The sequence below is a fragment of the Equus quagga genome, chromosome 22 (assembly GCF_021613505.1).
Source record: "Equus quagga isolate Etosha38 chromosome 22, UCLA_HA_Equagga_1.0, whole genome shotgun sequence".
In the NCBI taxonomy this organism is placed as follows: Eukaryota; Metazoa; Chordata; class Mammalia; order Perissodactyla; family Equidae; genus Equus; species Equus quagga.
The window spans coordinates 28,479,826-28,551,914 of record NC_060288.1 but is presented as its reverse complement, the minus strand read 5'-3'; the positions used below and the strand labels follow the sequence as shown (position 1 = coordinate 28,551,914).

General features: G+C 35.2%; 1 non-coding gene across 1 annotated transcript; it reads left to right on the top strand.

The window, feature by feature from the left end:
* Window positions 1-31,292: 31,292 nt before the first annotated feature.
* On the top strand, window positions 31,293-31,418 carry LOC124231857 (small nucleolar RNA SNORD22). The gene has a single exon (XR_006886704.1). It is a non-coding gene; the product is annotated as a small nucleolar RNA SNORD22 (small nucleolar RNA).
* Window positions 31,419-72,089: the final 40,671 nt, after the last annotated feature.

Below are 72,089 nucleotides of genomic sequence, written 5' to 3'. Positions count from 1 at the left end.
TAGTATAAATATGTTATAACCTTATTTCTTTAAGTGTTATATATCTGGTTAGTACGAGCTTTTTTAAAGAAATAATTATTCTAAGTCAATCACTTAATATATAACAGTGTTTATCAACGATAAAGTTTATAAATCATGTGAAGTAATTGATTTTAATTTTGTAAAATAAAAACATACTTTTAGTTTGTAGTAGGACTAAATTTGAAGGTTGATATAAAACTTCTTTTTGTTTTTAACTTATGTGGACCCATATAAATGCATCTTTTATTATTCATATATGTGTCCTTAAATACTATATGTAAATTAAAGTGGGAAATATCATGAATACATTAATGAAAGTGTAATGTCTTAACATCTTACGTAAACAATAACAATCAGTTTTCTATATTTGTTTTTATCATTTGGGAGTTTTCCTGATGAATTTCCATGGCAAAGCACAGAGTTCTATTGGGATTCCAAGTCCAGGTCTAAAGAGCGAGTTTGAGTTAATATTGAAACTTAGACTTAATGAGTTTACACTAGTTGAAAAATTGAGCTTTTTGCCCATATATGTTAGTAACAAAATACTACACAGGGATTATTTCATGAGTAGAGAGACTGGGATGTTTCCTAACAGGTAGTCAGGATTGCACGTTTATTTGGGGAGGAACAGAAACAAGGAAAGGATATGGAATTAATATCTAATGCCAGAGACAGTGACAGATCAGATTATAAACTTTGGTGACATTGTCTGAACTGGGGCCAACTACATTGTTCTTGAAGTGCTGAAACTTAAAGCCAGCAGTATCTCTGGTCCATTGGCTTTAGCCTAATAAACTGTAGACCTACCGAACCCTGTCTTTCTTTGACTGCATTCTACATGGACATTGATTCAATGAGAATCTACTGAATCTACTGAATATGTCTGATTTATATGACGTTTTAAGGGGCCGGCCCAGTGGCACAGTGGTTAAGTTTCTCACGTTCTACTTCAGGGGCCCAGGGTTTGCTGGTTCAGATCCGGGGCGCAGACCTATGCACTTCTTGTCAAGTCATGCTGTGGTAGGAGTCCCACATATGAAATAGAGGAGGATGAGCATGGATGTTAGCTCAGGGCTAATCTTCTTCTTCAAAAAAAATATAAAGATGTTTTAAGATCTCTTTTCTTTGGGCATAAATAGACCAATGTAAATGAGAGAAACAAAGAGCAATACAGACAGGGGATGATACAAAAACAGAGAAGGAAAGAGGCACAAAGACATAGGCGAGACAGAAGGGAGGAGAGAGAGAGAGAAGGAAGAGAGAGAGAGAGGCATATCAGTGAGCCATAAATATCAGAAAAGCAGATAGAGAAGAAAGAAGGTGAGAAAATTAAAGAAGAGAAAGAGGTAGAAACAATACCTGCTTCACACATGAACTACTAGCAAAAAATATCTAACACAATTTAACTGGTAGTCTAGCCATGATTACATAAATATTTTTGAAGAAAGAAAAGTAGAGCTTAGGTGTCTTGGTTATAATCATACAAATGCCGTTGTTTCATATGCATCTATCGCTGGGAGCAAGTCTCTTCTTCATTTTATTTGAAAATTTGGCTTATAATATGCAGTGATCCATCATCTGTAAGAGAAATGTGCAGGAAGATAAATTGTACAGTAGTCTGACAAATCTTATTAGAGCAACATATAGAAGAGGAAAAATTAACAGCTAATCCATTATAAATGTCAAATCCACAGTGCCACTTTCTTCATAACTGTTGTATTTCCATTTCTTTCTCATTAATTCTTAGTCCTTATGAAATAGTTTGCATTGGTTGGTCAGTCATGTATATCCATGAACTTCTAATCAAATATGTCACTATTGCCTTTAACTTAAAAGCATCATTGCAAAAAAGTCAGTGAAAATTTTGTTTCTTTCTTAAGAAATAGTCAAATGCATAACCTAAAATTAATCACATTGGTCTTTTAAGTTAAAGTAGAGGGGGAAAACCTTATTTCAGGTTTTTTTCAATTTTAGACCATGTAATTATATGAATTGTCGGAAGTAGAACGAAAAATAAGTTACTACAGTAATATTTTCAGAAAGTCCATATACAAATAACTTACTTTATATTTACTAAACTCTTTAGGGAGAAGGCTGATGGTTAGATAATGACCTGAGGCAGTCAATCTATGGAGGAAGTTTATTAATTATTATTTTTACTTTTTCCACATGGCAATTTTTTCTTTTCCTTTCTTTTGGGTCTGTTGGTGAATCACTTATTTCTCATACATCTGAAGATATGACAGAGGCAGAAACAGAGTCAATCAGGATTTTTTCCAAGTATGGTTGATTAAAGATACTTGCACATACTTTGCTACTTCCCCCATTGAGAAGTGGAATTTAATTTCCATTCTATTCAAGGCTGGCCTTAGTGACTTGCTTGACCAATAGAAAATGGCAGAGGGATGCTATGCTGATTTCAGGCCTAGGTTTTAAGAGGACTGACAGCTTCTTTGTTGCCTTCCAGGAGCCAGGAATGAACATATAAGAAGGCCAGCTATTCTGAGGCCACCATTCTGTGAGGCAGTCCAAACTACACAGATATTCCACCCGTACGCACCCTATCTGAGCCAAGCCTTCCACACATCGTCACAAGAGAGTAGATATGTGCATGAAACCATCTTGGATCATCCAGACTAGGTGATCAGTCAGCTGAACGCTACCAAAGAATCCCTAACACCATTGGAACAGGAGATTTGTCAGGTCAATCCTTGACGAAATTTATGACCGACAAAATTGCTAGATCTAATCAATGTCTTCTCTTAAGCTACAATGTTTTGTGGTAGTTGTTACAGTAGATTTGATATATAGGTGTTAAAAGCAAGAAGTTTTCTTTCTGCTAAAGCTGTTGAAAGGAGATTATGTGAACAGACAGAAATCTAGCTGCTCAAAAGTCATACCCGCTCATTGACTTAGTGCGATATGATCTGATAAATTGATTTGAGTTTTCATGTTTACAATCTAAGCTAATTTGATTTTGTTTCTACTATTTGCAACTTTAATTAATATGGCTTGCAAAACATCCTGATAATCAATTAAAACTCCAAATTTTGCTAGCAATCCTGTAGAATCTAGAACTTCCATTTTCCATGGTTTACAACTACATAGATTAAAATAACACACATAGGTAAATTTTTTTGTCAAAAATGCACCTATAAAATAACTTGGAAAACTTCATCGAATATGCACATCCTTTAACAAGATATAAAGGCTTATTAAATCCTGCAGACTCTTAGTCCTTTGACCTTCATATTATTTTACTGTCCTGGGACTCTGTTTAGTCCCTGATTACTCTATTCCCATCTCCTTTGGTGCCATTTCTTCCTTCACTTTTTTCTTCTATTATAATGTCTTAACACTTTATTCTTGTTCATTATTCCTCTTCCATATATTAAACTGCCGTCACTATTGTCCTCATAATTTCTTTATTTCTCTCCTACGTATGGTGGTTCTATCTCCACCTACCCATTTTCACCTATCTGCTTACTACTATTTCTAGTAATTCCCCTAACTTGCAACCTAAAACAAAGACATTTTAACTTAATTTCTTTTTCTAGTCTCTCTTTCTTTCTCTCTCTCACTTTCTGCTAGTCCTTACTCAATAAGAAAGGCAACACTAACATGCTTATGGCAGAAATGTTATTTTTGCTTTTCCTGCCTATATATTTTGATAGCTCTTCACTCCCCACACAATGCAGTCTCACTATGTTATCCTTGTATTATGGGTCCATAAAAAATGATGTCTCCACCATCTTCCATACTTTGTTTCTCTGGGAATAAATACACACTTTATGCTTTAACTCAATTCATCAAAATAAGTTCCCACAAATTTAATGCATTAAGGACATATCATAATTAACATAAATTGGATAAAATAAATTTTTATTATCATTTTCTAATTATTAAATGTCACTGGTTTTATAATATTCTGTATGCATATGAATGAATGAGATAAATATGTTAAAATTTTAATTACGAGAAGACACATTAATGAAAAGAAGCATTCATGAGGTCTTCATTAATTAAATAGACCTTTTTTTCTCATTTACATCTAACACAAAGAGAGGTAGATGAGGAGAGTGAGTTAAACAAATGAGTATTATCTTATTATCATTGTACTATTGTCCAGAAGTACCCACATTGACTGAATGTACAAACCCTCAAATAGTGATACCTATAGATTTTCTTCCATTTGATATATTTTTCTACAAGAAAAATAGACTAATTTCAGTGATTATTTCCTTTATTGTGATATGAAGAAATCCTCAAGAATCACTCAGTTCAATTAAGATAATAACAAAAACAACAAAAAACCTTTCTCCATAAAAATGTGAAAATACATAAGAACCCAACTATGTTTTCTGCTTAAATTTACAGTTAGATAAACTCCCAGGGGATTAACTACATCCTCAATGTTCTCAAATAGTGTTTAAACTAAAATAAACGTATTTGCAGATTTACCTTTCTTCAAATAGTATTCAAAGTCCTAGTTCCTACTTAGAATATTGTTTCTAAATTTTATACCTATTTTCCTCTATTAATATTCTCTGTTTTCTCCCTTTTCAGATATTCTGGGAGAATAGAAATGGCCGTGGTAATATTTAGGGGAATTTTGAAAATGTCTAATTTTTGTGTTTTATCTGATGAATAATATCCACCAGTTGATATTTTTCATATAAAAAACATTTGTTCTGATATTATTTCTTATCCTTTTATAGGAAACTGTCAACAAGAAAGCAGCATTGATTAACAAATGACAGGGAATCAGAGACTTGTGTCTTAATGTAGGCTGTGGCTAAAACTTCCCGTCTCCTGAGACAGAGACTTTGCCTTCTCTGAACCTGAAGGTCATAATGCAGAAAACATGGGCATTGAAATGGATAATCTCTAAGATCTCCTCCAACTCTCAAAATATGTGATTCTGTCTTACAGCTGGTTCTCATGTTTGACACGTCATACTAACTGGAGGTTTTCTTCATGTCTAGCTTAATTGTCATGTCTTGTAAGTGATGTCTTACCCTTTTTTCTTTTGAGCTCACTCTCAGGAGAGATTTAACACAAAGGCTATTTGCAAATTAGATCAGGAAGGCCAATTCTATTACATTCAATGAAAGTAGGGTGCCAATTATGGTATTATTTCTATAGCAAATATGCATCTTCAATGTCCTGCTGTCTAATCAAATACTACTGAGAGTCTTAGTGTAATGGTGGCATGTGTATAAAACTGCCACCACCAATATCTCCATATCATCACTCACCCCAAACCAGGAATTTGAGACCTAATAAAAACTACTATTTTTAAAATCTTATATGCTCTAATAATACAAAGATGAATTCAACACATTTCTTATCAAAAAGTATATTGCTACAAAAATAGACTAGCTAACAAACAGGTACAACGAAGTCTGTGACTGCAATAATAGTGACATAATAACACTTATTGTCAATAGTGACAATAATGTGACATCTTGCAAATGGCATCTTACCCAGACTTGGATAGGTGAGTGGGGGGGTGGAACTCAGTCACTTCCTGAATGACTGTTGTCTGAACTCAATCTCCAGGAATAGAAGAAAGTTAGTCAGGAGGAGCACCTGGCAAGATTAGGAGGGAGGTTGTAGGGAATCAAGGAGGTGCATTTCAGATAAAAGAGAGTATTTTGTCCCTAACAAGACAGAAATGTGAACGGGCACTGTAGAATCGGGAAACTGCATTTAATTATTTTAAAATACAGAAATAGTATGAGATAATGTGGAAGTGACAAGTCATGTTTAATTCAAAAAAGGACTTTGTGGGGCCAGCCTGGTAGCATAGCAGTTAAGTTTGTGTGGTCTGCTCTGGTGGCCCAGAGTTCGCCGGTTCAGATCCTAGGCACAGACCTATGCACCACTCATCAAGTCATGCCGTGGCAGGTGTCCCACACATAAAGTAGAGGAAGATGGGCACAGATGTTAGCTCAGGGCTGGTCTTCCTCAGCAGAAAGAGTAGGATTGGTGGCAGATGTTAGCTCAGGGCTGATCTTCCTCAAAAAAAATTAAAAAATAATAAAGTTTAAAAAAAAAGGACTTTTCATGTCACACTAATCTGCTTAGATTTTAAAATGTAGGGTAAAGGAGACTGAAGATTTTACCTTGATAATTGACACTGCACTTTTATTTATCTATCTTCGCCCAGTTTCACTGAGATATATTTGACATACAGCATCGTATTGTTTTACGTTTATAACTTAAGTTTACACTTCTGTTTGCACCTTAAGTGTAAAGTGTACAGCATAGTGATTCGCTATATATATATACTGTGACATGATTACCACAGTAAATTTAGGTAACATCCATCACTTGCCACAGCTAAAAATTTATTTTTCTTGTGATGAGAAGTTTTAAGATCTACTGTCTTAGCAACCTGCAATTATACAATACAGTATTGCTAACTGTAGACACTACACTGTACTTTAGATCCCCTCAATACTGTACTTTAAAAAATCACTTTGGGGGCCGGCCCCATGGCCGAGTGGTTAAGTTCACGTGCTCCGCTGCAGGCGGCCCAGTGTTTCGTCAGTTCGAATCCTGGGCGAGGACATGGCACTGCTCATCGAGCCATGCTGAGGAGGCGTCCCACATGCCACAGTTAAAAGGACCCACAACTAAGAATATACAGCTATGTACCGGGGGGCTTTGGGGAGAAAAAGGAAAAAAAATATCACTTTGACTACAGGAGAAATTCAAAGTGAGATTGTCAGATAGATTGTATGGAGGCCAAATATGTTGATGTAAGACAAAAAAAATATTGAGATTCTAAACTTGTTCAGGGATAGTCAAGATGGTGAGAGGGATTTGAAAGATATTAAAAACGTAGAATTGAGAGAATGTAGTGACCTCGTCAGTGATGGACACTGGGGGGGGGGGGTGGAGTCAAAATGACATCAAGAAGGAGTCTTACTCCTGACTTAGGTTGGGTGGATGGTCACGTTATATGCCAAAATTGGGACTATGAGAATAGAATCAGGCATGAGAAAGAAAACTGTAATGTGTAGGTGCAGTGCTATCCCAGTGCTGGGGTCCAAGGGTAGAAAATAGTCTTGGGAAGAGCTAACTAGAGAAAGAAAGAAAAGGATCAAAAAGAAAGTAACTTTGATTGCCCATGGATATTTAGCTGACAGTCCTATAGTTTCTCATCTATGTGGCAATCTTATCACCTAGAATTTTACTCCTTGGAAACTGAGCCTCAAAAGGAATATATATTTTAGCCCAAATTACACAAATCAAAGGTTAAAAAGCCAGGAATCAAACCCAGTTCCTTCTGGCAACCAGATGTTTTTCTTTCTACTATCACCAGAGGTAAAAATTGAAGTGTTGTTAGTTGGGGCTGTAACGCATCTAACCTAGGCAGGTCGACATGACTTACAGATGTGGAATCTTAGCTATTATTTACCCATGCAGAAGGAATCTCGGTGTAAAATCATGCAGGGATCTCTCAGGGGTCCTTAATTATGTATCTCACACTAATTTTCTTTTTTTTCCCCAGTTTCTGTTAAATTGTTATACAAATACAATCACTCAAATGCATTTCTCATGAGCCAAAGAGGAATCTGAACTTGTATGCATTTTAGTTTGAAACACACTTGTGTCCTATAGTGAAAATGTCTTCACTCATAAAAGAGAAGAATTGGAAAAAATTAAAGATACCTACACTGTCATGTAAGAACTTACTAAGGAAAAGGACAGAAAACTCACCTAAAATGACTCATTTTTATCTAGGTGTTGAGTTTACAGAATAGCCGGAATCGCCACATTTAGATCACAAAATGTATTTTATATTTGAAAACACGCATAGACTACAAATTTGGATCTGCTAGTTTAAAAAGAACAGGGCAGACGTGCTCTAAGTGTGAAGTGTGCTTCATTTGGCCAAATACAAATGAATTTAGATTAGCTAAACTCTTGTCATGAATCCTTTAAAGAGGTTTTTATAATGCGCTATTAAGAAAGAATTGTTCATTTCAATTTGTTTAGGCTTAAGTACAATACAAAAAGATAAACATCAAATTATAGGTGGGGATTACTCTTTCAGAGAAGTTTTTTGTTTCAATTTATATGTAAATTTACACCTAAAGTAACATACGTTTATAAACAAAAACAGGAAAGGTTTAATACGAACTTCAAACATAAGCTTATACAAAATGATACCCATATCTCAAATTCAAACAAAATACTTGAAATGGGACTTTAGATTCTTATAACAACGCGTAACAGATAACAGTGAACAATGTGGAAATGGCTAAGCATAAATACTTTGTAATCTCCTTTTACATAATTTATTAATTAAAGTTCACATTACCATGTGCATACACATTTCACTCAAGGTGTACTAAAGATCTGAATGCTGAAAACCTAATAAATAGCAGTTGTTGATGCTTTACTATATTCTACTTACCATGTTAATATTGTTTTCCAAGCATTATTTCTTTTTATTCTAAAGTTTGATGTTCTCTAGTCTAAAGCAACCTATCTGGAACAATATGGCAGCCTTCATTTACCGTCCAGTCAATCCGGTTACTGCAATCCTCTCCATCTTTCTTTACCTACTTCTACTATCCTTTTACCTTACTGATCTAAGTTTTCTGAAACTTTTCAGATTTGTTTCATTTAATGTTTTTCTTTGTTTTCAAAATGATAGACTGGACCTAGATTACCATCGGAACATCCAGACTTTTAGTAGAATTTGTCGGAAACCAATTGTCATGTTAGGAGTTCACAGTGAAAAACATTCAGTGAGGACAATGTACAAAATGAGCAATAAATGTTTTAAGAAAGAATAAAAAGTTACAGAAAGTAAGTCGCATTAAGATTATGAAACTTCTGATTCAGTTTTAGGGAAATTATTGCATTACTCTATATAGAGGAGTCTTTTTTCTTCTTTTTTTAATTCAGCTAAACAGTAATTGAGACTGATGTATCTATCTCACCCATTATTTTAATCAGGTAAGATGTACTATAGAGCATAAGAATCTCCTGGCTCCCCAGTAGTTTTGACCTGCCCAGAATGCCCAAGGTAACAGAGCCAAGAGGGAGACCAGTCTGGTACATATCTTATGTCTCAACTTCCAGAACTCAATGAATGCATCAGATCTATCTATCTATGTGTCTATCTCTCTCTCCATCTCTCTATCTCCTAAGCTTCCTACTTCAATACCTTTTGGAGTATTATCCAAGACTGGCAGAGTCTACTTGAACTTGTGATTTTTACTTAATTCTTTATGAGGAGTTTTTGTTCTGTTTTGTTTTGTTTTTAGGTGTTTGATTCTGTGATCTCATGGCACTGATACATCAGAAATTTAAAGTCCTCTTCTGAGTTGGGGTCCCTGTGGATCTTGCTATCAGAGATATTATTTGGAAGGATCTCCTTAACTAAAAGAAAGAGGATGTGGAGATTAGAGAAATTCTAAGAATTTCAACTGTGGCCACACCATCATAGACTAATAGCAAGGGGGGACTTAAAATTCTCTAGGCTTGGACTTAAAAAGAAAGAAACCACAATGCGCTACACGATCTGGACTTTGGCTCTGATCTAGACAATCTGTTACTATTCCCACCCTTGACCACCAGGATCACCACACTATAGCCACATCCGCCTTCTTTCCATCATCCAGTGTGCATGAGCTCAGTGTCACCTTAGGGCTCTCTGCCTAGAAAGCATGTCCTAGATCATCAGAAGGCTGGTGCTTCCTTGTCATTCAGGTCTTGCCTTACATACCCCTCTCCCACTACCAGAAGGGCTTTTTCTGATATGACCCTCAAATCCTAGAGTAGTACCTCAATAATTCCTGTTCACTTCATCCCATATTATCTTCATATCAGCATATATTACTATGTTTTGTTTTATTTTCTTTACCTCCTGCCGTCTAGATAAAATTCACCACCTAATTCATATCCAGCCTTCTGTAGTTGCTCAGAAAATTGTTTGAATGAGTTGATTTAGTTAGCAAAGAGAAAAAAAAAAGGGTAGTATTTAAACTAAAACTTGAAACTCAGTACTTTTTGACATTACATATACATATTTTTAAACATTTATAAGAACAAAGAACATGCGTACTATGACCCAGCTATACACAACCCTTGTAGAACATTAATAAATAGAAACGAAAATGAAGAACAAAATTGACAAGATGGAATTGAATTTCAGCTCACTGAGACCTGGTGCCTAGTGTAACTCTGACAATTCTATTAGATTACCCCATTTTTAGCGTTCCAAACACACTACAATGACTACAATCAGACTCCAAGACTGGGATCCCAGGTGTCCTATTTTCTTTTCTTTTTTTTTTTGGTGAGGAAGATTTTCCCTGAGCTAACATCTGTGCCAATCTTCCTCTATTTTGTATGTGAGTGGCCATCTTATCATGGCTGACAAGTGATAAGTCTGTGCTTGGGATCTGAACCCATGAACCCAGGCCACTGAAGCAGAGTGCACAAAACTTAACCACTACACCATGGGGGCAGCCCCCTGTGTGTCCTATTGTTAATTTCATCTTGATAATGCTATGATCTCCACTTAATTTCACTGCTTCACCTACCAGGAACTAAATAGAATGAAAGGATTTCAACTTAGAAGCAACTCCCCAAAAGGAAACAAAGAGTTTCTAGCAATTTGTATATTCAGACTGTTTCCACAGAACAATATAGGAGTTATATACAAATCCACTCTTACCTGTCGGTGAGAAAGTAGCAGGGGATTGGGACAAGAAGCTATGGTTCACAAAGCAAGAGGGAAAGTGAGAGACGGTTGACTGAGCTAGAAATGATGTTCTCATCGCATCATTTCTTGCAAGAATGCATCAGTAGAGGAAACATATGGGCTTTGCTTCTGTGTTGAATATTCCCCCATGGGTAATGTGAAGTCCTGTAAACAAGCAAGCAATATGCATTTGAAGATTAAAAAAGAAAAAAATCCCAACCAAATAACCACGAGTTAGTAGGAATTGGAATTGACGTTCTGGACCTTACAAGTCTGCCTATTCCTTATGAATTCCATTTTTGCATTTGTTCTCTACAATCCACAATGCCCTAATGTCATTTCTTGTCATGTAATTCTTTGGTATCTTGATAAACTCTGTTATAGTTCCTTGTGAAGCCTTCTGTTTACATATCTTTATATCACAAACAACAGCTAATGGTTTCACACAATTAAATCCTCATGGAGCTAATTACCATATATCATTAACTGGTAGTAGTCACGGCACTTCCTACAGTATCTAAGTAGAAGGAAAAGCTGCATAGTAATATTTGTTTATTCATACACTCATTAAATTTGCAATTAGCTTCTATTGTGTACCAGGAACTGTTATAGGCACCGGAGATATAGAAGTGAACAAAACAGACAGAATCTGCTGCCCTCCTGGAGCTCACATTCTCCTTTGAAAAGAGAGACTATAAACATAATAAATAAAAAAACTATATAGTATTCAGCTGATCCTAGTGTGATTGAAGCAGAATAAAGCAGAGAAGAGGATGCGATGCACTTGGATTGTAATTGTACTTCAGGGTCTTTTCATTTACTTGTTAGTTTCACCTATGCAGATTTCTTTTATCACCATCTTTTGAGTACATGTACTTTGCAGAGTGCTAAAAGAGGTTAATGAAGCCTGAAAATCCTATGAATTATTGCTGTATTCAAGGCAAAGACAAATGTTACTCACCATTTTTTGTGGGGTGTGTCTGTGTGCGTTTTGGTGCATGAGGAGATGTTATGTAAGCCTCAGGTATGTACTGTAGTGTTCTTTGGGCGCAAAAATCCATATATAAGTTGACTAATACAATTTGTTACTATTTTTTTAAACAATTATACAAAGCTATGGTATGTGTCAGTCATCCATGATGCCAGCATTAACATATGACAAATAAGAGTTAACTCCTCAGAGCATCATTTTTCTGCCTTCCCACCAAAAATAACGCTGTAAGCTCCAGCTCTTCGAATGGAGAGGGATTTATTTCACACAAAATGTGTTAATCTGTGAGGCAGAAAAGTACTCAAATGTAATATACACTTAATAAACATCAGTAGTCAACTAATAAGGAAAAAAATAGGGGCTAGCCCAGTGGCATAGTGGTTAAGTTTGCAAACTCTGCTTTGGCGGCCTGGGGTTCACCAGTTCAGATCCCAGGTGCGGACCTATGCACCGCTGATCAAGCCACGCCGTGGGAGGTGTCCCAAATATAAAATAGAGGAAAATGGGCACAGATGTTAGCTCAGGGCCAATCTTCCTCAGCAAAAAGAAGGGGATTGGCAGAGGACATTAGCTCAGGGCTAATCTTCCTCAAAAACAAACAAACAAAAAACAATAAAAAAGGAAAGAAATAGAATTTTAAATGCCAGGTCAACAGGCTATGAATATATTTTACTAGTAGTCTGGAGTGGAAGGACTTCAAGACCAATGTGTTCTGAACCATCTTTCTCTTCCTCTCTCTCATTCAAACAAGCAATATAACAACTGCATTGTATAACTGTGTTAGTGCTTATAAATGTGAATTAATTAGGCATCAATAACAATGTGAAGTTTCAGAGGCACTGAGCCTTAACAGCTGGATTTGAATATAGCAATGGCTGTAGATTCAGTAGAAATGAATCTCCATCCTAAAATGCACAAGAGGGAGAAAGCATAAAAGAGACAGAACAGTAATTACCAAATAAACAAAATTACTCTATTTTTAACTTCTCACTTTGGCCAACTTTGTGATTTTGAATTATTCCTTTATCCTTCCCATTTTCTGTATTTTTGATGCAAACTTTTGAAAATATTTTTATGAGACCAGGTCTACTTTAGTTAGTAAGCTTAGTTTGAGATTTGTCACAGATTTAATTTGTGTACTTTTCTGTACTCATTTTAAGGGCATCCTTTTAGGATCATATTCAAAGAAAAGCTCAGAGTAGCTTGATTTTTTTTCTTCTTTGTATTTACCTCCTTATCATCATCTTTCTCAGGAAAAAAGACTCTTTATCTACAGTAATACTTTTAAACTTATTTTCCAGCAGCTGTGTACATATTATTTTATACCTCTTGAATGAATGTATTTCTATTTAACTCAGAGCAATAGATTATTTTTACAAACTAATAAGCAAACCAGAGTTTTATGTAGATGGATAAAAACAAGGTTAGAGAAATAACAGAGTAGACCCAGAATATTTTTAGAGAGCTAGTGAAGAAAAGGATTGAAGTTGTGCTACATTAAAAAATAATTCTTATTTTGAATTCAAAATTTCATAATAAAAATTTGGATGCACATCTCTTTATTTCATAAACTGCACAACTATGTTTTTCAAGTGGATGGACCCCTTTTTCGGTGGTTACAGACAAAGCAATCTGCCTTCAGCTCCAGCTTTCCAGAAATCCATCTCGGTATCATAAGTAGTCAGCATTTTCCTTTGTTCTTTTCTAGATAGTTATGACCCTGGCATTTCTGAATCCCCCAATGCAATTATTTAGTGCTCCAAATATTGAAGAAAAAACTCTGCAGACAACTGAGCAACACATCCATTACTTACTTCAACAGTTACTAAATTCTGCATCTAAAAAGAGGATGGCACTTGAGAATCTCACATCCAGTACCATTTTGGAAAGAAAAGAGAAGAAGAGTAGGACTTGAATCCTGGATCTCCTAAAGAGAAAGACAGGAGGTACGTTTTGTGAGATGACTGCTTACTAAGACTGAGTAGATCTGTCACTCACTTAAATTTTATAATCCTAAATTCTTGGCGAAATGGAACATCACCAGACTACCATGTCCTAACACTACTTTACACTCCACAGTGTCTTGACACCAAAATAGGAAACAGTGTTCAGGAGGTCACTGAAAATCACTGGGAAGCTCATTCTTTGTTAGCAAAGACATGTAGCTGCTCCAGAGTTTTCACTCACCGTGCTTTCAGGGATGGACGATAATTGCCTTTCAGGCCAGCATCCAGAGCTCGGGTAATGTGCAGAGGAATGGTTGTCTTGTTGGCGCAGTTCTGCCGTGCAGCCAGCTAAGAGGCTGTTCTCAATGGAGATCTCCTTCTGGTCAGATGTCACAGCCCAAGAAGCTGATGACAACCACAGGTCCGCAGCACTCCTCAGACAACCAATCCAATAACAGGAATTTGTACAATATAATTCCTGTGTACTAAAGACTACCAAATTTCTTCTGCAAACCTCTTGGCCTCACACCATTGAACTTTCAGTTGCTTTGACATGTGAAAATAAAGCAGATTAACAAAACATGTCAAGAACCCTCCACTCCTTTTGAGATCTGAATAGCCCAACAATAATCTGTATGTTGCCATGGAACTGTATATACACATACAGATATATAGATATAGACGATATAAAGATAGATAATATATAGATGATATAGATATAGGTACAAATATATACACATGACTCTGTGTGTGTGTGTGTGTGTGTGTGTGTGTGCGTGTGTGTGTTGGGGTGGGGGAAGGCCATAATTGTGTGCACATGGTTGAGAAGGACTGGTATGAAAACATTGGTAGACTTCACATATTTTATTTTCAAAGGTGACTCAGTCTGAAATTAACATGAGAATAAAGATTACTGATACTAAAAAGGAAAATCCATGTCGAAGCTAGAAAGTGATACATCCTGGCTCAGAATAGCATCTTGTATGTCTATAAAGCAATTCTTTCCCCAAGGTACCTTACTTCTACTTCTTGATTACAAATGTAGCTTGCTTACTGGTTTGCTCTTCATTATGGTGTTAATAAACACAGAGAGCTCCATCATAAAAAGGAAAGCAATTAGGCAGACATCAAAATGCTGAAATGATGTTACCAAGTATGCAAGGATATTATCACTTTGCTTTTAGTTTGTCAATTTGGAAAATATTTTATTTCTCTTACAATGTGCTTCATTTTTGTCATTTCCGTGTTTAGAGAGCTACGGTATAGGAAAATTACTAAAAATATAAATGTTGGTCCTCAAATGTGTTAGCTATGAAATCTAAAAATATGTTAATAACCAATTTAAATGACAATGCTATCATAATCTTTATAGTAACTTGGCAGTCCCTTTTTGTCATTCAATAGTGAAACATTAAGGAATCAAATTTTCTCTATAATTCTAATGAAGGCATATTTTAGATTAGTATATTATTTAAATGTGTAAACTGCAAATTGACAACATCTGGTACTTTAATGCAAGATGATATGGCACTGATCATAAGATCAAGGTTACAGAATTTGACACAGGTTCTTTATGCATTACAAAAATAGCAATAATTAATTCAAAGCTGCAACTGACTGCATTTTGATGCCCTTTGAACCTTGAAATAAGAAGATTTGTAGTATCTTCTTAATTGGTGCATAGAAGTAACACAGAAATGAATAATAGAAATATCATGTACTTAAAAAATGAAAATGTCTGCATGTTTTAATACTTTTAGCATTTATAACCATTAAATGAAATATTTTAAGTGGGCATTTGGATCTTATATTACTATTTCACTGCCAATCCATGATATTCTATTAAAATGACTTTCCTGTGAGTAAAGTTACTTGTTTGTTGTGCAAAGTTCAAACATAACACAACATAAGTTATTTGAAAGAGACAATTTATATGATATTAGGGCAATAAAACAAACAAGCAAATATATTCTACATATATAACTGGAAATTAATATGAAATAATTTTATCTATAGGTAACTAATCATTTCTTCAAAAGTTTTCAAAATAAGACTAAATTAGTTTTAAAAAGTTAACTCAAAGTAAAGCAGTAATAAATTATGACGTTTACTTGGTGATTAGTATTCTGTACATTGGTGAGAAAATGCTCAATATGCATTAGTTATTTAGCACATTATAAACATGATTACATTTCATTACCAAGAGATAAAAAATATACTTAACCTTTTTTATCTCCTTGAAGTGAGTGCAAAAAAAAAATGTGAAGCTGACAACTGCAACAAAAATAGAAAATCATTAAGCTAACATAAAGGAATCAAGTTTTGTGTCTTCGGTGCAAATTCATAAATCTATTCAAGAATACCCTGAAAGAACATATAAAGTTTATCTTATGTGTATCTCGGAAATGTTTAAAAAATGTATTCCTAAATGCTTTATAAACTGCAGGGAAAATTTATATAAAGAATAATCAATAAAACAATGAATTTAGAATTTCATAAAGTCTTAAAAGATTTTTTTAGTGATATTAGCCTTGTGGGTGATTTGAAAAGGTAACATAGTCTAATATTTAGAACAGTACATCAGAAGTCATGAATTTTTTTCCCAATTTCTATCATCCGTAAAATGCCCTCAGACAAACCTCTTTAAGCTTTGTTTCTACACAAGGAAAAAATGACGATGATAACATTTGCTTCTTATCAGACAAAATATTTCCAAAGATTCATGGGCTACTCTTAACAAAAGACCTCAAAGTCCTAGGGGGAAAGAGTTTTGTCATTTATAACCATAAAATATTATTTCAAAACTGAACTATGAATCTTTAGTCTTTGTGAATTTCAAGATTAATCTCAAAAGAAAAGAATTTTATGCAGAGAAGTTTTTCTTGGTTGAAATGTCATGAACTTGGCAAAAGATTTAGTGTTTTAGGAAAAGACCTATATGGGAATAAATTTTCAGAATTGAAACTTTCTGAATGTCTCTAGGCATTTTAAATAATATAGAAATGTCAGTATCCCAGTGATGTGAATTTTTAGTCCAACACAAAGACGGACCATGTCATAGAGAATGACACTAACTTAAGGAGGGAGAGGTCATCTCCTGTGGGCGTTGGGTTTTTCTCGCTGCTCTTGACTTGAATCCACTTTATTCAGAGAGGGTACATATTCTCAGCAAGGTCCTCAATTGAATCTAAAAGTATAAATCATAGACAGATAGTGAATGCTCAGGTACAGGGAAGAAGGCAGAAAGCAAGAGGACACAGGATGTATTTTAGAATATTGCACTTACACTTCAACTCACTAAATATAACTAGAAATCTCTTAAAAGGAATTGAAATCTTTTTTCATTGAAGAAACTGAAGCAAACTGTGAGTAAGTAAATTACTGAGGATCACAGAGATAGTGGTAAAGTTGTTATTCACTAACAGGTCATCTGACTCTAGATCACTTTTATTTCTGAAGTACCAACTAGGAAATAGATGATGCCCCCTAAGATCTGAATGTTTCATTTGTAGGTAGCAATGATCAACTACCAGCGATAAAATCTCTTCTCATTCAACACAATAAAAAAATATATGTATATTGCTCCTCCATCTATTGACTACACTTCTAAAGCGTTCTTGGTCAACTCTTTCTGCCTACTATGTTGCTGAAGCAGAGTGACTCCTCCCACATCCTTCACAATGACTTTTGCCCGCGTGAACACATGCGACTTCACGATCTGCCCTGGTAATATTTTCTCTATGTGCCTGGAAGAGATAGAATGAAACTGCATACCTGGCCTAAGGGAAAATTGCAGAGGTGTGAACCAAGCTGTGCAACATGATTTTACAATGTATTGATGTGTTCTAATAGAGATAAGCATGAAAATTGTATGAGGAATATATATGTGCTCTCTCTGGAAGGTGTTGCATTGAAGAAAAAGAGTACACTTAGTTCTACATTTGTTAATAGAAGAAACATATTGAAGTTCAAGAGATCTGTTGGTTGCACAACAGTATGAACAATGTAAATATACTTAACACCATTGACTTGTACACTTAAAAATGGTTAAGATAGTAAATTTAATGCTATGTGTTTTTTTACCACTGTAATAATAATTTTTAAAAAAGACTTTCCCAAACAAACAAATGTTGTTGCTACTTTACTTTAAAAATGGTAGGAAAAGCACTATGTCCTAAGGTTAAATGCTAACATACAAATGAGTTGTTTCTTGGGTCAGTTATAAAATAGAAACAGAACGCATACATTGACATTTTTGTGGCTTAGCAACTTAGACATTTACACAGGAGTTTTTTATGATTAGGCATTTCAGTTTTCCAGCTTCAGATACTGATACAGTGAAACATCTGGGGGACAATTTTCCAGATACAAAATTTTACAATACCTGTCAATATTACACCTGCCCATTACTGGAGTATAGATTATTACTGCCCATTCTCCTCGAGTCTAGATTGAATAGAGAAGAATTGCTTATATTCAGCCAAAGATCCAGTTACAGACACTGAAGTACATTGTTAAGTATTGATTAAACAGCTTTTCATAAAAAGAGAATATCTTTCACAAAGTAGGATTTTTTCCTTGTAGAATCAAAAATAAATAATACATTTCAATTCTACCTTGTATTTGGTATGTTCCCAAATTTTTATGGAAACAGTATTAAGTAAAAAAAGATGCTTTGGGTCAAACAACCAGGTAACTATGGAAAGCATGAATGAGAAGAGACCCTAAAAATCACTCAGCTCAATATCTAATTTTACCTATTAGAAAAACCATGCCTGGAGAAGTTGAATAAGTGCTCACAATCACACAGTAGTGGTCCAGTTAACAGCCAAATCAAAATTACAATGAAAGTATTCTAATTGCCAGACCAGGGTTCTTCTTCACAGTATAGCTAAGTTTAGGCAGGTACTGTTATTAAACACAGAATCAAATAATTTTCAGATTTCAAGGAAATCTTTATCATGACTCTATCATGATAAAAATAAAAGACATTATTTTTAGAATCTTTGGAAAACATAAAGTTAATTTTTTAAATAAACATATCTATGCACCTGAGTATAGAGCTATGTGAACAGTAAGTAAGTATTTAATTTCTTTTTAAAATTAGTGAAATACGCAGGAAGGAAACAAAGAGGACTTTGGTGTTCTTGTCAATACTTTACTGCATGCACATTTTTGGATCATAACTAATTTCAGATCGCAGCGACTTGCAGCCCTCCAGCCATCACAAGGTCTAATTCCCATCCTAGCCTCATGTATGGCAAAGAGTCTCATACAATTTCTTATTCTGTCTGTGATTGGTACAATTAATCTTTGTTTTCCAATGTCACAATGCCTCCAAACTTTGTTTAGGGGAAAGAGAGGAAAAGAATGTTGCTACAGAAGCAGAGGAAAACTTGGCTGTGTCTCTTTACTTCAATAATACTGATTTATTGATACAGACATATATATTTCAGGGCAAAGAATATCAACAGGAATATAGAACCTCATTTTATATTAACAGACTGGTCAATTCATTAAGAGGACATTATTCGTGCTAAATATTCATTCACCTACTAATAGAGCTTCGAAATACAAGAAGCAAAATCTGCTAGAACTGCAAGGGGGAAAAGACAAATCTACAATTCTAGTTGGAGGTTGTAATATAACTTTCTATAAAATGATGGAGCATCACAGTTAGAACAGACTTGAACAGAACTACTTAATTTGACCTAATTAACATTCATTGAACATTGAAACTAACAACAGGTTCTTTTCAAGTGCACGTAGAGCTCTTACTAAGATAAACCATACTGTGGGCAAAAAAAAAAAAAATCTCTACAAATTTACAGTGATTCAAGTCATGAAAAGTATGTTCTTTGACCACACGTAATTAAATTGAAAATCAATAACAGAAAGATGTCACAAAACCCCCCAAATGCATGGAAACCAAATAGTTACAAATAGAAAAATAAGAAGTAAAAAGGGAAATTAGAAAGTCTTTTTTGAGTTTAATGAAAATGAAAAGCAACATATTGGAATCTATGGGATGCAGCCAAAGCAGTACTTTAAAGAAAATATAGTACTAACCACTTGTAATAGAAAGAATAGAAAGAAAGGTGCAAAATCCATAATCTCAATTTACACCTTTTTAAAGAAAATTGATAAAATGGATAAAACTCTACACTGATAGGTTAAAATTAAAATGGGCAGAAATCACCAATATCAAAAATGAGAGGTAGCAAACTATAGATATTACAGACACTGTACTAAAAAGATGATAAAATAAAAATATAGACAACTTTATTCATATAAGTTTGACAGCTTAGATGAAATACACAAATTCACTAAAAAGACAAATATACCAAATTCCATTAGAAAATAAATAGATAAATCGAATAGCCCTATGTCTATTAAAGCCATTGAGTTTGTAATTAATCTCTTCACAAGGAAAACTCTAGTGGTAGATGGCTTCAAGGGTGAATTCTACCAAATATTTAAGAAATAAAAACATTTATTCTACTCAAACTTTCCAATAAATTGAAGAAGGGAGAAAACTTTTCAATTCATTCTTTGAGGCCAGGAATTCCATGTGCCAAAAATAGGCAAAGATATAAAAGAAAAGAAAACTACAGATTAATATCCCTCATGAATATAGCTACAAAGTTATCCTCAAATGAATGTTTAGATTCAACACAATTCCAATCAAAATACCAACAGGTTTTTTTTTAAGAAATTGACAAACTGCTTCTAAAATTCATATGAAAAGGCAAATTTTCTAGAATAGCCAAAATAATTTTTTTAAAAAAGAAAAATAAAGTTAAAGAGATCCAAGAACTGCTGGAGGCTTAGTATGGACAAGCCTAAGAGTTAAAAACTACAGGGGGATCCATTCTCGGTGGTGGCACCCATAATATGGTGAGATGTACCCAAAGGAGTTTGACCAGGTTCCCACAGGAAATATCAGAGAAATAACCCTCTCATGCTTCTGACAGGAAGAGGGGAAAAGGAACCTTTTTGCAATACACTGGAACACTCTGTTCTTCTTAACAAGGCCTGCCCTCAGGAGAAACTAGTTAACCAGAGCCTAACCTTCTGGGGTATTATCAGAGCCTAAGTGACATGGAAAAAGGAAGATACTAAAATCCAGTAAGTTCCAGTCTTCCACAGCGGAGAAGGGAAACATGCAACTCCAGCCACCTTGCAGCCATCTTGTCCCACCTAAGGAAGGAGAAAAAAATGAAGAAACTCTTGTGCAGTTCACAGTCCAGAGCCATAGACTCACTTAAAGGCTGACACCTAATCAGAGAACTGTAGAATGCCTCTCCTCCTCCTGTACCTCACCACCACATTACTAAAGGCCTATTTACATCAGTTCTTTTTATCCAGTAAGGCATGTCCAGGTATCAAAGAAAACATTACAAGGCATACTAAAAGGCAAAAAACACAATTTGAAGAGACAGGGCAAGCATCAGAAACAGATGTGGCAGGAATGTTATTAGCTGACCTGGAACTTAAAACAACTACGATTAAGATGCTAAGGGCTCTGATGGATAAGTCGAGAGCACACAAGAGCATATGGACAGTGTAAGCAAAGGGGTGGAAATCCTAAGAAAGAGCCAAAAGCAAATGCTAAAAATCAAAAACACTAACAGAAATGAAGACTGCCTTTAGGGGCTTACCAGTAGATGGACATAGATGAGAAAAGAATCTCTGAACTGGAGGAGATATCAATAGAAACTTTGAAAACTGAAAAGAAAGGGAATGAAGACAAAAGAAAAAACAGAACACAATATCTAAGGACTTTGGGACAAGCACAAAAGGTGTAACACGTTCATAGTGGGAATACCAGATGGAGAAGAAAGAGAGAAAGGAACAGAAGAAATATTTGAAACAATAAGGACTGATAATTTCCCCAAATTAATATCAAACACCAAACCACAGATCCAGGGAGCTCAGAGAACACCAAGCAGGATAAATGCCGGAGAAAACCACACCACGGCATGTCATTTTCAAACTGTGGAATATCAAATATAAAGAAAATTCCTGAAAGTTGGAGGAGAAAAGCACCTATCTATCTGGAGAGGAACAAAGAGAAGAATTATATCTGACTTTTCCTCAGAATCTATGTAAAGCAAAAAGAGAGTGGAGTAAAATATTTAAAGGGTTGAGGAAAAAAAAAACACTTACCGGAATTCTATACCTTGCAAAATTATCCTTCAAAAGTGAAGGAAAAATAAAGACTTTCTCATACAAACAAAAATTGAGGGAATTTGTTGGCAGTAAACCTGCCTTGCAGGAAGTATTGCAAGTAGTTCTTCAGAGAGAAGGAAAATGAAACAAGTCAGAATCTCAGGTCTACATAAAGAAAAGAAGAGCATCAAAGAAGGAATAGAGAAGGTAAAATAAGAACTTTTATTTTTCTTATTCCTCATTGATTTCACAGGTGGCAGTTTGTTCAAAATAATATCAACATTGTATTTGATTATTTATGCTTATGTATATGTCTTATGTATGTGCATATATGCTCCTGTAGCCTTATATATAAGTGAAATAAATAACAGCAATGATACATTGATTGGAAGGGAAGAATTAGTATTATTTTGGTATTCTAAGATACACTACCTATGAAGTGATATAATATTAGTTGAAAGTAGACTTGGATTAGTTGGAATGTAAATTGAAAAATCTAGGACAACCACTAAAAGAAGTTAAAAAAGAAATATGACCAATATTCTAAGGAAGGAGAGAAAACAGAATCATATAAAATGCTCAGTTGAAACCACAAAAGGCAGAAAAAGAGAGGAAGATAAAAATCAGAACAAAGGCAACAAATAGAAAACAGAAACAGATATGGTAGATGTTAATCCAACTATATCAATAATCACTTTGAACATCAATACTCTAAATGCTTCAATTAAAACACAGAGATGATCAGAATGGATCAAAAAACATGACCCAACTGTATGTTGTCTACAAGAAACCCACTTTAAATATTAAGGCACATACAGAGTAAAAGTAAATGGATGGAGAAAATATACCATCTAAACCCTAATCAAAAGAAAGCAAGAGTAGCTATGTTAATTTCAGGCAAAGCAGACTTCAAAGCAAGGAAAGTTATCATGGATAAAGAAGGAAATTACATAATGATAAAGGGTTCCAAGAAGGCATAACAATCATTAACAAGTATGTGCTTAACGACAGAGCATCAAACTTCATGAGGTAAAAACTAATACAACTGCAAGGAGAATTAGATGAATCCACTATCATAGTTGGAGACTTCATCACCCCTCTTTAAGAAATAGACAAATCCAGCAGGCAGAAATTAGTAAGAACATAATTGAACTCAAAACATCTTCAATCAACTGGATATAATTGGTATCTGTAGACTATTTCGTTCAACAGCAGCGAGATACACAATCTTCTCAAGTTCACATGGAACATTCACCAAGACAGACCACATTCTCAGCCACAAGGTCTAGAAAATGCAAACTAATTTCGTAGACACAGAAAACATATTAATTAATGTTTGCATGAGATCTGAAGAGTTGGGGAGGAAGTGATGGATATGTTAATTATCTTGATTGGTGTGATAGTTTCATGGTTATATACATTTGTCAAAACACATCACATTCGTCACTTTAAATACGTGCAGTTTATTGTACACCAATTATTTTCCAATTAACTGTTTTTACCATTTTCTATATTCTTTTAATATTATTGTAATACTTATAAAAACAGAAAAAAGTGAAGAATATTTTAAAGTTCCCACACTAAGTTATCTAGTTTGTTAGGATACAGAAAAAGATTGCTATGCTTTTTCTACATTCATTTTTAAGAACATAAGTTAAAAGAAAGCGAACTTTTCAGGGCAGAATCTTCACCGTTACTAACACAAAGTCAAGCTCGATATTTTAGATATACTTCAGAAAACGGAAAGAATTTATATTTCAGGTTTTCACTTCGATCTGTAACATACGATGCTTGTTTTATTTCATTGTTTAATCTTTATATTCTAGTATTGTTGTAAAGAAAAAAATCTCTAGACAGCCTGGATGCAAGTCTTAAACCTACCACTAAATCTATGTATTTTTCTCCTTATATGTAAGCGGAGCAATAACAAGACTTCTGTACTTTTTCTGAAGATTGGGTTGGTGCGCATAACTTCAAAGAGTTTCTGGCCCATGGCAGATGTTTAAAAAAGTCAATCAATGGTAGAAAACTCTATTTTCTGATCATTCTGTTTATTGAAATTTCATTGCTTATATAATTACTTAAAACAATTTTTCATATTCTGGTAATCTTCCATAATCTCTTACACTTGGAACTTTGAAAAGCAAGTAAAAATTTGGGAGAATGTGATTTAATATGTTAGAAACTAATTTACAATAGATCTTCAGTGAATTAAATGCTAAGATCTGTCATTGAACATTTCTTCATTAGGGCAAAAACATCGTTTGTGGCCAAACATTTTGTGGCAGACAAATTCTACTCAAACCGTCAAGATGCAAAATAAAATATGAAACATTTTTAAAATTTTATATATACTAAATATAAATGAATAAATCTATTATTTGATTTATTTTCTAAAATTAGGGTAAGTGCACTGTTCAATTCTATATCTTTGGCGTTTTGTACAGGATTTCTTAAATTTTCTAATAATAATTTAAAAAAAATAATAATAGTAATAACTAATGATTCTGTAGCACTTACTAGTTGAATTCTTTACATATCTTTGCTAATTAAAGGTTTATTAATCTTTGCAATAATCCTAAGAGTTAAGTATATTATTATCTCCACTTTATACAGGAGGATATTGCGAGGCAGGTAAGTTGAATAAATTGCCAAAGATCACAGAGCTAATATCAGGCAGGGTTACGATTTGACAAGTCACTCTCACATACCATTACCTACTGGCATTTCTTCATACACTTTGCTGTGGAAAGTATACTATGCTCTACCCTGTCTGTCTATCTATATGTATATTTGTCCAGTCATCTATTTATCTCAATGCCTCTACCAACGTTTCAATCACTTATCATTTCAAATCATTAAAGTTCAGTGACTGTCAGTGATATTCTTGACAGTATATGAACATATCTGTACTTCTCCACGCCCCCATCTAGCATTTCACATCATTTGCATATCATGGTAAATATGTGCAGTATGTAAAGACACAGACATTAGTACCACTTGGGCACTGATGACATTAGATATTGCATAATCACTATCCATACATTGCATTTCATGATTTTTACATTGGCATGGATCTCAGCTATGTCTGAGTTTTAAAATGAAGAAAATATTGGTATTGAGCTTGAGCCCAGGTTGAAGGTAAAACTCACATTGTTAGAGAAGAGATTGCAATGCCAGCTGTGCTTGTGCAGCTTAATTCCCATTGCCTATAATATAAACATTTAAGTGTTCCACTGCAAGAAAAGAAAACGTTTGCTTAATTCTATGGATTTCTTCAATGATCATTTTCTTTGATAAAGCTCAAATCGAGAGAAGTCCGTTGGAGCTCTGCACGTTCAGGAGAGAAGGCTATGGAAAAACATGCCCTGTAGGATAGGCATACTGTTATTGTGTGAGGCATGTGTGAATTATTTGATAATGTACATTTGAATAAATGGCAATACCTGAAAGAAGTAAAAAGAAGTGCAAACTATCTTCAGCTTTTTAGCCTGCTTATGATAAATAAAGAAAAGACTTGTAGGAACTACTCTATAAGTATAATTATTATAAAAATTGCTATAAGAATTCAAAAACTTGATTTATTTTCAAATAAATTTTAAATAAGCATTCATGAGCAAAATTACTTTAGTCCTGTGATTCCCAAACTGGCATTCTGGTGTGCTGTACTGAATTCAAGCAACATTATGGGCTATGCTTAATTTTCAAGGGAGACAATGGCATCTTTGGACACCCATAAACTACTACTGTTAAGCTTTTGTACTTAACTACTTAATAAATAGAATGGTTAAGCATTTTGGCTTAGGGATGCTGTGAAAAATTACTAAAATACGAAGGGCACATGACAACCTCTGTTCTAGACACTTTCTATATTTTGTTACATTGGAATTTTAGCCATGGTGGAATTTATGGGGCTAATTTGCTTTGAGATTGCTAAACCAAAATCTGGCATGCATATAGTGAGAATTCACCTAAAGGTAGCAAGAATTTTAACATCCTGTCCCAATCATGCTCTATTTGCCAAGCAGGTCTGGATCATTAGAGAAAAAGAAAAAAAGAAATTAATTGGTTCTTTCTACAGTCTATTTATTTTCTGTCAACAAAGGGTAAGAGATCAGAAATCACTTTTTAACATCTTGCTTGTGCCTAGTATTTATTGAAATCCCTCCCCCAACAGCTTCTACTATTTTCCTGGGCTAATCTTTCCTTTTCACATTTTTTGTTTGTTTGTATGGCCTAACACGCATTTATCCAGATGTTTCAGTTTGAATTAATAGGTATTGTTTCAGAGAGAAAAAAAAAATATTTCTTACAGGATATATTTTCATATTCAGCATTAGACAACTAAACTAACAAACTCTGTGACAGACCATACAAACTAGAGTAATATACCCTGTCAGCGAAATTAAAAAAATCATCATATTATCATATCCATCTCTAATTACAAAGATTTCTTCAGAGAACCTAATGTTTCTTAGAGAACTATCATCTCTCCTCTTGTATTTTCAATAAATCTCAGATGTATCTTTAGCTGCATACAATTATGTGACATCTTAGAGTGTTTGAAACAGAATCCAGATGAAGAAAGACTCTTAAAGCCTAATGACACAGGAGTGAAGTGCTAAGAGTGTCCCCTATTGTAGCTACCATGACAACCCCTATATTTTAATGCTGAATTTCAGCTTTTTGAGAGTAGCTATTTTTCAGGTCCGTGGGGTGAAACTCAATTTTTATCACTGGCTGCGGTGCTGGGAAGGAGAATTTCAATGCCCCGTGAATGCTAAGTCATTTTGTTTGTTTGTTTGCAGAATAATCTTTAGACTGACATAATGACACATGCCATAAGATTTCCTGAATTGAACTTTTTCCTTCCCTCTGGAAATGATGAGATTGGAACAAAAAGATATTTAGCGTAAAACAAATGAAAGCAAAACAGAGCCAGGTCTTCTCTGCAATCAAGGAGACACAGGGCTCATTACTGAAAAGGAAGAACGGTGTATTCACGCAGAGATTTAAAAGTCCCTTAGTGAAATTGTGGAAGAAAGTTCTGCTACTTGGTGAGAATATAAGTAACTTTATAAAGAGAGGGAACTGAGAGAGAACGTTCTAGGAAGGATGGACAATTTCTGAGCATTAAGCTAATTTTAAAATCATAATGTAGTTATTTAAAAGAATCAGAAAAAATTTTAATTACTAGAAATTGATAAAGAAAATAGTGAGATAAAAACCTACTCTGAGATCCACTTTTTTAAAAGGCTAAAGTAAATAAATCCATGCATAAATAAATGTTAAAATTTTAACATGTTAATAGAATGAGCTTAAGCTTAATATCTTAATATCTTAATATAATAGCTCATTATAATAAGTAATAATATTAGCAATATAATAATAAGTAACAATATTAATAATAATATTATTACTATTTCCTTCCTGAGTTCTGCATTTTTATTAATTTCTTAAAGATTAATGTGGTTATATTTGGTTTTAGGAATGGAAGAGAGAGGAAATAAAGCTTTTACTTTCTAATTTACTTTCCGTTGTCCTCTGAATTTTTTGAAGATGACTAATCATTTTAACATCTTACAGATTTTCAGGGCAGTTTTATTTTGATTCATTTGTGTATCCACCTTAATCTTCCTATGTATAAAACAATTACATGTTATAAAAAATATAACATCACATATGAAAATTTCCTAGTGGAATTTATTGCTTCAAACTTTTTTGAATATCTATGAGATTATTCTAAACTATATATGCATGTATTTTATACAAAGATATTTTATTTCAGTCTTTATCAGTCATGTTTGCCTTAATAAACATAAAGTAATCCTTTTCCTCTATTAAATACTTTGGAGTTGAATTCTATTTAGTCTAAAAATATATCTATATCTGCTTTCTTTATTATTTTATTTATTGGCTTTTTTACCCCTTGAGTTCTAATTTCATTTGCTCCTTTTTCTTGTTCTATTTCTCACTGACAGCTACATTTTCTTAACCAAGTTTTAGAATTTGTGTCTTCTAAACAGGAGAACTTAGCTCATTTGAATTCACTGTCATAATTGACATTTTTTAGTTTAATGCTATCATTTTCTTTTATTTCTTTAATGCTATATATTTATTTTCTTTTCACAATTGTAGTCATATGTCATTGTTGTATGCTATTCCTCCTTCTTGGTTAGTTTAATTTAATAAAATTATTACTTAAATAAAAATTGTCTACGAGTGCCAAGGAGTAAACACACTCTGATTATTTTTATTTGAAGCAAGAAAATGTTGAACCTTAGTTCACCAATAATCTTCAGTCTTCCCAATCCTATTCTTATAAGTGTAATCCAGTTTTATGGAATTAGTTTAAGATTGAAAAGATTTTAACATATATATTCTCCAAAAATGATTTTTTGCCTCTGTCTTTTATTTTAAGTCATGATCATAACAGGCACTATACTTTACACTATGAAATTTCCTTCTTGAGTTCTGGATTTCATTAATTTCTTAAAGAATAGTGTTTGTCCCATTGGTTAAAACTGCCTCATTGATAAGATCCTCTGCAGACAGTGACGGTTCCCAGAGAGCTAACTGTACCTTCAACTCTTTTCCACCCCAGAAAGCATAATGGGAGCACAAATTATTTTAGTAATGCCAGAATGATTATAGGCTACTATCTTTTTTTTTTTTGAAACTTTGAATTATATACACCCTGCTATATCTAATTATGGTGTTTTCATTAAGTTCGTCTAAAGTTTGGTTAACAATTTTGATCAATTGCATCTTTATTCTCTCTTCCCTTCCTCACTATCTGTTCTCTCTGTCTCCCTCTTCTTTCTCTTCTCCCTCTCCCCCTCAGATTCATCCTTTGTCTCTCCAACTTACCTATTTCTTCCCTATTTCAAATTTCTGATATTTGTTCTCCATAAGAAACCAAAGAAAATTTTATTTTATTTTCTTCAGTCAATAACAGTTCTATCCTACCGCTCAATGGAAGTAATTATTTTTCGGCTTCAGTTTCTTTCTTTTCTCTGTCATCTCTACATTAATGTTTACCTCTGCCACCTTTTTCTTTTACTTTGACTATCTGCTATTATTTCAGAGAAATCACTCCTATTTGCATCTTTTTCTTAAGAAATTACCCAGACACATTTTTTTTTCCGATTCTATTAGAAGGTCTTTGTAAAGGTTGTGCTCTTCTGCCTCTATCTAGAGTTGTCACTTGGTGCATATATAAGGTGGCTGAAAGCCCTTAATATTGCTCCTTTTCTCAGCAATGCTAGCTACTTCCTCCTTCTTAGAACAAAACCTCAAAATCATTTGGATGGGCCTGCACTTTTCTTGAAACCTGACAGTTAACAGCTTTCTATGTAATACAAGTGTTTTAGGGGAAGGTTTGTATTTACCTGCTCTGTCAGGTTATCTGACTTAACTAAGGAGTTAGATAGAGTTTTTCTTTGAATAGATTAGACACTAGTGTTAAAAAACACACACAAGGGCCAGCCTGGTGGCACAGTGGTTAAGTTCTCGTGCTCCTCTCCAGTGGCCTGGGGTTCGTAGGTTTGGATCCCAGTTGCAGGTCTATACACTGCTGATCAAGCCATGCTATGATGGTGTCCCACATACAAAATAGAGGCAAATTGGCACAGATGTTAGCGCAGCAACAGTCTTCCTCAAGAAAAAAGAGGAAGATTGGCAACAGATATTAGCTCAGGGTTGATCTTCTTCACATACATACACAAAACAAAACAAAACAAAACAAAACACACACATGTCCCAAAAACAAATTGCCCCACTGTACTTCCTGTTTGCTGTTCCCCTGCTTGAAGGTTGGGGTTTGGGAATAAAATACAAATGTTGCTGTGTTTTCTGTCTACAATCAAGACTGTGTTCACATGGCAGTATCTTTGGATCATAGCTACCAATTTTTGTTATCAATAAAGTGAAAATTTTGTTTAATTAGGTTTAGAAGATGGGAATTAATAAAGCAGAAAAGTTAAGAACGTTAATGCTTAATTCAAGAATGTGCTCCTTACTCCCCGCCATCACTTAAAAAGAAATATTATGTAAAGTCTTTGCTAACCTCTTCAGCAAGGCACTGTGGTATAGCAAAGAACACAAAATTTAGAATTAGAGAGACTTGGATTCTCGATTTGGCTCTGAATATATTTGTTATATGACTTTGGGTTAATACGTAGACTTGAAGACCTGAAGTTTATTCATTGTCTCTCTCACAGAACTGTGAATTTCTATACTAGAAAATTATGTAAGTTCTTAGCAGAGTACTGAACACTCAATTAATCTTAGCTATTATTAGCTGACACTGGTTATGTCATGTTGTGCATCTTTATGTATATTTTAATGGAACATTTGAAGAAGGTTTGATCCATATGCCTAGTGGATCACCGTTTTAAGAGAGGAATTAGGAATCATGTATAATGACATGCTTTAATTTATTTCAACATTATAATGCTACATTGTGGTCAAGTGAAACAATTTTACAAGAGATCAAATAAATTCAGTCAAGTATGAGTATATGAGTTAAATAGTCTCCTTAAATTAGGGAGTGAATAAATGTGATATATTCCTAACAAGCTTATATAAACATTGACTTTCATAAATAAAAATTTACATTGGAGATATGATTAGGTTTCTACTAATGAGTTAACAAGAGGGAATAAATATAGAAGATCCAAAAATTATAAATCCATATCCTACTCCACCTCCAGTACTTTGAATTGTGAGTATGTATGTGTGTTTATGTGTATGTGTGTGGGTGCTGTTATACATATATATATATATATATATGTGGATGGCAAACAAATCTAGGATGTACAGCGGAAGAAAGCTGAGAAACAGTTGTAAATGTGTTTAGGATTTTGAAAATGAGAGTTATTGAGAGGAAATAGTTAAAATATTTGTTGTTTATCAAGAGAAAAACAACAGGAAATGCTCCAACTCGAATATAGCTCAGCATACTTCAAGGCTTTGTGGATACATTTAATGTGAAGACAAAGAGGTGAAATCATGTTCTGTACACATTATATTTGTAGAGGTTTTACTTTTGCAATTGGGTAAATCAGTCCTGATTATCATAGGCTATTGCTATATTTGCCAGGGTTGACGTCAGACTGGATTATAATGGAATTTGTTTCTTCCAAGCCTTATGATTGAAATCCCAGTAGCTGTCACCAGATACATACTGTGCTGTTTCAGACTGTTGACAAAGAAGCCCTGAGAGATGGATCTTTATGACAATTAGTGATAAATGTGAAGTATGGTAATAACTCAAATACTTATTTTTATTTTTTTACAGAAAATTAACTCTTTATTAAAATGACTTTAATTTGTATATATATATATGTATGTCTCTATGTATACATATATGTGTATGTGCATAGTAATAGAGTCCAGCTTATGTCTAGATATTAAGAACATATTGAAGGCCCAGAGAAGAAAGAGTCACAAGTCTTACCTCTTGTCCTGGTCCCAGAGCCTGTAAAGGTGAGCCCACTGGGACTGGCTGGGAGACAGGAGGAAAGTTTGTTCTAAAAGGAACTGTCTAAGGGAACATAAGGATTTCTGAACACAGGAAAGAGAAAAATAATCACTTGTTGAAAAATCAGTTATATTTTTTTCCAGATCTGAAGAAAGAACAAAGCACATTGATTGGAATCTAACTCTTAGAGGAAGTCAAAAGAAAGGGTCAAGTCATTTCTTGTGCAAGCCAGCTGTTCAAATTAGCATACAATCATTTCAGCCATTTAAATAAAGTTTTATTTTAACCTTCAAAAAAAGAAAAGGACATATTGAAGGAGTACAGTGTGGTATTATTATTCTATCTCTTTATTCCCTCTCTCCACCCCAACTACCTACACACAGTATGTTTGCCTAGTTTATCTCATCATTTTATGATATCCAAGTACCTGTGATACTATTTCAGTTTAGCTTGAATGTATTTCCATACAATAAGTTTTCTGAATGTTTGAACCTATCCATATCTTATGAAAATTAATGCCGAATACTCATTTACTCCAAGTCACACACAAAAACTCTGGATTTTCAAGCAATTTCTCACTTTTGCTTAAAAAGATGTGAAAATCAAGGAGTTGGTTACTAATTTAAGTATCTTTGAATTTCATAATGAAATTAATGACACAAATTGCTCTAAAATTGATTATAAAATTCACTCCAGTGATATAAATTGTAAAGGGGAAACTAGCTTCAGGTTAGAGAAATAATGATTTATCATGACTTTGGGGAAAGATGAAAGCAGTAATAAAATCCTAGAAGGAAAAGTCACAGGCACAGGTGGGGAGCCAGATGACGTGGCTCTTAAAGATGTTTCTCCGTGGGGATTATTGATGACAATAACTGTCTATTGTGTATTGATTTCCGACATGTCTATCCCTTGAGTCTTACAGACCAGAAAGGAAATGGTTTACATTATAATTGTGATGACAAATATAAATGAAAAAACAAGTTCTTAACAACTTCTGGGGGAAAATTCCTTTTTGCACGGTGATCATGAGTGTGCATTTTTTCTATAACCTCAGCTGTCCCTCATAGCCAAAGCAAGGAAATAAGCAAACCCAACATAACACTGGCATAGACAGAAATCAACGAGGCTACCTCACATCCGGCAATTTTGTCAGTACCCTACCTGAGGAAGACTATTTGTTTTCAAAATGCTAATTCCACAATCCAACCATTGGGCACGAAATCAAAAACAAATGGCCAAAGGAGCTGTGAGAGCTCCGGAGAATGTATGTTTCACTAATCATGCCTTGACATCCTTCTGTTATTTAGCAAATAAATTTTATTACAAATATCCAATATCTAAGAGATCACTTAATAAGAAATTAAAAAATTAAGTTACATAACCCCCAAGTTTACATTAATACCAATAATGTCTGCATTAAATATATTAAATGAAGCCAAACCTTTAACCCAACAAACAAATTGTGGACTCCTTCACCATTTCGTTGGTGGATAGTAACAATTCTGAAAAAGATAAAATAGTTTCAACCAATGAATGGGTAAGTAAGTTTGTTTTCTAGTTGCTTTCTTTTTTTTTAGTTTTTATTACTATTACAACATGAACAAGTAAATTGTTAGGTTCCTCTGTTGTTCATAAAAGTCAAACTTGGAGCATAAATAGGAAGGAGAGAATCCTTCCTCCTTGCCTGGACACACAATTAATGAGTAAATAAGCAGAGGTGATCAATATTCCATCTCTGCCATGTTGCCTTTCACTTGGCGAGAATGTTAGAAGATCAGACTCAAGAAAAGCTACACCTGTGTTTATTATTATTCTCAGTTTGAGTTTGGAGAAGATGCTGGGCAGGGGTGTGTTATCAGAGTGGAAATGACACAGGCTTAGGAACATGATGGGAAAGGGGACTAACTGATTGTGAATCAGATGGTTCTCTGATTAAGTTTTGGCTTCTTACTAGTTCATTTGAGAGTTACATAAAACATTATGAACTTCAATCGAATAAACTCTAAATTAGGGGTAAAAATGAGGTTGGTAATCCTTTTCTTATTGGATTGTGAGAAACAACAGATTGTGCACATTAAGTACCTAATAAAGAGCGTGCCCCTCAGAAATGGGGAGATTCTTACTGTTGTGATTGTGGTCGGTTTTAGTTTGTTATTGCTAGGACACCCGTGTAAGTTCCAGATTGTTGTTTCCCAGATGAATGAAATTGTACGTGTCAGGAAACCTGATTTTCACTTTCCTCATTTGTAAAATAAGAATCACATCATCTGCTTTACCAAAGAATCTTAATATAATCGAGATTTTTAATTTTAAAATCTATATAAACAGATATGTTTACTCTTATCATTACTATCATACTGATTAAGCTAATACAGTTAGTTAACTAAATTCAAGATTGTGAGTCTGACGTCCAACATAAGCTTAATTCACTCATTCATTCATTCAAAAGATGGTGTTCATCACCTACTCTGTACTGGCATCGATCTTGGTTCACTGATCTCATAGATCTTACAGTCCTGGTAGGAGAAACAGATACTAAAGAAGTGAATAAATGCATAAATAAGATAATGCTGAACAATTTTAAATCCTGTGGAGAAAGTGAAATAGGATGATGTAACCTGGAGTGGGAGGATACATTAGCTGGAGAAGATATTTGAGCTGAGAACCCAATGTCCAAAAGGAGCAGGGCGTGCAAACATTAGGTGAATATTTTTCCAAACAGAGAGATCAGCAAGTATATAGCCCTAAATAAAATTAGGTTTGGCCCTTTGCAGGATAGAAAGAAGGTGGAAGGAGTGTATTCAGCTGGTAGAACAGTAGATGGAGATGAATTCTGAGTGAGAAGCAAGGATGTAGTTATGTGGGGCCTTAAAAGTTATAATACAGGGTTTGGATTTTTGTCTACATGTTATGTGAAGCTCTTGGCGAATATAATGCAAGGGAAGATATCAGCTAATTTATAGATTTCAAAGAGGACTATAATTTGAGTGTACAGAATGTATAATATAGAGTGTAGTGAATGGATTAAAAGGGGCCCAGAATATAAGCTGAGAGGTCCAATTATACTATTCATCATAGATAGACTAAGAACAGAGTAAAGGACTAGTAAAGCAGATAGTAAAGTAGTGTAGAGATCCAATCAATATTATTCAGCATAGACAGAATAAGAAAGTAATTAATAGAAGTGTTAGTAAAGCCATTAGTGAAGAAGTAATTTGTGGAAGATAAGGCCAAGTGTCCAGATTGGTGGGTTAATGTTGATCCCAGTTTTCTTTTAGAGATAAATAACAAAAAATGTAGAATATTGTTGGAAAGATCATTACCCATTTAAGTCTGGATCTCACAATTGTTTAAAACAAGATGATGGATCCATTCATGTTACTATTAAGAATTAGTTATTTGACTTTAATTTGCTTAAAACGAAATATATGTTCTAGAATTTGAGGCTTGATTACCAGAAGAACTGCAGAGTGACTTTTTGGTTTTTGTTCTCTTTTTTCATAGAGCAACTTTTGCCCCTCACCCATCCCCATCCAAGCTTGAGTGCTGTAACAATAGTCTTCAGGATCTATGGCCTCTGACACTAACTCTAAAAGGAGCTGATCATAGTTGGCAGTCCAGACAAGTGATAGAATCAAAGGATACTGAAGTTGGAGCAGACTTTAGAAATCATGTTCTCAGATTATTAACAGATGGGGAAATAGAAGCTTGGGAAGATAAAGTTACTAGACCAAGAACGTATTACTCCCCAAAGAAAGATTTTGAATCCATGTCACCTGACTCCCAGATCACAGTCTACACTGAAAAATGAAGTTCATATTCACCAGAGTTGAGCAACTACCATCAGAAAAGCCAGTTTACCACTATGAATTTCTGCTCCTACTTTGTTGAAAATGACTAGACCTTGCTCTCTTGCCAGTTTTGTTTTTTGGCTCCCCAGAAGAAGAGACATATGCAAATATTTGAGTTCATGTGGTTTATTTGGATCCCAGGAAATACCAGTAGGAAAGTGAGTCAAAGAGCAGAAAGAAGCCAATCATGGGTGCTCTGTTTTGTCAAGCAATTTTCTATTGTAGGCAACTGAGGCTCAGTCTCCCTCCTGAACTCTAAGAAGCAGTAAAGAATATGGCTCTGAGTTACCTCACCTTCCGCAGGGGTGAGGAAGCTGAGGTACTGATCCTCCAATTCTCAACCATTAGCTGTCATTGACTGACAGCTGCTTCTGGGGATATTTTATTTACGACACCTCAGCCTCACTCCTAAGAAGGTAAGCAAAGATGGAGAATTGCAGGTTATGCTATAATATGCCAAAGGCATGGGCTGGAATTGTGAGAGCAGAATGAGTGGGGCATGAACAATCATCTATTCCAGCTAATCAATAGAGTAAAATGTTGTGTTTAAACCTCATCCATCACTTTTATTTGTTTTCTTCAGGAAGTTCAATCAGGGACTCTATTCCATTATAGTGACAGAAATAGAAATAAACAATTGTATTATATAGTTTCTTTTATACACACATTTGAATAAAAAGTGGAGTTTTAGATATTTAGATACCAAAATAAATGATAATTGAATGGCATGTTTAATTGAAGCTAACAACACTAAAACAGCAAATAACCAGAGAAGTATTTTCTTAAAATGAAGTCACAATGAACATTAATTTCTCACACCGATTTCACATAAAAACTTTTCCCTTGACTCAGGACCATAATTATCACTGGGAAAACCCAGGCATCTTTAGCATATCCTCTCTTTTTTTCTCACTTGTGTGATCTTCACATTCATTTTGTATTCTCTCGAATTCCCATTAAGAATCTAGCTCTATCACTATGTGTGCCATACTCCTATTTCTTATGAACTATACTACCTCAACATAATAAAGGCCATGTATGACAAACCCACAGCTAATATCATTCTCAATGGAGAAAAACTGAAAGCTATCTGTCTAAGAACAGGAACCAGAAAAAGATGCCCACTTTCGCCACTCTTATTTAACATAGTATTGGAAGTCCTAGCCAGAGAAATCAGGCAAGATAAAGAAGTAAAAGAGATCAAAATTGGAAGGGAAGAAGTGAAACTGTCACTGTGTGCAGATGACATGATTTTATATATATAAAACCCTAAAGAATCCACTAAAAAACTTTTAGAAATAATAAATGAATACGGTAAAGTCGCAGGATACAAAATTAACATACAAACATCAGTTGTGTTCCCATATACTAACAACGATGTAGTAGAAAGAGAAATTAAGAATACAATCTCATTTACAATTGCACACACACAAAAACCCATGAATAAACTTAACCAAAGAGGTGAAAGACCTATACACTGAAGACTATCAAACATTGTTGAAAGAAATTGAAGAAGACACAAAGAAATGGAAAGATATTCCATGCTCTTGGATTGGAAGAATTAACATAATTAAAATATCCATACTTCCTAAAGCAATCTTCAGATTCAGTGTAATCCCTATCAAAGTTTCAATGACATTTTTCACAGCAAGAGAATGAAGAATCCTAAAATTTATGTGGGACAACAAAAGACCCTGAATAGCCAAAGGAATCCTGAGAAAAAAGAACAAATCTGGAGATATCACACTCCCTGATTTCAAAATATACTACAAAGCCATAGTAACCAAAACAGCATGGTACTGGCACAAAAACAGACACACAGATCAATGGAACAGAATTGAGAGTCCAGAAATAAACCCACACCTTATGGACAGCTAATTTTCAACAAGGGAGCCAAGAACATAGAATGGAGAAAGGAAAATCTCCTTAATAAATGGTGTTGGGAAAACTGCACAGCCACATGCAAAAGAATGAAAGTAGAACACAGTCTTACACCATACATAAAAGTTAACTCAAAATGGATTAAAGACTTGAATATAAGACCTGAAACCAGGAAAAAGAAGAACACACAGGCAGTACACTCTCCAGCATCAGTCTCAGCAGCGTATTTTCTAGTACCGTGTCTGACCACACAAAGCAAACAATAGAAAAAATAAACAAAGGGGACTTCATCAAACTAAAAAGCTTCTGCACAGCAAAGAAAACCATCAACAAAATGAAAAGACAACCTAACAATTGGGAGAAGATATTTGCAAACCATCCGTCTGATAAGGGGTTAAATTTGTGACAGTGCGGATGGACTTTGAGGGTATTATGCTAAGCAAAATAAGTCTGAGGGAGAAAGTCAAATACTGTATGATCTCTCTCATAAACAGAAGATAAAATCAACAACAGACAAACGCCTAGAGACAGAGATTGGATTGGTGCTTACCAGAGAGAAAGGAGGAAGGGAGGAGGGTGGATGGAGTAAAACGGCACATGTGTGTGGTGATGGATGGTAATTAGTCTTTGGCTGGCGAACATAATGTAATCTACATAGGAATCAAAATATAACAATGTACACCTGAAATTTATATAATGTTATAAACCAATATTTCCGCAATAAAAAAATTAAATTTATAAAAAATGATAGGAAAAAAAGAACTATGCTGACTAAATTATGTTAAAAACTCATTGCTATTGTGTTTTGTCCATGATAATAGTGGACAAATAATTAGTAATTAAAAAGTAGTGATTAATTGACAAATATCACAAAATGCTGTGTTTCCTAAAGGTACTCCCACTTCCAATATAAAATCTCTGGAACCCAAGAAGCTGAAACAAGAACTGGTGTGTCCTCATTCTCACATCTCACCCTACCCCTACTGCTTTATGACTTTTGAGCATCACCAGATACGATTCTCTAGGCTTTCCTAACCTTTGACGGTCATTATTTGTCATATATTGTTGGAAAAATTCCATTTCATGTAATAATTTTGTCTAATAATCCTCTATTATTTTCTTCGAATTGCCTTCCTCCCTACATGTAAATTTGTCTGTCTTTCCTGGATAATATCTTTATGTATTGTCAGCTGATTCTAATGTATTGATAAATTTTCAGGTGTTTTTTTCCCTTGGAATCAGCTATCTTGATGCTCCAACAGCTTGAAACACTTTTTTTATCCCATAACCTTCATTTATTGAGCACTATATAGTATTAGGCATTTTATACGTATTATTACAATCCTCATAACCATTTTCACAGCTTGCCCAAGGTCACAGAGGGAGCTGAAGTTCTTAGGTTCAAATCCAGCCAGACACTCAACCAGCACAGTATACTGTTTACTACTCCTAAATAATAATGTAGACGTGTTCATCTCAAGCGCTGGCATTTCACTTTGTCCTGTCGAATTATTAGGTTGCTTTTTTTTGAACAGGTATCTATTTTTTTTTTCCGATTTCATTTTATTATTCCAATCTCTTTTTCATTTATTTCTCTGTCATTTCTCCCTTGATTCTTTTTACATATTTTTTGCTCTTGAGTTCTTGTTTGCCCTTTCTCAAGCTTGGCTTGTAACACGTCTCATGGCTCAGCTAAGAAGCCTGTCTCAGTTCTGCCTGGAAATCCACCACAGGCCCTTGTGCTCCTGAGATGGCCGTGGGGACAGCAGACACTTTCGGTGACTCAGTGAGGCTTTCCTGCATCTGACGCGGGCCTGCCCCTCGGACTGGCTGTTCCGGAGTCGGTCTCAGGTGTAAGCGGTCGCTGGTCCTTGCCCTCGAGCTGCTGGCTGCTCTGCTCCTCGGACTCCAGCTCCTGGCGTCTCAGGCAGTTGCTCTTCTCTGTGGTTAAACTTGTACTTTTACTTCAACAGAGAATTGCTATAAGCAAAGAGAAATGAAAAATCTAATAGAGGGAAAATAATTCTTAAAAAAATGCTTATAACATCTATTTTGGAGTCAAACGCCATATTGGATTAAATGAGTATTTTGGCACATACTTACATGTACATTTGCACACGTCTACATTAAACTAAAAAACAAGGATTTGATTGTTTTTGATAGAGTATGGTCTCTAGCTACAAACAGTTTATGCCTGGGCTTTCGTGAAGTTCATCTTCTGAATAGAGATTTGTGTTATATGTCTCAAACTAGAAGCAAAATTACAAATCATCAAGGCCATAAAAAATTCTCTCTCGCTTATACTTCCTTCTGATTTCTGCCTCTGCTAATTATGGACAGCCATTAAGTGTCAACAAAAGTTTAAATACTTATGACATGAACACAAAAATTGAATAAAGAGAGGATTAAAACACAGTTCATTAAAATCTCTTAGCATTGTACAAAGAATAATTTGATTTTCATTTATATTTGTGTTATGTAATAGCCAATATTCCATAGATATAGAGATATAGATACAGAGAGAGATAGAGACAGATGGATGAATGGATGCATAGATAGATAGATAGACAAATAGATAGAGATCGTTTTAACATATGATCTAGAACAGGGTCAATCACCACCTGTTTTTGTAAATCAAGTTTGATTGGAACCCCCACATGCCCATGTTTATGTATTCCGAATGACTGCTTTTTCAGAGTGATGAAGGCCAGGTTATCCAAAAAGCCTAAAATATTTACTATAGGACTATTTACAAACAAAGTTTGTTAACTCCTACTCTAGAACAAATGCTTTCTGGAATGATATAAGAAGTATGCACTAAAAGCAATAACCATTTATGTGCTGATGATCTGTGGTTCAGGAATTAGGGAGAATCTCTTTCATTGTTTCGTCCACTCCACGTGGCATTGGTTTAGATTATTCACTCATGTACATTCAGCTAATCCCTAGGCTAACTTGGAAGATTCGAGAAGTCTTTGCTCATGTGTTTGGTGCCTCAGTGTTTTTCTACAAGGACTCTTCCCTCCGCTCACCTCTGCTTCCCTCATCTCCTCTCTTCTCTCCTTGTCTCCTCTTTTCTCCTCTTTCCCCCGTCCCTCTCCTCTTCTCTCCTCTCCTCTTCTCTTCTCTCCTTTTCTCCACCACCATCCTACCTCACTCCATATGATTGTATTGGCTTTTTTTCTCCACAGCATGGTAGTCTCAGAGTATTCAGACTTCTTATATGCCAGCTGCTTCAAGGATGGGCCTTTTCAAGACACAATGTTGGAAGCTTCAGATCTGTTAAGTCCTTGACCCATTTGTCACACGGAATGACATCTACCACCTTTTGTTGTCAACAACAGATCACAGAACCAGCCCAGATCCAAGGGGAAGGGAAAGGACCTGACTTCTTCATGCGGGAGTGGCAAGATCATCCTTAAAAACACCATTTGTGATGAGAAATATTGTTGAACAGTCTTTAGAATCACTATCTACCAGAAGAGTGCTTAGTGACATAATCAATTTATATCCGGCACAGCTCTTCTTCTCATCACACAGTTGTGACGAAAAATTTGTAGAAAGTTAGCCAGCCTGAGGAACATACTGAGAAGTACGGACCTAGATTCTAGAAGACCACCCCACGCATTCAGGCTCCTTTTGATGATCTTAATGAGATACTGTAACGTATTCATTTTATTCTGGATTATATATTTATATGTAGAAAAAAATTTTAGAAAGGAGTTTGTAAATAACTCCTCAAAATTGCATTCTGAAACATACTTTTCCCAAATAAAATACTATTGGAAATTTGTCTCTACTTAATCAAATTCTTAATGCTTAAAAGTCTGGATATGAATTCATGAAAGCAATCATTTTTCTCCTGATAAAATTATACCTGTCCTTCCATATAATTTGACCTTATGCTTACCAGATGATATAAAATCTGACTGAAATAGACTCTTTCTCTATACAAAGAAGATGTCTTATGTCTAGCTATAATTACCAAAGCTACAGGTCATGATCTCTCAAATAATTCCAAAGCTCTCAATACTTGACAAATTATATCCCATGAAGGCAAGGATTTTTACTCATAATAACCTGAAAAAATGAACTACTGCATTTGATCCTTAAAGTGATCAACTAGATTTTTCTCTGTATTTCTACGTGACATGGAATGCTAGGAATTTTCCAGTATTTTGTAGACCCTTGTGAGATCTTTTTTAAAGAAGTGATTCATCAACATTTTTTAAAAATTAAAAAATTGAAAAATCTACAATTAAAATTGCACTTTTATTAAACAAGGGGAATTAAGCTATTAAATAAAATACTATTGCATAGAAAATTAGAATTCTGTGTATGTGTATAATATATGTATATTATATATATATAATTTAAGCCCTCTAATGGTCTGGTATGCCTAACTTTTTAAATATAATTTTGAGGTAAATATATAGATTTATTATAAGAGTAAATGTTTTAAGTCCAAAGACTTTTTCAGAAAAAGACTAAGTGACATTGTGTCAGGAATAATTTCTACAATTGTGTGTTTCAGCTCTCCGTTAAGTAGTAATCAGAACAATGCTGTCTCAGAATTGTTGACTGTAGCCTCTACAGGACAAGGAGGGGAAAATGCAACCAAGAAATGTTTTCACTTGAAAACTTTTTCTAGAGGTCTATACTCTTTAATATGAATTTTAATGTACAGTATCATTCTATTTGTCACATATTGGCATGCCTGTAAATCTAATGAAACTGCTATCTACACTGGCAGAAGCATGTAGCAGCACACTTTCAATTATCATTTTTTTCAAATCATTGCCCTCTCACTGTATTAATGGTTAATATTATCCAAGATGCTCCCACCCTCATGCCTTTATTGATTCATAAAATGGGTTTAAATATACTTGTAAACATCATAAAGAATTGACTTCCTCTTCTACAAAAGTAAATGAGTACAATGTCTCTTCAAAATTATATTATTTTCTTAAGCACCACCCATGTGCTTCATAGGAAAACAATAAGCTCTGAAAGAAAGAGGCCAAATAAATTGCAACATCAAGAAAAGCTTAGCAAAGCATGAGATGTTCAAGAAATACAAAAAGCATAGTAGACAGGAACATGGGGGGTGTGGCAGAAAGTTTGAAAATTGTGTTATCTATGCAAATCCTAGGATAAACGCTAAAATGAGACATAACCTGATCAGACTCACATTTAATGATGGCAATTTCAGTAGGGATGTGTAATGAGTACACGACTTGGAGAAAGGGGATTAAGGGCCAAGCTCTTTGATGGGCAATTCCTGATAGTCTCTCAGGAAATGTAACTAGAACATTTTTTAAGAGTCTCTGAAGCATGTGTTGTCTGTTAATGAGTTTCCAGTGTTTATTTGTAGGAGAGTTGTTTTCCCAGAGTGCAAAGAATTTTTGATATTGGAGAATGAGAAAATGAAACATAAATCCACAAACCAGCCTGGCCAAGTATAAGCCACAGCCCTGACAGCACTAAATTTAATATGGGTATCATATAAATTAATGTACAGATATGACTGCATTTAGAGGGCACTAATTTTACTGATATGATAGAATAGGCACAATAATGGCTCACCAAAGAAGTCAATGTGCTGATTCCAGCAACCTGCGAATACGTTATTTTACGTAGCAAGGAAGGATTAAGGTTGCAGATGGAACAAATTTGCTTATTGCTTGATCTTAAGAGATGGAAATTATTCTGGATTGTTTTAGCATACCCCATGTAATCACAAGGTCCCTTTAAATGTGGAAGATGGAGGAGGAATTGTTAGATTCAGATTATAGTTGTGTGAGAGAGACATGACTGGCCATTGCTTTCTTTGAAGATAGAAAGGAGCCACAGGGCAAGAAATGATGGCAGCCTCTAGAATCCGGAAAAGACAAGGAAATAGTTTCCTCCCAAAGCCACTAGATGAAACACAGGCCTGCCAACACCTTGATTTTAGCCCAATGAAACCCATTTCCCATTGCTGACCTCCCTAAGTGTGAGATAATATAGTTGTGTTGTGTTAAACCACTAAGTTTCTAGCAATATGTTATAGCAGCAAAGGAAAATTAATTAATGTATTTTGGGTCATCCAGATACACGAAGCCCATCCAGTGTCCTTGTGCTAAGGCTATGAATGACCCAACAAACATTCAACGGGAGACTCTGTTCCCTTACTCCCCTCCCTTTTGTTTTGGTTTCTTTTATCCTCATTTCTCTCATGACCCATCCTCTTACAATAACCCCTCTCTCCAGAAACATAAAATAGCCTGTAACTACAGCCTTTGTACTGTTCTGCCATGTGTTTATGATATATGAATATTTACAGTGCTGTCTGAGAAAAAAATCTAAAGAAAAAATGACAGGGAACAATAGGTATGGAAAGTAGACTGCCTGGGTATTATTTATAATTATCTCAAGAAAATATTTTTTAAAAAAACAAAAATTTTTTTTTTTCAGGACTGCCGCCACAACCCAGCTGATGGATGCAGAAGTGTGGAAGAGGAAATATTTTTCTTTCCACTTGGGGTAATATACAGAGGTACTGCATAGACATACGCACACATGGAACTGGTCTAAAATATTCTGGTGGCTGCAAGTTTCCTGCGGGTTAATTCCTGCTGTGGTGGGAGCTGACCTGATTTGCACTGACATGCAAAGCTCTTCCTAGGAAGATGCCTCCTGGAGCGAAGTGCCTTCAGGTTGCTCCTAATGGGACAGACGTTATATTGCACACACATAGTTACAGCTTATTTACCCTTAGAGATATTTGTTTTATATAGAAAACATTCTTGACTTGTATCCTTACAACTTTTGTTTAACTTCAAAAATAAATTATCCATCCTACCAAATCCAGACACAGTTAAACAATAAGTACGGTGTCATATTTTTAAAAAGAAATAGAATACGTGATGAATCGCAATAAAAGACTGGAACACTATTCTCATTAAATTCAGAGAGCCAGCTCTAGGACTTGTCAGATGTGATATTTGATGACAATAACTACAATTAATCTTGCATAAAATTTTGCCTAATCCTGTAATACAGAAACTTTATTTTATTTTTTTATCAGCTAATAGCTTATTCTGAAGTGAAAAGAAAGCATTTGTCAACTAGGTCAAGGGGAGTAAGAAAATTGGAAATAAAAAAGCATAGACAAGGGATGTATACAGAATAAAGTCAGTCAGTTTTCAGCATGTTGGAACTCATTTGAATGCATCTATCAAACGAGTTTTATTTTGTTTCATTTTTTTTTAAAGATTTTATTTTTTCCTTTTTCTCCCCAAAGCCCCCCAGTACATAGTTGTATATTCTTCGTTGTGGATCCTTCTAGTTGTGGCATGTGGGACGCTGCCTCAGCATGGTCTGATGAGCAGTGCCATGTCCGCGCCCAGGATTCGAACCAACGAAACACTGGGCCGCCTGCAGCCGAGAGTGCGAACTTAACCACTCGGCCACGGGGCCTGCCCCTATTTTGTTTCATTTTTAACCAATGTCTTCCTAATGATATTTTAATGCCAAACTAACAGATAACTTGCTGTTTTATATACAAAAACGTATACATATACATACATGCCTACCTATTATATATATAGATAATTCGTAATGCTCCTTCAGAGGATTTATGCAACTTTATTTATGTAATGTTATTGACGTAATTTTAAATTGGATGTTAAATTGTAAATGGAGGAAGGTACTAGCATATGCCATAATTTAAGACTAAGCTATCTTTGAGTAGCATTAATAGATAATTCTAATTCTTTTTTTGGTGAGGAAGATTGGTGAACCCCAGGCTGCTGAAGCAGAACACGCCAACTCAAACACCAGGCTGGCCCCAAATTCCATTTTTAAGTAGCAGAAAGGAGCCTTTCAGCTATGAGTTAAACCCGACAGACTACTTCATATTTGCAACATTGTTATCAGTAAATTAGTACCTATTACATAAATGATAAACAACTACTCATTTGAAACATTCACTATTAGTGGGACACTTTGATTCATATTAGGACTACGTAGCTCATTGTTGAATAAACCACATATACCTAATAGTGCACTAATAACATGCATACAGCTTGATACGTTTTCATGATTTATGCACCTATGTAACACTGCATAAGTTTTATATTGTGCTTTTATTATTCTTTTTAGGAAGATTAGCCCTGAGCTAACATCTGCTGCCAATCCTCCTCTTTTTGCTGAGGAAGACTGGCCCTGAGCTAACATCCATGCCCATCTTTCTCTACTTTATAAGTGAGACACCTGCCACAGCATGGCTTGAAAAGCGGTACACAGGTCTGCACCCAGGATCTGAACCAGTGAACCCCATGCCACCGAAGCAGAATGTGCAAACTCAACCGTTGTGCCACTGGGCTGGCTCCATATTGTGCTTTTAAAGCATCAACAGAATTTTAATTTTCTAAAAGGAGAATAAGATGAAATCTACAAAATGTTAAATAAAACATCATTGTAACGTTCCATAAATTAGAAAAGAAGGAAGGATATTTCTTATGAACGTCATGAAAATAAAGTCGAGAGCCAAAGAAACCGGCAAAAGTGTGTTCCAAACAAGGTCTGACTCACAAATCTTATTTATATTTTTGACAGTTGTTAGACTAGGCATCAGGGAGCTGTTGATGGGGAACATAGTGAATCTACCATATTGAATTTGAAGAAGGAGTCAACACGTGTTGATGAAATGTGATTTTGTACAAAATTAGTCAAGGAAAGAGAACTCAAGAAATGGTTCTACATGGCCAGGATTATTTGTGTTAGAAATAGAATTTTACGGTTGGCTTGTTCTTTCATGCCTGACCATGTTTAGAAAGCAGAATTCGAATATTTTTAGAATTCTTCTTGCTCTTTGTAGAGTACCTGAAAATTAAACATCAAGGAGAAACCGAGCTTACATTTAGAAATTGAAAGGAAAGCTGTGAATCATATTAATACTTTTTGATTTTTTTAAAGCAGCTTCACATTAATTAACATCACGTAAATTTGAAAAGCAGCCAAAAGAAAAACATGAAAAATACTTTGTCTTTTTGTAGTTGTTTTCTTCTGAAAGAGATGATTAGATGCAAGCATGAATTCAAAGTTTCTTAACACTTAATTCTGAGTTCTGACTGTCAAACAGCCACACGCTCAAGCTAAGAATTTTGAAATGTCTTTAACCCTGTTAACAAGATGGATTCTCTCAGCTTTTACTTATTCCGTTCTCTTACAGTACCTTGGCTAATGAATTACCACAGGAACTCATTTACCATGAGGCTCCCTGGGTCCTACAGTCAGAGACCCTGATTTGGTAAATCTGAGATAGAACGTGAGATTCTGAAATTGTAACATATGCTCCTAGGTGATTCTATTGAAAGTAATTCAGTTAGTAACAATTAGGAACAATTATTCAGAAATACAAGTATTCCATGTGTGGCATCACCATAGATATATTTCATAGTACTTAGTGATTTAGCCAAAAGTTTTGATTGTATTACTGCTTAGATCATCCAAATTTATGTAAAGACACAGGCCAGGTAAATACTTTTTGAGGTTGCATTAATTCTTCCCACATATTATATGGTTGTTTAACCCATTATTAATTTAGCTAATGCTCTGTATCTCTGCTCTAATGAGTTAAACATTGAGACAATCTGAATTTATTGAAGTACCGGGGAATACCATGAAAGAATTTGATTTCTTCATAGACATATAAGTTGTAGCTAAAATTCATTAGTAATTTAATCATGGCCTATTTTGTGCAAAGAACAGTTCTAAAGTCAAATGATGAATAAAAATATTTGCACTCCTTTCCATAAAGAGGATAGTATAATATCAGTGTAGCCTGTGTGTCTCTGTGTGTGTGAGAGTGTGCATTAACCTAGTTAGGTCACAAAAACCTCTCTGAAGATATGATACTAATTATAACAAAGTTACCTAAAGAATAAAAGTGATCAGAAGATTACATGTGCAAAATATTATCTTCCGTTACATATCATTAGACTTGTAGATATTTCCTCTTTGCCAGGAAACAGGGAGATAAAGAAAATAAACATATGGAATGCAAACTCTGGATCCAGCAGTCTTTTAACTGCTTACGGTGTATGAATCAAATTGAAAAATGTGATTTAAAATGTTTCAAAGCCCTCTAATTCAATGACTACTTAGTGACAGAAAATTCAAGACACATGGGGTAGACATCTCAATGTACAGAAAATGTACAAAAAATATTCCTTCCCTCTGTTTCACGGTGCTTACATCTTTATGAGAGAAGACCAACAAGAAACAGCAACATGATACATAGATAAAGCATATAGCATGTTGAGAGGAGATAAGCGCAATGGAAATAAGTAAAATGTAGCAAAAGATAACAGGGACGTTGGAGTGATGAGGGCAATGGGTGGGAGGCAGCTCGCAGTATTAAATATGCAGGTGAAACAAACTTTTTTGAGAAAGTGAGACTGGAGCAAGTATTGGAAGGAGAGAGAAATAGGTAAGTGTACACCTAAGAAGAGAACTTTTCAGGCAGAAGAGGAAAAAGCTAGAAGAAAGGCACTAATATCAACTATAACATGAGTTGAAGGAACATCAAGGAAGTCAAGGTGATAGCAGGACAAAAACGTTGGTGCAGTTTGTAGGTAATCATGGCCCTGCAGACCATCACTGTCGGTTTGACCTTAACTCTGAGCAAAGGGCAAGCTGTTAAAGAGTGGGAGCACTGAGGTGCTGGGACCTGGGCTACCTCTGCAAGGATCCCTGTGACTCTGTTGAGAACAGGCTGTAAGGGAGTCAAGTGCAGAGACTGAGAGACCCGTTCATAGCCTGTCTCTCAGATTCTCTTGCTGGTTCCTTCTCTCCTCCTTGATTTCCTAATATTGAAGTGCTCTGGGCTAAAACTTTCCTCTCCCCTTTTCCTTCTATACTCACCCTCTTGGTGACTTCGTCCTACCCCATGGCATAAAATACCATCTATTTTTTGTGAATTTCCAAATTCATATTTCCATCTGGGACTCCTCTCCCACACTCCAAGCACGTGTACACAAATGCTTGCTGGAAATTTGCACTTGGACCCTCAATAACAGATCCAAAAGTGACCTTCCTATCTATCTCCTAAAACCTACTTGTTTTATTGCCTTTTCTATTTTAATTGATCGCAATTCTCTCTCTGGTTACCAGGCCATCAGGGTGACCTGGGAGTCTGGGTGCTTGTTGTGCTTGACATAAACAGGAAAAAATTATACCCAGAGGATTCAAGAAGGACAGTGAGAGGGCATGAGTGTTGGGGGTGCAGGGGTGGGAGGGTTCCGTGACTCCCTTTTCACTCCTAATTATGCAGCAGAAGGCCTGGCAGGGGCACCATGACTGCATGCTCCCTCCAATTCTAGCCTTGTGCAAACATGGATCAAAAAAGCTCTCAGTTGTTTATTCCTCATGATACCCAGATCCAGGAACACAGCACCTCTTTAATTCTTGAGCAAGCATCCAGAAAACTCAAGCAAGCCTTTTGAATGGAAATGCTTAGCCAAGGAAAACCAAATCTTGAGACACAGCCATGATCATGACAGCTTTATTGTCCACCAGGTTGGCCTCATTGTCGACTAACAACCAACCAGGAGAATGGTGGGGGAGTAAACCACCGGAGCAGACTGGCTGCAGTGTTGTGTCTTAGTTTATTCCTACATGCCATGGTCGTTTGTTACGGAAGACTTACAGAGCTCTAACTGCACCTGTTACTCTAAACTCCAATTTACAGAGTCAAGTTAAATACCTTCTTTCAACTCACTTTGAGTGACATTAACTCCATTCTTCACGTCAAATAAACCCTTATGGAGACTGTTCCAATAATAAGTAGTAGTAGCATTAAAGAGTATTATTTTTTGCTTTCTGCTTATCTTCTAACATGATATCAATGAAAAGGAAGGATAACAGAGTCTTGTAGGATTAAATATTTGAAGTTTTAAGGGTATAAGTCCATCAAATTTTAAGGCTTCTGAATATCCAAAAAAAGTGAAAACTACTGCGTCCAAACTGTGCTATCAACATAGATGCTAATCTTTTTTTTTTTTCTTTTGGTGAAGAACATTCGCCCTGAGCTAACATCTGTTGCCAATCTTCCTCTTTTTGCTTGAGGAAGATTGCCACTGAGCTAACAACTGTGCCAATATTCCTCTACTTTATGTGGGATGTCGCCACAGCATAGCTTGATAAGCAGTGCTGGGTCCTTGCCTGGGATCTGAACCTGTGAACCCCAGGCCACCAAAACAGAATGTGTGAACTTAACCACTATGTCACCAGGCTGGCCCCCATAGATGCTAATCTTGAATATAAATTAAGGAAGTAATGCTATTGACATAAGTAAGAAACTCTGAGAAGATCCGGATCATATCATGTATATTTAATGGCTCTTATATATCCTGATCCTTAGTAGATGTTAAATGTGTTTTGACCTTTTTGCTGTTTTTTTCTTGAGCAAGTTATTTATACCACCATTTTACAAACTCAAAAACCAAGGTGGTGCTAATACAGCAAACAAGCAGCACAATCTGTTTTACTACCATCCCCGAATGCCAATAAAGTTTACTTCTCCTTCGACAGCTTGAAAATTGCAATTTGGAAGTAAAAGCTTATCCTTGCAATAAAGATTGGCTAGTGAAGTTTTACAAAGAAATGAGAAATTTAGCTCTTGGATATATTTGAATCTTGTTGGAAAGGAGGCTCTCACCAGAAAAGGTTGTGCCCTCAGTGTGTTAAGCAGGCTGTCCACTTAACCCGAAGGTCTATTCAAATAGTTTGATCAAATTGTTAGCTGTCACAATGCCATCCAAATACATTAGAGTGGTCCTGTTAACAGCCAAAAGACCTTGAGTAAGCACCAACCATGTTTATTGAGACTAAAGCTTGAGTCCCAGTTGAGAAGCTGAAAATGGACCTCAGGTGAAAAAGGATAAGTTCTTAAATTGGTTTTTGATTGTACTGACTCCAAATATATGAACAGTCATCCTCTAAGACAGTGATCTTCAATGTGGAGTTCTTGGAGAAGCAACATTTGCAGCACCTTGAAATCTTGTTAGAAACGCACATCCTTGAGCCCTACCAGGCCCTACTGAATCAGCAACTCTGGAGGACATACCTAGAAATTTGCTTTTCAACATGCCTTCCAGGTAATTCTGATTCAAACCAAAGCATACAAACCACTTCTCTAGGAGTCAATGTTTTTGACGAGGCATGATGAATACTATATCCATTCTAACAGTGAAAGCAAATTTCGAAAATTGGATTAATCATGATTATTGAGTAGTTGACGTTTTTCTAGAAAGGACTTTTTGTATAATTATTGAAATACAAAGCTGAATACTAATGAATCTAATGTAACATTAATATTGATTGTTGGAGTCACTAATATCATTATGGAAAAGAAGAACAGATGAAGTATAAAGAGATAATTGCAATCTTGTTACAAGTAAGAACAAAGAAAAAAATGTGAAGGATAACTATCATCTTCAGAAATGTTTTGTTTTCCTTCACAGGAGACAAGAAAAATATATTACAAATCTATTTCTCCTATGTCTACACTCTTAAAATAGGTTGATTTACTCCAAATCATTGAATAAAATCCAAAAACTGTGTATTTAAAAATTTTTATTATTGGTTTAACATAGAAAATAATCGCTTGCATATTCAGAACCCACTCTGGCTGGGCCGTCTATGAATTCCTCTTCTCCATCACCGAGGAAAACAGCTCATTGCTGGAGCCAGAGACCTCTGGGGTGAGTCTCTAGCCTTCATGTGTGTCTTTATTATTGGTTCTTATTTTCAGTGTATCATTTTCTTTAACCGCATCACCCACTTGCTGACTATGATGCAAACCTTTCCCCTTGATATCTTTCTTTTAGTTCAGACCCATCTTATGAGACCCCCTCCAGCTTCCTCCCTGCTCCTTCCTTTACTTCATTCATAGTACCTCTTTCACCCTATGCCGAGGATCAAATATCCTCAAACTTTTTCCTTGAAACGTTCATTTAAGTTCCTCACCTTAGTGAAATATTATAACCTCTTTCCTAGCAACTCTCCTCTCATTCTATCAGAAAGTGTTGGCATCAGCCTTGTTTCTATTGTCCTCTCTAGGCTGTTGGTGATCATCACCCTAAATCTTTCCTTAAAAACGTATGCAACGTACTTAGATTGTTATTTTTTTTTAACGTTCAATTTATGAGTGTCCTTGGGACACTTTTCCATCTACTTCAGGAAGTCTGCATCTCCTGTGGGTTTCCACACTCCTTAGGCAAACAGTCAAAGCTCTCTCTTTCTCACTCCACTCTGCTTGTGCCCTACGTCATAGCCGGAATCAATTGCACTTTGTTCTTTCACGTTCTTTAACATTTCCTACTTCTGTACATCTTCTTCTGCAATTTCTTGGTTACAAATGTCTTTATTTCTACGATATACTATAAAAATATTATCTATTAAAGTCTAGTACAAATGCCACAAACTACCATCACATATCGTGTTCATTCTCTTGATTTAAACTGCAATTGTCTTATAACATATGCTAATTATGATGAGATTACGTTTTTTTAAATATCATTTTCAGCTGAAAATGTGTGTTTACTCCAGAATTCAGGCTCCTCTCTCTCTGTCTCTTTCCCTATATATATAGTCTACCTTATTGAATTAAATGCATAATATGCAGATATCTTAAAGCTCTGTTGAACTATGTGAACCACCATTTACCAACGTTGTATAAAGGGAGAACTCATTTAAATATACTACAATCGCAGAAAAACAGTAAATTTAAAAAATTAATCCAAAAAATATCATTCCATAATGTGCCTCGGAGAAAGCTGATGGCTTTTTACCAACTAACTCCTTCCATGCTCTCAAAAAATTCTTCAGAAGACTGAAAATCCCCGAGTCAATCCCTTAACCTCCTTTTTGGAACTCGGTTTGTGGTACCTGACTGCTGTCTATTAGGTTATGGCTAACAGCCAAAGATCTTATCTTTCAGCTTTGTATTAAATATCCCTCATTTACATCTGGACTAGATGCTTAATCCTTATCTAAGTTTACTGTGCTGAGCCAATGTATTTACATCAGTCAGATTTGTATTTCAACTAGTGACCCTGGGTCTCACATTCATTACAGATGGTCTTTCAAAAAGATAATGAAAATTTAAAGTTAAATTTTGACTAAAATTAATACTAAACAAAGCAAAAGATGTTAAGAAAGAATATGGAATACAAGGGAAATTGTTAAATGACTAACAAGATTACAACAATATATTATTTAATGTATTTGTGGACACTTTAAATTTCAATTAATGTCAAATTAAGGCAAACAACTTTTAATATTTACTACATTTTGTCTTACTTTTATATTTATATTTTTTCTCTTTCTTAAAAAGTATACTGAATAAATTTGAAGATGAAATATTTGCTATTAATAAAAAGATACAATGGTCCTTCCAGAATATATTATTTCCTGTATATTCAAAATATATCCCAGGAGATTTAGAAGTATGCTCTTCTTTCCCATGCCCAATTCTCTGAAAGCAAAGACAGAGCCAAAAATCAACTTTAAAAAAAAAACGGATGATCATATTTGACCTTTATAGCTTTTGGCTAAGTATTTATTTTAAAATCTGTTTGTATACGAGTTTAAGAAAATATCTGGTTTGAAAATAAAATTGATTAGATTTACGAAACTTTAAATGTAGATTTTGATCTCCTTAATTTAGTTAACACATAATTATTGAATATCTAGCCTATTTTGTTATCTTCCATGCTCGATTCTAACAAGAGCAAGGAAAATAAGTGAACATGAAGAATTCCACACCTCAAAGAGCTCAGTTATGTGTACAAACCCCGGTGTATAACTAGGCTTACTAAATAGATTGGTTTTCTACCGGCGTATATAATAGTAGAGATGGGAATTAGAATTGTTTGCATATCTTGTCCATTATTGTCCCCAAGATTTAGCCACAACAAAATTTCAAAGGACATTGTTATCCATGCAATAATCTAAACATTCAGAAGAAAGCACATTGTTCTATATATCTTCATATAGAGAAGCTTCTACTACATCCAAAGATGTATTTTACTAAAATTATAATCACCCTCTTATATTCAACTGTAATAGATTTTTACTAAAATTAGTAAAATAATCAAGCATGAGAAAAATTGCTTAATAGTACTTAACGTGAGATAAATTAGTTTTAGAAATGTAACGTAAAAGTCTAATTCAGTCATCTTTGCATGAAAATCCTAACATTTCATAATACCTGAATGCTTATGAAATCCTGGACTCCTTAGATTCTTCAGTTACCATACTATTAATTCCAGAATTAACACATTGAAATAGTAAATTTATACATTAAAAACTTATTTGGTACATTTTTACCTTCTCCATATGTATATGCTGGGATTTTCTTTTTTATTATGGTATTTAAAGGAAGTGATTGATATAAAAGAAGGAAAATAAATATCGCTTGTTGGTGCCCTGGAGATCAAAAAGAACATCTTAATGTATGGCAGTTTACTTCAATTAATACCATGTTAATTTCAATAGTATGCAAACAATTTGCTCCTGTGTATTTTGGTTGTATTCTCTCTCCACTGTGTGTGTGGTGGGGGGCTCCCACACAAATTACAACTTTATACCCACCAACACAGATTTGTAATTACTGCTTTATGAATTTGTCTTTTAAATCACATAATAAAAAAAGATTTACAAAAAAATCATCTATAGTGTCTTATATTTACCTACCTAGTTAATTTAACTGGTGCTCTTTTTTCTTCCTGTAGACTTGAGTTACTAGCTAATGTCCTTCACTGCTGAGAATCCCTTTAGAATTTCTTGTAGGGCAGATCTGCTTGCAATGAATTCTCTCAGTTTTACTTCATCTAGCAATATTCTAGTTTTGAAGGATAGTTTTACTAGGTATAGAATATTTGGATGTCTTTTTATTTCTGTCATACTTTGATCAACTTTCAAACTCTGACTCTGGCCTCTACGGATTCTAAAGGTATAAATGATCAATTACTGCCCTCTTGCTGCTTTTGACAATTTCTCTGTCTTTGGCTTTTGACTGTTTGATTGTGATGCATCATGAAGCTTAATTTTACATGCCAACAGGACATGGACAACAGGGTGCCAGATATTTGGTTAAACGCTATTTCTGGATGAGCCTGTGAGGGGGTTTCTGAATGAGATTAACATTTTATCGGTATACTGGCAAAGCATGCTGCCCTCCCCAGTAAGGGTGGACCTCATCCAATCTGTTTTAAGCCTGAATAGACTAAAAGACTGAACAAGAAAGGATTCTTTGTGATGAGGGTATCTTCCTTGCCAGCCCTGGTGGCCTAGTGGTTAAGTTCAGTGTGCTCCACTTCAGCATCCCAGGTTCGGTTGCCTGGTGTGGACCTGCACTGCTCTGTTGGTGGCCATGCTATGCTGGCAACCCACACACTGCCTCCCCTGAGGCAGACATTGTACAAGACAATGCTGATTCTCTTCAGGACCCACCCTCACCACCACTCTTGGCTTGTAGGCCTATAACTAGACACCAATCCCAGTAAGCCCCTAACGGTGAGGTACAATGCGTGACCCATGAGGAGGTGCCCTGTACTCCAAAAGAACTACTTGAGTTTCCTAATTTATACAAACAGAAATGTGTAGAATATGTGTGGGAACAGATACTAAGGGCGTGGGATCATGGTCAAACGAACATAAAGTTGGATCAAGATAAATTTATTGATATGTCTCACTTAAGCAGAGAGTCTGAATTTAATATTGCAGCTTGGGGAGTTAGAAAGGGCTGTGCCTATTTGGCTTGTTGGCTGAAACGTGGACCTAAATGTGGCCCATAGTAAATGAGCTGGAAATGCTGGACCTGCCTGGGTTTAACGTAGAGGAAGAGACTCAAAGGCTTAGGGAGACTGGACTGTTAGAGTGTATTTGTCACTTAAGGTCTACTCACCTATACTAGGAGGATGCAGAAGACATAACTTCCACCAACATTGTGCGAAGTAAACCTGTGATGGGAACCTCAGTGTTCTTGAAGAGCTCTGTGGTCACTCTTTTTTTTCTTTTTCTTTTAAAAGATTGGCACCTGAACTAACAACTCTTGCCAATCTTTTTTCTTTTCTGCTTTTTCTCCCCAAATCCCCCCAGTATGTACTTGTATATATTTAGTTGTGTATCCTTCTAGTTGTGGCATGTGGGATGCCACCTCAGTGTGGCCTGATGAGCGATGCTACGTCTACTCCCAGGATCCGAACCAGCAAAATCCTGGGCCGCCAAAGCAGAGCACACGAACTTAACCACTCCACCAGCGCCTGTGATCAGTCATTTACAGAGGCCAGACCTTAGAGTGGGAGCTGCAGTCACTGAATTGGGAAACCTAAATGCAGTAGGAGTAATTGGATCCTGGGGTGGCTAGCGCCAGATGTCAGCACACAACTGCAAGGTGATTGTGGTTACTGGAATGGACAACAGAGGCAGAGCAGCAGTCAGATTAACCTGACTCACACAGACCTGTGGTGTTGGCTAGTTGATCATGGCAAATAAATAGGAAGCCTACTAAATTCATGTAAGATTTTAGAAAAAAATTCTGGGTCAAGTGAACAAAAGTCTAATCTGAATGATAAGAACAGTGAGTCATAGCCCCTCAATCAATTTCCAGAATTGAGCCCATTTACAGACCCAGAAACCCTGAAGGAAGGAAAGGCTGGGTCTTCTTAAGAAAGGACTACTGGGGCCAGCCTGGTGGCATAATGGTTAAGTTTGTGTGCTCTGCTTTGGTGGCCTGGGGTTCACAGATTTGGATCCCTGGCACGGACCTACACATCACACAGAAAGACATGCTGTGGCAGCATCCCACATAGAAAATAGAGGAAGATTGGCACAGATGTTAACTCAGCAACAATCTTCCTCAAGTAAAATAAGAGGAAGATTGGCAATAGATGTTAACTCAAGGCCAATCTTCCTCATCAAAAAAAAAAAAGAAAGAAAGAAAAAACAAAGGACTCTTGTACACTGACAAAAATTTATACTGTTAAGCTTTCTCTCAGCTTTCCCCAAAGGGTAATTGTGCACTGGGGAAAAGGAAGTATTCAGACCTTTTGGGGACTACTGGACACTGGCTCTGAGGAGATACCAATTCCAAGAGACTCAAAACATCACTGCGGTCCACCAGTCAGAACGGGAAGACGGAACTTACGGAAGCCAGGTGATCAATGGAGTTTTAGCTCAGGTCCATCTCACACTAGGCCCGCTTGGTCCCTGAACCTATGCCGTGATTATTTTCCCAGTTCTGAAATGCATAATTAGATTAGATATATTCAGCAGCTGGCAGAATCCCATGTTGATCTCCTGACTTGTAGAGAGAGAGCTATTCTGGTGGGAAAGTCCAAAGGGAATTTATTAGAAGTGTTTCTACCTAGGAAATAATAAACCAAAAGCAATAACACCTTCCTGGAGGGATTGCAGAGATTAGTGCCAACATCAAAGACTTAATGATGCAGGAGTGGTGCTTCCTCCCACATCCCCACTCAGCTGGCCTATTTGGACTGTAAAAAAAGCAAATAGATCGTGGAGAATGACAGTGAATTATCATAAGCTTAACCAGGTGGTGATTTCAATTATAGCTACTGTATCAAATATGATTTCATTGCTTAAGCAAATTAACACATCCTCTGGTAGCTCATGTGAAACTATTGATCTGACAAATGTTTTTTTCCTCAATATTTGTTAGTAAAGACCACCAGAAGCAGTTTGCTTTCAGCTGGCAAGACCAGCAACACACCTTCACTGTCCTACCTCAGGGGTCTTTCAACTCTCCAGCCTCAGGTCATAATTTAGTTCACAGAGATCTTGATCACTTCCCCTTCCACAGTGTATCACATTGGTCCATTACGTTGATGACATTATGCTGATTGGACCCAGTGAGCAAGAAGTATCAACCACACTAGACTTATTGGTAAGACATTCGCTTGTCGGGGGGTGGGAAATAAATCTGACAAAAATTCAGGACCTTCTACCCAAGTGAAATTTCTAGAGGTCCATTGGTACGAAGCATGTTGAGATTTCCTTTCTAACATGAAGGATAGGTTGGATAAGTTGTTGAATCTGGCTCCTCTTAAAACAAAAAATGGAGGCACAATGCCTAGTGGGCTTATTTGGCTTTAGGAGGCAACATAACCCTCATTTGGGTGTGTTACTCCAGCCCATTTACTGAGTGACCCAAAAAGCTATTGGTTTTGAGTGGGGCCCAGAACAAGAATAGGCTTTGCAGCAGCTCCAGGCTACTGTGCAAGCTGCTCTTCCACTTGGGCCACATGATCCAGCCTGTCTAATGGTGCTTGAAGTGTCAGTGGCAGATAGGGATACTGTTTGGAGCATTTGGCAGGACCTATGGATGAACCACAGCCCAGACCTTAGGATTTAGAGTAAAGCCCTGCCATCTTCTGCAGATGAATAGTCTCCTTTTGAGAAATAGTTTGTGGCCTGCTACTGGGCCTTAGTAGAGACTGAATGCTTGACCATGGGCCACCAAGTTACCACGTGACTTGAGCTGCCCATAATGAACTAGATGTTGTATGACCCACCAAGCTATAAAGATGGGCATGCACAGCAGCATCTATCATCAAATGTAAGTGGTATACCTGATCAGGCCCAAGTAGGTCCTGCAAGCATGAATAAGGTACAAGAAGTGGTCCAAATGCCGTGATCCCGGTTCCTGCTACACTGCATTCTCTCTGCTAGTCTGTACCTGTGGCTTCATGGGGAGTTTGCTATGATCAATTGACAGAGGAAGAGAAGACTTGGGCCTGGTATACACATGGATCTGAGTGAGGTTCAGGTACCACCTGAAAGTGAGCAGCTGCCACCCTAAAGCTCCTTTCTAAGATAACCTAGAAGGACAGTAGCGAAAGGAAATCCTCCCAGTGAGTAGAACTGGGTGTCCTTGATATGGTACCAATCCCCAGGGTGATCAGCCAGCTCTCTGGTGGTAAACTGACTACATTGGACCACTTTTGTCCTGGGAGAGGAAGTATTTTGATTTTAGTGAAATAAAGTTTTACTCAGGATATGAATTTGCTTTCCCTGCATGCAATGCTTCTGCCAAAACTACCATCCATGGACTTACAGAATATGTTACTAATCATCATGCTATTCCACACAGCATTGCTTCTGATCAAGGAACTCACTTCACAGCAAAAGAAGTATGACCGTGGGCCCTGCTAATGGAATTCTCTGGTCTTACCATGTTTCCCACCATCCTGAAGACGCCAGCTTAATAGAAGGGTGGAATGGCCATCTAGATGGCAATACCTTGCAGAGCTGGGACAAGGTTTTCCAGAAATCTAAATATGCTCTTAGCATCCCATATATGGTGCCAATTCTCTCATAGCCAGAATTCATGGGTCCGTGAATCAAGGGGTGGAAATTGGAGTGGCACCACTCACTATTCCCCATGGTGAACCACTAACAAAATTTTTGCTTCCTGTTCCCAGAACTTTATGCTTTGCTGGCCTAGAGGTCTTAGCTCCAAAGAGAAGAATGCTTCTACCAGGAGACGTAACAATAATTTCATTGAACTAGAAGTTAAGACTGCTTCCTGGCTACTTTGGATTCTTCATGCCTCCCTCTGAATCAACAGGCAAGGAAGGGAGTTATGTGATGGCTGGAGTGATTGATCCTGATTATCAATCAGCAATTGAACTACTACTACTCCACTTTCAGTGTTATCACTCTAACTAAGCTTTTAAAATAATCTGCTTTTTGGGGCCAGTGTAGTGGTTAAGTTCAGCACACTCTGCTTCAGTACCCTGGGGCTCTCGGCTTCAGATCCTGGGCACGGACCTACACCACTCATCAAAAGTGATGCTGTGGTGACGATCCACGTACAAAAAATAGAGGAAGATGGGCACAGATGTTAGCTCAGGGCCAATCTTCCTGACCAAAAAAATAAATAAATAAATAAAAACATAATAATCTGTCTTTAGTGCTTTAACTGAAACTAATGTGGTAACTACTCTATGTGGTAACTGTTCTAGGGGAATAGTGACAAAAACTAATGCAAAAATAAATTTGCTTCCACATTTTCTGGTGTTTGGGAAGACATTAACAAATTAACGATTTTATGTGTAATATAGAGAACATTCTTTTATTTTATGAAAAAACTCAACTGACTAGACTTTATCAATTAATATCCAGTGAAAATACCAGGGTAGAACTGTGTATGGAAATAGAAGGGTGGCTATTGATGTTTTTCATCATTTTCGAACAGCCTAAAATAGTCTATGATTCCAAATAGAATTATTTCTTTGGGCTGCTAATTAACTTGAAACGTACATTTGATTCTCTTTATTCACAGTAGTCTTGTTGTATAAAGTTGCTGTGAAGATTGAATTAGCAAATGCTAAATTATTGTCCCTAGGGGGAATGCAACATTAGACTCCTATGAGCCTCTGCTCACATTTTTGTGACCTGATCATCAATACATAACTTTATTTTATGTGTGTTTCTATGTAAATACAACTTATTAATATACATGCGTGTATGTGTGTGTGTGTATATATATATATATATATATATATAACATACGTGTGTGTATATATTAACTTATTAATGTCGAACTTGTGGCCAGAAGTACTTGCCTGAATGAAGCTTATCTGGCACACATCTGTTCTCCATGGGGCACATCACAGTCTTCTTGAGCTTAGGAATGCTAGACAGCTCTTTAGAACTATTCTTGAGGAACATTTTAAGCAGTGTGACCACCAACAAAATCCACAAAAATGCAAAAAAAAAATTGCACTAAATAGACTATTAAAACAATAGTCGCTTACATTGTAAGGGCTAAAACAAGAAGGCGGTGTCACCTTGTTCGACCTCAGCTGGGAACGCGCACATCAGGTGTGAAAGCACCGCAAGCATTGATTTGGGAGTTGCAAATGCATTTCAGCAAGTCCACTAATTTGGAAATATGGATAATGAAGGTCAACTGTATTTTTAACTTTGCAAAGTTTATGTTTTTAAATGAGGCTTGTTTTTCTTATTGATTCTTAATTATAGTATGGGCTGGATATGTGGTCAGTAAGTTGTTGATTCTCTTATATTTTTTAGTGTTTGGCTTTGTGACATATTCAGGACCTATTCAACTTCATTTCTTCATTTCTTTTCATTTCTTCATTTCTTAGCGTTTGTGACATATTCAGGACCTATTCAACTTCATTTCTTCAACTTCATGACATGAAGGCACTATGCTTATTGCCTCTTTTGAGCTATGGGATTCTATATTTGTCTACCAAATAAAGTTCATTCATTGTGTTTTCCAAATTATAAATTATGCTTAATCTATTTTGTCTAAGTATTTCATCTATTTGTGTTAAAATTTCCCACTGTAGAAATTTGTCCATTTAAAAAATTCTGCCAATGTTTGCTTTGTATAATTTGAGAATATGACTTTTCAGGGTATATAAATTAAGGATTTTTATGAAAACATAGACTAATTGTTCCATCCTTTTAGTTCAGCTTTTCTGAGTTACTATGATGTATGTGTATTTCTTATAAAGAACATATAAGTAGATTTTATTTCTAATTTAATGCTATCAGAATCTCAGTCTTTCAAAATAAGTTAAATCAATTTATATCTATTGTGATTACTGAGGCATTTTTGTGTTTTCTTGATTTTCGTGTTGCCAATGCTTTTATCCCCCATTTGTTTTCTAATGTGTGATTTTTAAAATTATATTTCTTTTTCCATTAGCTCGGATATCTTATTGTTGATATTTTGGAAGTTACTTTTAAATTTTAAAATATGTACTTAATAAATTTTGTGTAACTTTTTAAAAGTACACTCCTCAAGATCTGCACAAAAAATTAGGTATTATATCTATGCATCTCTATAGAAACTATTATGATTTTATTACCCAGTGATGGAGTTTTACTGCATTTTTATCCTCTTTCCCAGCCTACAACTTATGTTAGTCAATGTTCAGTCAAGAATTATTTAGCTTAACCAATGTGCATACCAACATTTGCTCAGAATTGCTTCTTAAATCTCATTCTTTTCTTTTGAAATCAGGTTTCCAGTTTCCTTCTTACTGAAAATATATTATGGAAACACATAAGCAAAGACTGAGAGGATACAATTGTTGTGGTTTATATGTTTCCTTCAAATTGGCTTCAGTTAAATGTACATTCTTAAACTTTGTCCCTCGGCCCACACATACACAGTATTGTTTTCCATTCTCCTTCTTGAACAATGTGTTAGCTGGGTAAAGTTTATCTATTAAGAGGGTTCAAAATTTTATCTATCATGGAAAATTATCAACAAAATCACTTTGAATATTATCTCTCAATGTTCTTTTATTCTCTCCTTCTGAAATTTGAAAAATATTCTTATTTTTTTCTCCTATATGTTGATATCCTTATCACTTTGAAATGCATTCTATTTAACATCTCAGTGATTCTTTTCCTAGAATACCTTTGCTCGCTGAGTGATAGACATATTTCCACACAGCAAGTGTGTATTTTATGCTCCCTATGGTTATTTTTCTATTTTGGGACAAATTTTACATTAATTGGTGGGCTTGAAGACTCATGATTCACTTGGATGGTATAAATTGGACTCCATGTCTAGTGAGGTAGAGACTTGGGATTTTTGTTTCTCACAAATGATGTTTTCTTTTCTCAACTAAAGTAGAGAAATGAGATTACTTGTAACCTCCCATAGGTCTGTAGATAAATTTACTATTACTATTTTTTTTTTTCTGAGAAGCAGCTCTTTTATGGACTTAGCATTATGGAAGAGAGAGTTCTCAGTTTATCATACCATCAATTTTCCTTCTTTCTTTTGAGACCATCTTTTTATTATATTATGCTAATTATGTGTGTTACATTTATATTTAATACTGATATTATATTATTCATATCATATTTTATTTTTTAAGAGTTAGAAAATAAAGTTGAGGGCAGCTTCTGGAAGTTAGATCAAACAGAAAAAAATCCATAAAAAGAAATAAAAGACAATAAAAGTCAGTAGTCACTGAGGCGCTCCAATATAATTTTATTTTATATTGTATCACTTTCATCTCACATTTCTATTTGTTTTGGCAAGAGCAGAATTCATGCTGGCTTAATAGCACATGAAAAGAAACAAAAGTCACTATCCCCTTCTAATTCCATCGATAATGTTTTGTTTACAGTACTATAAAGGCAATATTAAATTAATATATTTACAACACCCTGGCTTGTTTGCTACTTATGTAATTTTTTTCTAAATTTCAATATTCAGTTGTGACCAATTTGAATATTCATAACTGGTATTTCTCACTTAGTAAAAATTATGTATGTTTTAATAAGAGAAAATTCAGGAAAATAAAGCATAATTATCCTTATAATTAAGCTTTTAAATGGCTTTAAAGCATAAAATTATTTTGCCTTGGGAAGAATTTAACATATTAAAATATAAAAAACATTGACTTCTATAGCAGGTAATTTACTTAACATAGGAAATATACTTTTCTCAATTTCTAGAAAAGTACTACGAATATGCCCCTCAGGTCCTTCAGAGGCTGGGAGATGAGAGGAACTCTCCAGTGCCCTTTGGGACTCTACATTTACTGGTGATAGAACTAAAACAATTTCTTTTCATGATGTCCATGGCTGATGGTGCATCAGTAACAAGGACTCTACTTTAACAAAAAGCTTGCTTTCCACTCAGGAAGATGATAGATACATTGTTGGGGAAATTTGCTCACTGGAAATCTCAGAGGCTTTGAGTCATAGTGATCTATTATCTCAGCTTCCTGATTCCTAGATGTGTGAACTAAGCAGACAGCATTTTCCTTGAACTTTAGATTCCCCATTTGAATATAGAGTGCAATAATCCTCATCCTGTAGTTCTACTGCTTTTCCTGGAGTATGGGGTTAGGTGCGATTATTATTATAATCATGAATGACACACAAAAGACCTTCAAATATCTATTTGTTTTAGCTGGATCTTTTCCCCAGATGAAGTTTGAAATTGGGGGGACGGTGGAGGTCACCTCTGACAATCTCATGCCTACTATATCATTCCTTTCATAAAACTCCCAACAGCTGGCCATCCAGCCTTGTAGCTGCCTGCGCATGTTCAGCTATGTGATACTCCCTATTTTCATGGTGCCATATTTTACATTAATAGTGGAAAATATTTAAAATGCATGTATGTTATTAAAATGTGTTCCCCTCCAAATCCTAGCAAAACTTTTCCAGCATTGTCTCTTAGAAAGACAATTCTTAACATTTTGAATCTTCGTCTTCTGATAAGTATACAAACCTGGCAGATCTCATCTCCTCTCAATTCTCCTACCCAACCAAAAATGCTGAAATGCCCTGGGCAAATACCTCATCATCTTCCTTAAGAATCACAATCAGAAATCAACTTGTCAAACTACCATCTTCCTCTTTGATATTATGGTACCACACTAGTTAAGAATGCCTTCTCTAAACCCATACATATTTAATGTTTGACTATTCCACAAGTAAAAGAAGGAAATTGTTTATCAAGGGCCCACTGTATACCAGATGTTGTACTAAGAGTTCTACCCACTAGATCAGAAATCAAAGGGGGTTATTGAGCTTGAGTCCTTTGTAATAAAATGTTGTAAAATTCTATGATTTCATTCATGTTATCTCTGATTACATGTTACTTTAGAATTAAATGTACTGATAAATCTTACTGTATTTGTAGTTAACCAAAAATTCCAATTTCCCCGCCCCCACACCAAATTGCTATTCTTAAAGGGACTCTGTTCTTTTATGGTGCAATTTGTTTTTTTTTAATCTAAATACAGTAATCCATGTGTATAGCTATAACAATCTGTATCGTTTTGCTCTATTTTTCTTTCTGAGATATATAAAATCTCAATTCTTTCTTATCACATTAGCCATGGTTTCTAACCTTTAATCATTTTATGTTTTGATTAGCATGGGATTTCTCTCTAAGTTCAAGTTGCTGATTAAAATGCTACCTGGAACATTATCAAAGCACTTCTCTTTTCAACATACTACTGGAAAAAACCATTCTGTGCTAACTTTGGTCATCAGTGCTAGGATACCTTTTCGTCATCTACATATATTCCTAACTTTCATGTGACTAAGACACTTTTATTTTCCCTAATGTTCTCTGATATAAAAGGTCCTCTCGAATGTCTTTGTGAAATCAAGATGCGTTATGTCAATGGTCTTGTTTTAATTTACCAATTTAACAATTCTATCAAAAATAGAAACGATCTCAATTTAGAATGACTTATTCTTAGTGACCTCATACTAACTGTTAAGAAGCTCTGCTTTCCTTTCTCTCCTGTATGTTCATAAACATTTTATGTATTAACATTATTATTAAGAAAATCATGTTTGAGTGCTAATTATATTCTAAGCAATATCTTAGTATTAAGTCTTTTTCTGTCTTATAAACAACCTCATTAGGTAGAAACTATGATTACATTCATTTTGGGCATGAGATAAACAAAGTTTAGGAAGCGTAGTAAATTTTCACAGGGACATAACCATGAAATTATGAAGCCAGAGATCAAATCCACATCTGTCTAACCATAGAGTCCCATACCTTAGCTCCATGCTATAGATATTTCCATGGTTTTCCTTGGAATCAACATCCAATTTGTTAGCTCAAAATACACTTTTATCCACTTTAAAATATCATGGCAACCAGTTATTCTCCTTGTATTTCATGAAATTTATTAACAATGAAATTTTGATCCTGCCTATTAGAAACCCTTTGCAGTCTGGCATGTGATTTACCTGATTATAGCAATTTAAACATATTTAGTAGTGAGGTTACTTTTACTCCATCTTGACTTACCTGGAGTTTCAGTAATCTGTTAATATAGTAAATATGAATCATGGACACTATTACTGGTAAAGAAAATGACTATAAAAAAGGAGAATTTGAGATATCGTGTTCTGCTTTTCCACTATCATTATTAACATAAAAATATTATCTCCACACCAAGAAATCTTTCGTTTCCCTTTTACGCTTCTTATTAGATATTTGAGAATGTACTTTCTTTGTCCTTAGTGCTTTCAATAAGTGTGGCACATTTGGGACTTCAATCTTCTTTATACAATTTTATATATTCATTCAACTTTTTAACAATCTTCTTTAAGCAATCCAATTTTTTTAATAAAAAGAAGATTTCTGGGTGTACATAAAGAGATTTTTTTAGATAAATAATTTTTAGACCATATCTAGCATTTATAGTGCTTTTGTATGATTTAAAATAGAAAAACACACCCTCCGGGTAGGAAATGACAGCAGCTCCCCTTCTTCTGAGCCAATGTGGCCCTTTCTATGGTGAGAAGATTGACTGGAGAGCATCATCTAGATGCCAGCCCCAACTCCGTCCCTTGGCTGGACAAGAGCCTGCACAACCTTATACCTTCTGTAATTCTCATTTGCCCAGATAGTTGCACTTGCTATGTGTTCACACAGCAATTTGTACTTTTAGTATCATAGAGATTATTATAACAATTCCTTGGATTGTAATTCTATGATGCCAGGGACTATTCATAACCTTTCTACCAACACATCCCTACAAATATGATATTCCTTGGAATATATACTATTATTTACAATATTCAATATTTGAAAAAATGCCAAGAGTACTGAGATCTCTGAGAAACTTAAGTTACTCATTATGTCCAAACCATCAAATTAATTTGTTGATTCAGATTAAATTCTATGCATTGCTTCCTCAATATACATAGAAATATGATTATATGGTTTATTACATGCTGCTGTTTAACAAGATGAGACATTTTATAGGTGCCTGGAGGGAAATGTTTCAAATTTCTTATATCATGCACACATTTTATAATCAAAGTTAGAAAAGAAAACTCATCTTTTTCTTTTGAATTGAATGGTCTTTAAGATTTTGCTTCCATAACAAAATTACTTCTTGTTTACTTTAAAGCAATTGATACTTATTTGATCCTAGTCCCTTGTTCAATAATCCTTGCATATAAAATTCAACTCTTCTTGGATTTTTTCCTCTATAAGATTTTTTTAAACAAGTTATTTCCCCGTACTGCGCTACTCCAACCTCCAGACCTATACCTATAAAATCATTTTCACTTCCTTACGTTAGAATGCATTGCACTCCCATTTGAATTAATCTGTAGTGTATATGTACAAACTATTCATATATAAGTTCACAAGTACTGTTATTTGCACTATCCCTATTATTCTCTACTGAAAATTATTGTGTAACACAAGAATCACTTCTATTCCACTTAATATATGATATCTTCTATGATATCTAATTTCAGAAATTTATTTTCCAATTTTTCTCCCTCCTTTCCAATTTATGTTAAAGAAATGGCTTATCAATTGATGATTCTTCCACCCATCTCATTATTTTCTCTTTCTTTCTTATCAAGAGTAAGTTTCTTTACTGCTAAAATTCATTGTCCAAACATCTTTAACTCCACAAATATTCAATTTCTCTAACCTATTTTCTCTTCCAAAATCTCTACCTTAGACTAAAAATGAGAGATTAAAACACTTACTACGGCTAAATTCCAGAATTTTGCTCACAGGATCATAAAAATCACTAGAGAAACACTTCAGATCAGCAGAAATCATTAAAAGTCTGCAATTCACTGGGTCTTGGCTGTCTCTTTCACGTGTTAGGTGCATTCTCCAATAAAGGGGCAAGCCATTTATCTTATCATATCTATAAATCAAGCTCCATATTCCTCAGGTGGGGGGAACCACATACTCTACAACTTGGTATAATGCTTGAATTAATGAGTGAGTGAACAAATGAATGAATAAATGTTAGTTAGCAAAAAGATCTCATGACTTTGTTTTTCTTTATGTGTCCTTATTAGTACATGAAACAGGGAATTCTGCTGCTTCTTGTAATAGTCTCACTTCACTTTCTATTAGAAAAGGCTTTATAAATCCAGATGTATACATTCTCTTTCTTTTTATTTTTTCTTCTGTGAATTTTTCATTTCCTCATCTACTGTTTTCTTTGGTATTATCTCTTTTTCTTTGGCCTTTTTTTCTGGTTTTATTCTTGCATTATTTCTCTTATTCTCTCTTGATACCATTTAGCCTTTTAAAATCCACAGTGCATAGAGAGATGTTCCTGGAGCCCTTGACCCTTATCCTTTAGCAGGGAGACGGGCTTGCATTTACAGCATCCGTAACTGGGGACTACCTGAGGCAAAAGACAAACTTAGCTTACACTCTGAAATAGTTACCTTGGTGTCCACTCTTCAAGTTAAACTCAAGTCCTTTGTGACTCTTTCTGGAATCTCTTTGTTCTCTGTCGAGTCACACTGACAGCTAGTTGCACCTGTTTGCTGGGAACTCATGACCTCAAGGGTGCTACTGACTTTAAGATCGGCTGACCACCATAATCTCCTGATGTAAATCTCTGATAACTTGTTCACTCCTGCTACTTATCAATAACTCGTGCCTAATAGCTGTCAAGCCTTGACCCCTTCAACAAAAGCTATTCTTGAAAGCATTGCTGCAAACATTTCATTAACCAACTCTCATTTATTTAGCCAAATATAATACACAAGCCTAGAGGTGATTTGTGTGTGTATATTATAATTTGTTGCCATGTAATTAAGCACATTGAAACATACATCCCCGTCAAAATAAGAAATTTAAACTAGCTTGCTATTTATCTGTAGAAAGGTAAATTGGAAAGAACTATATGCTGTCTCTATCCCATTAGTGACTCACAATTTAATATTGCCTATATTTAACATAAAAATATTTTGATAAGATACTACATAGTCAAAAAGGAATATCTAAAGCACTTTTAGTGGTACTCAGGCAATATGAGCATATCTCAAGTTTAAAAATGAAATCCAGGGCCCCAGAAGCTATAGTGAGTAGTCCAGAAATAACTCTAAGAAGAATTTAATAAAATTGAAAGGTTCAATTTGAGAATCTAGCTTGCTGGTGATACTTCTAATTCCTAAACTTTATAGTGATTCTTTTTGCACATGTGCATGCACACACACACACTTTGATTTTTTATTCATTATATTCAAAAGAAAGTTGGCTAAAAATATATACAGAATATTAGAAAATTGCTATTTATTCTTTTGATTACAAAACTATAATTTATTTGAAAAATCACTGACTTTTCATTCTATAAAATGTGAAAAAGTAGAACAAAGTATAGCAACTTTCAAAGAAAGATGTCAGCATAACATCTGTGTCTTCGTAATTCTGTGCCACATATCATGAGGTCAAAGCACATTCCGAAAGGCACCTTTAAAGTTTTCTGTATCAAATGCATGAGAAAGAAAATCATTCCTTCTACCATAAAATTTCGACTTAGTTATTCACAGTATAGCACCTTCAAAGACCAACCTGGAAAAGAAATTTTTGTGAATAATTTATAAGTCAAAAGTAAAGCCAAGGGTGCAATCCAATATATATATATATATAAATGTTGTCTTACAGCACATAGAACTCAGACAACATATTAAAGTGCGAAGAAAAACAAACAAAACAAACTAAAGTTTACATTTACATGAAAAATAAAAATTGCCTTTAAGAAAATAGCTAGGTCATAAATATACCAAAAGTACGATCCTGTGAAGAACCATAAGCTAGTTTAAAAGTTTTCCAAGATATATGTGTGTATACAAATATTTTTTGAAGAGGTAACAAAATCCTGAAAAATAGCGAAACATATCTTTGAACATCTAATTCTTAATATTTTCACGTATAATATCTTGTGCTGTTGAAATAGAAAGAAATGACAGAGAGAATAAAAGAAACATTTTCCTCTTTAAAATGTTAAACCGAAGAGCTATCATTTTTTATTGTCCAACTTTCTCGAGCCTTCTATGGTCCATACAGCTTATTCGTTTATGCACTCTCAACCTCCAACCCATAGTTATTTTTCTTTGTTTTTTAAACCACCTTATTGAGGTATGATTGACATACAAATAGCTGCACATGTGTAATGCGTACAACTTGATGAGTTTGGGGATAAGTATACACCCATGAAACCATCACCACAATCTATGCCATAAAGATATCCATTATCTCCAAGAGTTTCCTCCACCCTCTTCATTTATTTACTTATTTTCCGTGAGAAAAACACAACATAAGATCTACCCTCTTAGCAAAAATTTAAGTATACAACGCAGTATTGTTAACTATAGGCACTATGCTATAGGGAAGAGCTTTAGAACTTATCTTGTATAACTGAAACTTTGTACTCTGACTAATATCTCCCCGTTTTCTCCTCCCACTGGCCCCGGCAACCACCATTCTGCTCTCTGCTTCTGTGAGTGACTATTTTAGGTTCCTCATATAAGTGGTATCATACAATATTTGTCCTTTTGTGTCTGGCTTATTTCACTTAGCATAATGCCCTCCAGGTTTACCCATGTTGTCATAAATGGCAGGATTTCTTTCTTTTTTTAAGGCTGAGTAATATTTCGTTTTAAATATTTTTCTTTATCCATTTTCTTTAGCCATTCATCCATTGACAGAAACTTAGATTGTTTCCATATTTTGGCTATTGTGACTAACGCTGCAATAAACACAAACATTGGAGTACAGATATCTCTTTGAGATCATGATTTCAATTCCTTTGGATATATTCACAGAAGTAAGATTCCTGAATAATATGGTGGTTCTATTTTTAATATTTCGAGGAAACTCCATACTGTTTTGCACAGTGGCTGCTCTAATTTACATTCCCATCAACAGTGCATAAGGGTTCCAATGTCTCCACATCCTTGCCAACACTTATCTTTTGGGATTTTTGGGATACTAGCCATCCTAACAGATGTGAGGTGAGGCTTCATCGTGGTTTTGATTTGCATTTCCCTGACTAATGATATTGAGCAGTTTTTCATATACTTGTTGGCCATTCTTATGTCTTCTTTGGAGAAATACCTATTCAGTTCCTTTGTCCATTTTTAATAGGGTTATTTGGGTTTTTTTGCTTTGGAGTTGTAGGAGCTCCTTATATATTTGGCTATTAATTCTTTATCAAATACGTTTGTTTTTATTATCCATCTATAGATTATATAATTTATATCAATATCAGCCTTCATCAGAGCAGAAATGGATGGTGGCTTCTACGAAGGTAAGGATCCTGGCACTGTGATGTGAAAAAGCAGAGATAAGTCTTCCATAATTATTAAAATGTTGACAAATTTATTACTCAAGATATTAACAATGTAAGGAAGCTAGAGCCCATTGAATGGAATTATAGTTTTTTAATCAGACAGAAAAAGATTTTGGGGCCAGCCCAGTGGTGTAGCAGTTAAGTTTGCACATTCTGCTTCAGCGGCTGGGGGTTGGTCGGTTCAGATCTGGAGTGCAGACATGGCACCGCTTGGCAAGCCATGCTGTGGCAGGCATCCCACATATAAAATAGAGGAAGATGGGCATGGATGTTAGCTCAGGGACAGTCTTCCTCAGCAAAAAGAGGAGGATTGGCAGCAGATGTTAGCTCAGGGCTAATCTTCCTCAAAAAAAAAAAGAAAAAAAAACTTTTAGTCCTGGTTCTGACATTTATAAATTATATGATTTGGTGAAAGCTATTTGACTGATTTGAATCTCAGTGTTCACATCTTTTAAGGTACATAAAATATATCCTTGTTGTGCTGGTTAATGTTGTGTGTCAGCTTGGTTAGGCTTTGGTGTCCAGTTGTTTGGTCAAATGCCAGTCTAGACATTGCTGTGATTAACATTTAAATCAGTAGAATTTGAGTAGAGCATTTTATTTGCCATAATATGGGTGGATCCCATCCAACTACTTGAAAGCCTTAGGAGCAAAAACTGAAGTTTCCCAAAAAGGAAAGAATTCTGCCTCCAGACTGCTTTCACGCTCAAGACTACAGCATTTCTGCTAGAATTTTCAACCTAGTAGCCTGCCATGCAAACTTCGGACTTTCCAACCCATACAGTCATGTTAGCGAATTCCTTAAAATAAATTTCTTTCTTGATAGATATAGATATATATATATTTATACATATAATATGTATAAGATATATCCATAGAGAGAGAGATATAAACCATCTGTGTGTACCTATAGATATACGTATTATTAGTATTGTAGTATATAAATGTTGTTACATATTGTATTTATATATTCTATAGATGTTACGTATAACCTATATATTGTATGGATTATATGTTGTATATATATTATATAAATGTTATGTTATAGATGTTATATAGATGTTGTATTAGATGTGTATATGTGGTGTGTATAGGCACATGTATGTATAGATAAACATGCATACATTCTATTGATTCTACTTCTCTGAAGAACTCTGACTAATATAAATTCATCATTTGTTGTTGAAAATTCAGAGCAAATAATGTACATCAAATGGTGTACTGGCCTTCAGTTTGTTAATTTGTCTGTGAGAGTCCTTGTGTTTCAAGGATCAACAAAATAAACACATCTCCCCCACATATACCAGCAAGCCCAGCTGCCACCATTCACCTATGAGTCTTCCTGCTTTTTTCTCGAATGTATTCCTCTTGTTGGAACTAAGACCTCTACAGCAGGGGTAAAAGTGAATGGTGTCACGTCCATTTCTCCCACTTAATTCCCAGACCCATGAGTCCTGGCTATAAGAGAAATAACACATATATTGGATGCTAATTTAGAATATATACAACCTTTTGGAGAACTTTGCCCAGCCCTGCAAGCTATTGCCACATAGTTGGCGCTATAACTGAGTCTTCAAAAGGCTATTGCACTGTTCTAACAAACCAGTTGCTTCAGGATGGCGGGGATCATGGTAAGACCAATAAATTCCATAAGCGTGGCCCTGTTGCTGTACTTCCTTTGCTGTGAAGTGAGTTTCTTGATCAGAATCAGTGCTATGTGGAATACTATGATGATGCCTTCTCTAAGAATAAGGCATGCTCTGAGTCCATGGATGATAGTTTTTGCAAAAGCATTGTACTCTGGGAAATCAAATCCATATCCAGAGTAAGTG